General features: G+C 41.2%; 3 protein-coding genes across 6 annotated transcripts in view; 2 read left to right on the forward strand and 1 right to left on the reverse strand.

Annotated features, from left to right (window-relative positions):
* Window positions 1-15,083: 15,083 nt before the first annotated feature.
* On the reverse strand, window positions 15,084-32,122 carry Rchy1 (ring finger and CHY zinc finger domain containing 1). The gene is made up of 9 exons (XM_028881901.2): window positions 31,824-32,122; window positions 27,530-27,649; window positions 27,197-27,312; window positions 20,493-20,571; window positions 19,228-19,272; window positions 19,071-19,129; window positions 18,957-18,983; window positions 17,997-18,117; window positions 15,084-15,746 (listed from the first exon to the last, which is right to left on the reverse strand). The coding sequence occupies exons 1-9, from the start codon at window positions 31,917-31,919 to the stop codon at window positions 15,618-15,620; spliced, it is 792 nt and encodes a 263-aa protein (XP_028737734.1). The 5' UTR covers window positions 31,920-32,122; the 3' UTR covers window positions 15,084-15,617.
* A 3-nt stretch (window positions 32,123-32,125) lies between these two features.
* Thap6 (THAP domain containing 6) lies at window positions 32,126-44,812 on the forward strand. Of its 4 annotated transcripts, none has more exons than XM_028881903.2 (5): window positions 32,126-32,213; window positions 32,964-33,066; window positions 34,423-34,630; window positions 36,030-36,152; window positions 44,284-44,812. In XM_028881903.2, exons 2-5 carry the CDS (start codon window positions 32,987-32,989, stop codon window positions 44,437-44,439), a joined length of 567 nt encoding a protein of 188 aa, XP_028737736.1. In that variant the 5' UTR covers window positions 32,126-32,213; window positions 32,964-32,986; the 3' UTR covers window positions 44,440-44,812. The 4 variants fall into 4 exon arrangements, with proteins under 4 accessions (XP_028737736.1, XP_028737735.1, XP_037065044.1 ...); XM_028881902.2 differs by lacking the exon at window positions 44,284-44,812 and adding an exon at window positions 39,409-41,833; XM_037209148.1 differs by lacking the exons at window positions 32,126-32,213; window positions 44,284-44,812 and adding exons at window positions 32,434-32,815; window positions 39,409-41,833.
* A 25,273-nt stretch (window positions 44,813-70,085) lies between these two features.
* Odaph (odontogenesis associated phosphoprotein) overlaps window positions 70,086-72,089 on the forward strand; it is a 5,532-nt gene continuing 3,528 nt past the window's right edge. Inside the window, exon 1 of the mRNA XM_028881954.2 lies at window positions 70,086-70,200. Coding sequence (XP_028737787.1) covers window positions 70,140-70,200 — 61 coding nt within the window. The 5' untranslated portion in view covers window positions 70,086-70,139. The remainder of the gene's footprint in view (window positions 70,201-72,089) is intronic.

Genomic DNA, 72,089 nt, shown 5'->3' on the forward strand with positions numbered 1-72,089 from the left:
ACTAAGATCTTAAATATTTCCTATCGCATGAGGTAGGATACTTAGGAATACTTTGCACTACAGAGGAATTCTCTTATTACAAAAACCTTTGGCTCAGTAGGCAGTTTGGTCTTCAAGCTATTTAGAGCACTGAGAATATTTGTAGTCATCATGCAGATGAGAGTTGTAGCCCGTTCTAGTGCAGGGACCACGAAGTGAGTATCTTACAAACAATAGGAATACACTCCACACAACTTTAGATGGCTAGAAGTCAACATTAGGGTGCTGACATTTGACCTAAAGAGGACCCACTTCCTGGTTCACAGACAACCTAAAACTTTGCTGTGTCTTCTCACGCAGAAGTGGTATGGGAGCTCTTTGGGGTCCCTTTCATAAGGGCATGAGAATACTAATATTTCATGAGTACTGCTCTTATGATCACCTAGCCATGCCCCAAAGCCCTCCTGTTCCCTAATATCATGACCTTGGACATTAGGAGTCCAACATATGAACTCAGTAGAGTATAAATATTCAATCTGTAACAATAAAAAATGAAAATATAATGTAACAGGACAAATAAAATTGTTGTCAACAAAAATGAACAATAAAGAACTCTGTCCTATTTTTAGTTTATTTATGTTTGAATTAGGCGCCAATATTAACACTCACCAAATACTCTTCTATACCTATCAAAATAATATGATTTGCTAATACAATAAAGTATATTATATACAATATATACCCTTAGTTCATTGTCATGTGTCTAAAATAAAAATATTTGATAAAGTATGACTATTGATTAGTGCTATATTATATTATACTAATACTTTTTAAAATTTTTCTCCTCTATTGACAAATAAGGCTTGCCTAAAATCCTTCTCTTCCTCAAATCAGGGTAACAACAGAGGTACCATTGCCAGCACGCACAAACCAGGTCCAGGACATTCCTGAACCTACAAGGTGTTCTATAGATCCCCAAGGCCAGATCTCAGGGGGTCCTCCTGCTTGGTAATGTCTCCCTCCTCTGCGTCTCTGCAAAGGCAGCCAGTACTTTTAACTTCTGAGCCATCTCTCCAGCCACAGAGAGTTGAATATGATTCACAACTGTTCATTATAGCTTTCAACTTTATTACTTTTCTAGTGTTATAATTGTTTTCCTTAAAATGGGCTCTGAGTTCTTTTGGAAACCTGTCTTACATAGTGCTAATAAAAATACTTAAAGTTACTGTCTTAGGGTTTCTAGTGCTGTGAAGAGACACCATGGTTATGGCAACTCTTATAAAAGGAAACCTTTACTTGAGGTGGCTGGCAGCTTACAGTTTCAGAGGTTTAGTCCATTGTCATCCTGGCAGGGAACACAGTGGCTGGGAGTGTGGCAGCGTGCAAGTAGACACGATATTGGAAGAGGAGCTGAGAATTCTACATCTTGATCCAAAGGCAACAGGAAGTGAACCTGAGATACTAGTTCTGGCTTGAGCATATATGAAACCTCAAAGCCCACCTCCACAATGACACACTTCCTCCAACAAGGCCACACCCACTCCAACAAAGCCACACCTCCCAATAGTGCCATACCCTATGAGTTTATGGGGGCCAATTACATCCAAACTACCACAGTTATACATTTTTCTTTGGGCATGAATAGCTTTTGCAAAGTACATTGATTTTTGGCATGAAGTATTCTTTTATTGATTCCTAGAGATTATCCAGGCATATAGTATGTATTATAAGGTGATTTAAAAAAAATCAGGTCACTGTCCTATCTTTCTATTCTTATTAAATTTTAATCCTGGAATGTGACCTGCAGAATCTCTACTGTTTAAGATTTTCTTTGAGATCAAGAAGATCAAGTTTTATAAATTACCCAACTACAAATGAAAAAGAATACTTTCAATTCAAAACGTGTGTTCTTGCAAATGCCAGTTACATTGACAGTATTTAAAGTAGCACTTGGCTCTCCTGCTGCTTACTTAATTTGCTTGCTAAATCTGCTTAGTTGAATGAGACATTGAAGTCTCCCACTGCTATATATCTTGATCAAGTTTTCCTTGGTTGGAAGAGGAATTACAGTTTTCAGTGGCTGGAAATGACTAATCAAGACCTGAAGAGCAGCAAGTTATGCAGTTATCTGGGAAAAGAACACGCATGCTGAGGAACTACAGACTATCCAGAATGTTCCAGAAACCAGGAAGACACCAAGGTAGATAGGGAGAATGAGAGAGAGAAATGGGCTGAGTCATGTGACCAAAGCATATGGGACCTAGTAGTAAGACAGTGAGGAATTACCTTTAACTCTCAGATGTGACCCATCTGCCCAGTCAGAATCCCTGAGCCACATCAGCCTCTTGGGGAGGTCTCTGTGAGCTCATCAGACCTTCTGAATTGAGACAAACATGCAAATGTCCCTACCACTCCCCTTTGAGTGAAGTTGGGACACAAAATACAGCTCTCTCCTCAAGATCTCTCCACTCTGGACTCTTTCAATACTAAACATAAATGAGTTTGCAAACCACTGAACCTGTAAATCCTGATCTACACCTCACAGAGTTTGGGACCTGTATTGTTCCATTCCAAACGTCCATTATAATACCTGTAATGGTTAACTTTGATTGCCAACTTAGTTAGACTCAGAAATGTCTACATGATTCATCAACCAACTGCATGCCTGTGGGGCCATTTCAAATGACAGATAGCATGTAGGGATAGCACCTGAAGGGCAAGACCCACTGTAAACATGGACAGGACTGTTCTATAGCCTAGAAACCCAGAAGGGACAGAAGCGGATGCTTGCATGCACAGTCTCAATCTGCTGCTCTCTGCTTCCTGGATGCCACGAGGTAGGCAGTGTCCCGTGCCATCCCCTTCCGCCATGATGTTTCTGCCTTGCCGTAGACCCAACAGCAGCGGAGCCAGCTATATTAGGGGCAGAAATCTTTCACACAGTGAGCAAAAATAAATCTTTCTTCCTTTTAAATTGTTGTTTTGGGGTGGGGGGGTAATGTATTACAGCAATGGAGATCCAACATAATGACCTGTTAAAACACAAGTCTAGGACTTGAAAAATGGCAGCATCAAACACAAGCTCCCTTGCCTTGCATCAATCCACGCTGGTGTAGATTCGTGATATCTTCACATTAATGAGTGCTTGCTATGACTCTGTAAATAATTACTATTAATGATCACGTTCGAAAATTAGTATGAATGTGGGGTGGAAGAGAGAGCAGCAGAAGAGGCTATTATAATTATCCCACTTTATTCATGAGGAAAATAGGTCTTTCTAGTCAACTCCCAGCTCGTGTCAAAGCCATATCTTGAACCCAAGTCCCTAAGTCCTCCAAATTAGGTTTCCTCCATCACTGTTATTTAAATAAGAACATGTTACAACTGGCTGAGGTGGTAAGCCTGCAAGGCTCTGTTTATACACGGTCAGATTTGTTATAAATATAATTACCTTCCTAAGCTCTCAGAAGCTGAAGGATTCCTGGTCTTATGAAACTAAAAAGAGTGACCCTGGGTCTAAATCTGTACAAAATCTTTACCAGGAGATAAGTGGAAGGAAGAAAAGGGGTGGGGAAGGGAGAGGGGATGGGGGAGGAAGGGAGGAAGGAGGGAGGGAGGAAGGGAGGGCTAGTTAGTGTGAGGAAGATGAGCCAAATTTTTCTGGAGAGAGGATAACTGACAGGCACAGCCTCTTGGCCGTTTTCTCTTCTGTCCATGCATCTAATGACTCTCCCCGAGAGTCTGATGGTTTCCCGTGACTTGGCAGGAAAGAATTACAGAAGAACACTCAGCAAAGTCTCTTTCTTCAGCTCTGCGTCTTCTGTTACATGGAGTGTTTACCAGTGAAGTGAGACTCGGCGCCCTTCAACTCTCAGCAGCTCCATCCCGGATGTAAACACAGCTCCCTGGATCAGCCTGCATCCTGTGCACCACTGCTGTGCACTGTGCAGGTGAACGGGGAAACAGTGAACTTTTCTCTACTCCCTACTGGCAGTGTGGCCCTCTGCTTCGCCCCTGCAGCCTCTCTCACCCATGACCATGCATCCTCTTAGTCTGTGCCTGTGTCTTGCTTCTCTGCAGTCTACCTCCCAGACCATCAGTAAACGAGATGACCTTCCTCGAAAGAAATTTTCCAGTTTCCCACTTGAACAAGAAAAATATCTTCACTTCTTAACACATTATTCAAAGACCGCATGAAGTAACCACCTTTTAAACTCTGCGACACATCTTACCTACTAGTACCCAGGCCTGGGGTCCCCACATTCTGCCTCTCCTTTGTCCCTCAAGATGCCAACCCTGACTCAGGCCCCGCATCTGCTGCTAAGTGTGGCTGGAATTCTCTGCCGCATCCAGTCTGCCTCACTCCATCTCTGCACGCTTCTCTTCCCACTTCCTACACCTCACTCCAGTGTAGTGTCTCCAAAACGACCTGTGCACCCAACCCAGCCAGCTAAGGCAGCCAGCCCACCCCGACACTTCCTCACAATACTTTCACATCTCTAACAGTCCTTTTTCCCTGTCCTCATTCCTGTTTAGATTGCCATTCTTTTCCCCTAGAATATAAGCTCATTGTGGGTAAGGCTCCATCTATCAGGGTCTCTGAATCCTGCTGTACCCTGAGTGCTGGCAGGGACTGCCCACTGGAAGCACTCAGTAAGTATCCAATTGCCATTACCTTCTGGAGGAGATCCAGACTTCTCATTGTATCTGGTGTTGGCACTGTCTTCGGGCTCATCTCCTGCATCTTAACCTCTCCCAGGATGCAATCGGGAAGATGTGAGAGGTGATGCTGACTAGATGGATACACCTCAGAGTCAAAATCTCAACAACAACAACAAAAGTGGCTTATGCCCAACACAGTCCAAGTACCAAGAAGAAGGTAAGAGAAAAAGGAACAAGGAAGGAGGAAGGGAGGGAGAGAGATGCTCTCAGAGGTGCCAGGCATGTGTCAGGTGGGTACAGAGCATCAAAACCAAGAGTGTATTTCTCATGGTGGGGAATTCTACTTAGAGGAAAAAAACGAGACTTTAGGTCAGGAAGGACTTTTTACTGCACACATGAGACTACAGTGCAAGGTAGATATTATGTGTTATAAGAAAAGTATTATAAGAAACTAAAATTTTTGAATAGTCATTTTAATTCTCCAACTGGTTTTCCCCAAAGACAGTAGCTAGCCTCCCCACCTGGCTTCCTTCCTTCCTTCCTTTTTTTCTCCCTCAAAACCATAAGTATAGCATTCTTTAAGTAACAGGAAATCAATAAATGCTTACTGAGCGCATGCATGGATGATCTCAGGGGTTATTGGAGAGGAAGAGAGTGAGAGACGGGTAGTGCAAGGCAAGGTGAAAACGTTCGTGTCTCCTTGTATGAAGTCAAGAATACCTCACTGGAAGTAGTCAAAGGACCCTTCTATGCCAGGGCCAGGATCAGAATCAACAACCCGGCCCTCACAACAGATTAAAAGAAGTGGGAAATCTTTCCTACCAGAAGTAGACGTTAGCTCACAAATGCATCTGTACATAGCCGGAAGGGAGAGCCATGCCTGGCTAAAGGCAGCTGCTCCCTGCTTTCAGGGCAGAGGTCATTCTCAAGCACCGGAGAAGAAAACACTTAATGCAATGGCCAGGTGAGGAGCACAATTATCTCTTCTGACCTCTGTCTCCTCCATCTGCAGAGGCCTGGCTATGGGGGTCAGCTGTGAGGGTGAGGTGAAGCTGGAGAGGAACTGGAGGGAGTGTCCGTTCCGATGATGCTAAGTGCCTGGGTACCGCAGGCTCTTCAGGGCAGCCCACCCGCCAGCTCCTGCTCTGCGGTGGTATCCAAGCAACACTTTCCTCTGGGCACATCCACAGCACTTATCTTTCTGTAGATGAGCAGCAAGTACTGAGCAATAGCAAATTCTGCTTAAAGGAAAAAAGACAAGATGTAAATCCTTAAAAAAGAAAAATAGTGAATCTTTGTCACTTTAGGGTCACACAGCAAAGCCGAGATTCAAAATACAGAGACCTGCTACTAAACCCTAGGTTATTAACCAGTACCATTCCAGTTCAAGTGATGAACTGCTGGTTATCGCCCCAGAGTCAATCTCCAAATAAGTTTTTTAATACATTGTTAATGTCTACTATGGAAAAAGATATGTGGAAAAATAGATAAAGTCATATAATAGACCATCTTATGCCCAGATTCCAGCTATTATAATTATCAAATCCCAGTTTTGTCCAGAACCCAGCTTCCAACAATTATGTTCATGTAAGTCCCAAGAATAATGTCATTCTAGAATCATTTAAGATTTATTTTTATTATATAGTATTTGCCTATATGTATTTGTAAGCAACACATGCATGCCTAGTTCCCACACAGGCCAGAATAGAGTATCAAATTCCCTTGGAACTGGAGTTACAGATGGTTGTGAACTACCATGTGGGTGCTGGGAACCAAACCCGGGTCCTCTGTAAGAGCAAGCAGTGAACCTAACTGCTGGGCCATCTGTCTAGTCCTTGGAATCATTTCTTAACAGGAGGAGAGTATTGTTTAAGTAAATAAACAAACAATAGCTTTATTGAGCTATAACTAACATGCCTTATAGTTCACCCATTTCGAGTATATAAATTCAATGGGACGTTTGTGTATTTACGGTCACATAACCATCATCACACTTGATTTTTAGGACATTATTAACTGTCATCACTGCCCTCATAACCAGCCCCTTGGCAAGCACTATTCTACATTTGTTTCTATAGGTTTGCTTATTCTTTTTTTTTTTTTTTTTTTTTTTTTTGGTTTTTCGAGACAGGGTTTCTCTGTGTAGCTTTGCACCTTTCCTGGAACTCACTCTGTAGCCCAGGCTGGCCTTGAACTCACAGAGATCCGTCTGCCTCTGCCTCCAAGTGCTGGGATTACAGGCGTGCGCCACCACCGCCCGGTTGGGTTTGCTTATTCTGAACACCTCATCTAAATGGAATCATGCAACCGTGTGCACCCCTTTGTGATCGGCCTCTTTCGTCTGGCACGTTTTCAAGACACACTCATTCAGCAGACATTATTAATCAGTGCCTCATTTCTTTTTGTTGTTCAATGTTTTGTTCACGTGGACGGGTGTTTTGTCTGCATGTATGTCTGTGCACCTCATACAGACTTGCTTCCCTCAGAGGGGACTGGATCTCCTGGAACTAGAGTTACGCATGGTTGTGAGCTGCCCTGTGGGTACTGGGAATCAACCCGAGTCCTCTGGAAGAGCAGCCAGTGCACTTAGCCACAGCCACCCCTTCAGCCCCATCAGCCCCTCACTTCTGATAGCTGAGTAGTATTCCACCTTGTTTATTACGTTTCCCACACACGCTCTAAAATGTAAGCCCCATGGGAGGAGACATCTTGCACACTTGCTTCCCACTGTAAGCTGGCTGCTGGAAGAACCATTTGGTGGTTGAATTATTAGTTCTCATATTGGGGAGTTTTTCCTCTACCTTGCTAAACCGCTAGTGTCTTACCTCTTTAAAATAAGGCCTGTTTGCTAAGGACAGCACCTGACACGCACATGTCACTCCTCACTTCTGCATACTTAGGAAAGTATGGGTAATCCTCTAAGTGTCCAACTTCTACAAACTGAAACTTTGCACAAGGCATTTCAACCACGCTTACAGGGAGACTGCATTACTGGATATGCTTGCTCTATCATACGGAAATGTGGAGAATACAAGCATGCATTGTATTATCATCACAAACCTGCTCGTTTTTTTTGTTGTTGTTGTTTTTTTGTTTTTTTGGTTTTTTGGTTTTTTGGTTTTTTTTAATACTTAGAAAAGAGATTGTATGGAATGAAAATGCTCTCAGGGTTATCTTTGGGTGGTCCAAGGGAAGAGCACTTACTGTTTTTCTTTCTTCTATACACTCCCCATATTCTAATTTTCTATAATGAACATGTGTAACTCAGGGGAAAAAAAAAAGCCTTATTTTCAGAAAGGATTGCCAGTGTTCCATTGGAAGACAAGCCTATCTGCCATGTTTTGCATCCTCCTTGGTAGGCACATTTGATTACCGGGCTCTGACTAGTCTACGATTATTGGTAAGCCGAGCGGTACCTGGCCTGCATAGAGTATGCTCTGCTCGGTCCTTCGGATTTCCCACAGCACCGAATTCCCATCAGACCAGCACTCAGCGCCGCAACCGCCATCAGCTCAGCACCATTCTTCCTCCATCCTCCCTTGCCCACTCCAAAACGTATTTGGTCCAACAGTAGCCATTTTATCCATTGTGCGTTTTTTCCCCCTTGTTTTGGCTTACGTTTTGTCTGTTGTTTGGCTGGTTTTCTGAGAAAGAATCTCACAGCGAGGCCTAAGGCAATCCTCAAGGGCTGGAACTACAAGCACTGTGACGGTCTGAATGGGAATGGCCACCACAGGCTCATATGTGCTGTGGATATCGTTCTGTATAAATAAAACACTGATTGGCCAGTGGCCAGGCAGGAAGTATAGGTGGGACAAGGAGAGAAGAGAATTCTGGGAAGTGGAAGGCTGAGTGAGAGAGACACTGCCAGCCGCCGCCATGACAAGCAGCATGTGAAGATGCTGGTAAGCCACGAGCCATGTGGCAAGATATAGATTTATGGAAATGGACTAATTTAAGCTATAAGAACAGTTAGTGAGAAGCCTGCCACAGCCATACAGTTTGTAAGCAATATAAGTCTCTGTGTTTACTTGGTTGGGTCTGAGCGGCTGTGGGACTGGCGGGTGAGAGAGATTTGTCCTGACTGTGGGCAAGGCAGGACCAGAAAAACTCTAGCTACACTTATGTTTGGTTCCCAGTTGGTGGCCCGCTCCAGGGGGGTGACAATGGTGGTGGGGAAGGTTTCCAAAGCCCCCCCCCACAAGCTCAGTGTCCCTTTCTGGCTTCAACTTTCAGATCAAGTGTGAGCTCTCAGCTACTGCCCCAGCACCATGACTGCCTACCTGCCCCCCACTTCCTACCCCATGCTCTCCACCATAATGCTTCTGGACTAACCCTCTGAAACTGTGGGCAAGCCTCCAAGCAGATGCTTCCTTTCATAAGTTGTCTTGGTCATGGTGCCTCAGCACAGCAATAGGGTGGTGACTAAGACAGACATGTGGCTTCATACTCGGCTTACTCACACACTCTTGAGAATATTCTGTCTCTGCAGACCTGACCCAAGGAACACAGAGAAATACGAAATACAGTAGTAACAGACATGCCTGACTAAAATTGAAAGCCACTCAGTAAGAGTGCGTTCTTGGTGTCGGTTCATGTCACTATTGCATAATGGACAATAAGTCCTCAACGTTGGTCTCCCAGCCAGGAGACTCTTATTTTAAGTGCCAGGCAGAAAAAAAAAGGGGGGGAAGTAATCATGTATAGATTTCTGTCGTGAGCGACATTATGGCACCCTCTGCTGTCAGGAAACAAAATTGGAGGTCCCCTTAGGGCTTTTTTTCCCCACAAGTTCCTCCAGCATCCGGGTTCACACAAAGGCATACTTTAGAGGGAGGGGGAAAGGTTTAGAGCAGGCAAGACACAGCAGCAACCATAGAGAATGGCAATCCAGCCGGTGTTGTAGCAAGTAAGAAAGGAAAGGGGCAGGGGCTGTGCTGAGAATCTCCAGTCAGCAGATCCCATGGCAGCCAAACACGGCTGTTCCTGCCTAAGCCCTCACATGGGGAACCCTTGACAAACAGCCCATCAAACAGAGAAAGATGGAGTATGACGTCCTAGGTCACACCGCAGAGCCGCGATACAAACTTGTGTTCTTAGCCACTTTTGCTCTACTTTGTAACAGCTAGCTAGGACTACTGGTGGCAGGGAGCAAACGTCCTTAAATACATTAATATTCATTCTTACTCTCGTCTAAAAAAAAAAAATTTCCTGGTGGCCAGGAAAATTTCTCTCTTCATCCTAAGCAACGAAATTAAGAAATAATGTCAGTCTCTTGCCCACAAAGTTTAATCTGTCCAAAGTTGAAAAGGATTCTTTTCTAAATTTAGGGGAAAATTTATTCTTAGGGATAAATTTATTGTGAAATCAAAGTTACAGTAACCTCCAAGACAATGCCCTCCATCACAGCCTCACTGAAACTGGCACTTGTTTTACAGGGCTGAACAGACCCTCAATGTTCCACACTCAAAGACTAGTCTCTTGATGAGTAACACCGTAACAGAAGGGTGGCACTGAGATGTGTGGAGTGGGGGTGCTTTCTTCGTAAGAGACACAAGGCCAGTTCTCCTCCTCCTCCTCCTCAGTGGGAAGGTCTGGGTCAGAGCAGGAGGGAGCTGGAGAACTCTAGGCTGCAGGCAATACACAGTAGGACAAAACTCCTCATATGGTGCTAGAAGAAGTACCGATTCTGAGCCCCTCCTGACAGAGTCAGGAGCAAGATCCAATCACTCAACACGGTTTACCCTGCCTGGGTTCTCCTGCTTCTGACTCCAAGTGATAACAGTAGTGTCTAGGCCCTGTTGGGATTGGAGACTTAGAGGGATCTGTACAGCTCACTACCAGCACAGGCAAGAGACTCCCCAGTGTTATGAACAGGTAGAGGCATGTGCCCTCATTAACCATGAGGACCTAGAATGCTCCAGACAGTCCCTGGGGCCTCACACGTTAGCCTCCATCAGATTTCACATTCAGACTTCACCAGACAAATCCTGGAGGTCAGGTCAGTGTTAGTCTATCCTAGGGAAAGGCTATTCACGTCATCCAAAGGACTGTATCAGGGTCTCTGGAATACAGTGTTGTCCTCTGTTCCTGCTTCAGCTGAGTAAACAGAAAATTCTGTCCCCATTTAATAGTACTGAGAATAAATTTATCTTTCTCCTTGGGCCTCCCATTCATCCCACTCTATCAAAGGAAGAAGTCATTTGATTGGTGAGATCTAGGAAAAGATCATAGCACGTCCATGGTCTGGGACCTTCTGGGGATCAATGATTTCCCCAGGCAGCTGCAATGCTTAGGACTCGCTGCCCCCTTCCCAGGAGATGGGCCCTGTGGACAGAGGCCTGTTCAGTGATGCCTGGGGAAACTCAATTTAGAGTAAAGAAAGACACATAACCAGATACCTGGCATGTGTCTGGTGTAAAATACATTTTATGGGATTGAATAAATAAAGGTTTCTTGGGCAGATTTCAGCAGGATTTAGTTAATCCTTGAATTTCTACCTCAAGAAAATTATGGTAACATCAGATTTCAATCATTATGTTCCAAAAATAAACATTTCTAGGGGAAAATTTCCAAAGAGACTTTTGTCCATATACGTACATGCACACGCGTGCATGTGCACACACATTTCACACTTTTTCCTCCTCTTTATTTACTGTGTCTTTCACATCATGCATCTCCATTCCATTCATTTCCCTGTCCCTTCGTGTCCACCCTCTGCCCTGTAATCTCCCCCACAAAATAAAGTTTAAGAGAGAGAGAGAGAGAGAGAGAGAGAGAGAGAGAGAGAGAGAGAGAAGGGAAAAAATCAATCTTGTCATGGAAGCTGTAGTGTGACACAGTGAGTCACGCAGTAAACTCTTTTACCCATGTATCTTTACTTGCAAATCACACATACTTCTAATCACATTCTTACATACAGTGAAAACTTGAGAACAAATTATTACCTCTCACTGAAAATTCAAGATTCTTCTATCTATAAAGCAGCAAGTAAGAAAGATAAGAAAGAAGACTCAAATAAAGCTAGAAATGAAAGACAAATCCACTAGTATTAAAAAGATGCAAAGTACAGGAAGAGACTAGTATGGAAAATTTGAATAACCTAGAAGAAAAGGATCAATTCTTAAGAACCTACAATCTATCAAGATTAAATTAGAAAGAGAACCCTGAACAGACCAAAAACAAGGAGATTGTGAGCCGATAGCATAAAAACTCCCATGGAGATTTTGCAAACTGAACTGGCTCCGCAGGTAAGAGCTCCTACAACATGCAGAAGGCCCCAGTGGGATCCCCAACACCCACAGCAGAGAGCTCACAACTGCCTGTAACTCCAGCTCCAGGGGTGGGGCCAATGCCTCTGGGATGTATGTGAAATCTGCCAAGAATCAATAATAGTTGCTTGCTTGTTTTTAAGTTCCCAGCTAACATCACACAGTAAAAAATTGAAAGTGCTTCCTCTAAGTTCAAGAACAAGATAAGGATGCCTCCTGGCCTCACCACATTTTCCCAAAAGAATACTGGAGAATTTAGCCACAGCAATAGAAGAATAAAAACAGTACGATTTCTGTCCTAATTAGGATTACCATAGCTGTGCCCAAACACCATGACTAAAGCAACTTGGGGAGAAAAGGGTAAATAGTGGGTTACAGTTCCACATCACCGAAGTGGAACTAGCCCACTGACCCCGGGTCAGTATGACACACAAACACATCGCCACTAAGCCAGAACCATTTTTTTCTTCTTCATCAACAAGATCGCACATTAATAAAGACATCACAATATAAAATCATTTTCAACACTTAAGAAGTCCCACAGCCTTACAAATTCAAACACCTTAAAAGTTGTCTCTTTAAGTCAGGCCTACGCAGAGGAACACTGTCTCAAAAAAGTTGTCTCTTTAAAAATACCCAGTCTCTTTTAAAATCCAAAGTCTCAGTAAAACTCCAAAGTCTCCTTTTTAAAAGTTTAAAGTCTCAGAGAGATGGCTCGGTGGTTAAGAGCACGTACTGCTTGCTCTTCCTGAAGATCTGAGTTTGATTCCCAGCTTCTACATCAGGTGGTTTACAACTAACTACCTGTTACCCAGCTCCAGACATCTCAGACATCTGTGGGCACGTGCATTCATGTGATAAGTGCACATAGATACACACACATACACATAATAAAAATAATTTTAAAGTCTCTCAGCTGAGGCCTCCTATAAAATAATAATTTTTTTAAAATTTTTTTAAAATGTACTAAATACTTCAAGAAGGAAGAACCAGAGCACAGTCACCATCTGAACACAGCAGGTCCTGGTATCCTGCAGATCACAGCTGATTCTTCAGTCCCAGCTAACCAGAACCACCAATTCTTAAACCCAAACAGCAAATGACCCTGACAGTCAGTAAGGGACTCTCAAAGTCCTGTGAAACTTCACATCATCTGCACTGCTCTCAACATTACCCTACAGGCTCTCACAGAACAGTTCAACAAGGCTTTCAACACTCAGGTGACTTTTCTCACCTGAAGTTCCAAAGTCCTTCCATGATCCTCCCAAAAAACATAGTCAGGTCTGTCACAGCAATACCCTACTGTCCTGGTACCAGTTTCTGTCCTAGTTGGGGTTACGAATGCTGTGATGAAACACCATAACCAAAGCAACTTGAGGAGGACAGGGTTTACTAGCTTACCCTTCCACATCACTGCTCATCATCGAAGGAAGTTGGGGCAGGAACTCAAACAGGACAGGAACCTGAAGGCAGGAGCTGACACAGACCTTGAAGTGCTGCTCACTGACTTGCTCCTTGTAGATTGCTCAGCCTGCTTTCTTATGAATCCAGGATCACCATCCCAGGAGTGGCCCCACCCACAATAAGCTGGACCCTCCTCCATCAATCACTAGTTAAGAAAATGCTCTTCAGGCTTGCCTGCAGCCCAATCTTAGGAAGGCATTTTCTCAATCGAGGCTCCCCCCTCTAGATGATTCTAGCTCGTGTCAAGTTGACATAAAAGTAGCTGGCACAGTATCCAAGCCTTAGATCAAAAGAGAGTATCTGTCTTCAGATGACCTCTTAAATATAAAAAATCCATAAGAGTCCATCAAAAATCTCATACATGTATACACCGTACTTGGGTCATATCCATTCCAACCAAGATCCCCTAACACATCACATCCCAACTTCCTTTCTTTCTTTCCTTTCTTTCTTCTCTCTTTTCTTTCTTTCTTTCTTTCTTTCCTTCTTTCTCTTCCTTCCTTCCTTCCTTCCTTCCTTCCTTCCTTCCTTCCTTCCTTCCTTCCTTCCTTCCTTCCTTTCTTTCTTTCTTCCTTTCTAGGACTAAAAGCGAGCACCAACATGCCTGGTCCCTGTCTTTTTTTTTTTTTTTTTTTTTAATTTATGTGTATACTCGGGTGTGATTTGTGTTGGAAACCCTGAAATTCTGATCTGGGAACTGGGAACCAAACTCAGGCCCTTTGGAAGAGAAGCAAGTACTCTTAACAACTGATCCATCTCTCCAGCTGACCCTACCTTTTTTTTTTTTTCTAATAACAACCCACTGGGTCCAATTACACAGTGCTGTCCATGTACACATAGGTGGGGACATCCACTGGAGCATGAATAACCAGCCTACCAGCAACCCATACTCCCTAATAAAGGTAACCCCCTCCATCAGCAGCCACCCCTAAGGGGTAGGGTTTCAGGAATCACTTCTCCATTAAGCAGGACTTTGGACTGGCTTAACCTCACACAGTTCTTGAGCAGGCCACCACAGCTGCTCTGCGTTCATGTGTGCAACAGCCTCGTCATGACCAAAACAGAATTTCCCGGCCTTCCTCCTCATCCTCTTACATTCTTTCCAGCCACCCCCACTAGGTAGTCCCTTGAGCCGGAGGACCAGAGGGTCGACACAGATGACTCATCCATGGCTGGCACATTAAGAGGTATATTTAATTCTATTACATAAACACAAAAAAGTCTTTTGAAATGAGAGCACTTGTCAGGAAGAGCTCATCCCACTCATTCATCTCTTACTTCTGAGAATTTAGAAAATAATTCATTTGTTTATATTGAATGTATATACTGCTTGCATTAATAAACAGTATGTTGGTGAAATATGAGAAATGGCAGAATGTACCACTACAAGGGTAGGAATTTTGTATATACTGTTCATTGTCATCTCTAAAGCATCTAGAGTCACAACTGGCTTACATCTGCTTGGTAAATATCTGCTGAATGAATTACTCTGTGGAGAAGTAGTTTTGACAGGTTGAAAAAAATTATTTGCAATGTTAATAGTTGCCTTAAAGCCTTGGAAGAGTGTCATTACTTTACATACCACCTTTCCCAATCACTCAGACATACATAAAAACACCTCCAAAGAAAGAGGAGAACTTCTTTTACATTATAAAATAACTTATATTGTCACGATAGAAACAAAAATAGACAGCCTTGGGGAAAAAATTCTGTAAATCCATTTCTCAGTATAATTTTATTAGTAGTTTGTTTTTTACATAAAATTTCACTTTTGGACCCAAAGGACTGTCTTAGACAATTCAAAAGCATATGTAATTAGATTTTAACAATAAGAACTTAAAAATTATATTACAGTCCTTAAAATCAAAGACTAATTAAATGCAGTTCTATCAAGAACTAGAAATGAACTCTGCGTGCATAGTGTCACTTAAAGGTCCATGAAAATATAAAATATTTCTATGAATGTGCCTATATCTGGAGCAAACATCATTGACTTCGACTTCAGAACTTGACACTAAAGGAATTTCCAATCAACACATCTGCAGAAGCTTCATCAGGTGAGAGCTATGATCATTCCATCCAGAGATCTTGAATCCTTAGGTCCATATGATACCACCTGCTATTGCGACAGTGGTAATAAAACATATCTAACACATCGTTAGGACATATTCTGACAACAGGGTCTTTTACACAGAGCTTTATCTACATCACAGGTCTGTTCTCCAGCCAGGGACAGGCTGCTCACTGCTGATCCACTGGAACTCTTCGGCCCCCAGCTTGGGCGGTATTGTAGGAGTCACAAATCTTACATTTCATGCCTAAGATATGGAACTGGACTGTGGATCGTCCGTTACAGTCATTGCAGAGAATCTGAAAAATGAAGAGTGAGGACTTAAGCCTTTTAACTACCATCAGCACTGTCTGTATTAACAATCATTTCAGTCATATGAAAGGTGTGAAATGCATGTATGTGTCTAAGCATTTCTGCAGTGAAAATGTCTTTTCTCCAATGAATATTTTAAAGGTTATTAAGGTAGCTTTGAATTCAGAAAATATGAATGAGTGCAGAAGACTCATTTTAAAATAGTTCCTAAAAGTATACATAATACAAGCAAGAAAATTAACATGGACATACTCAGATCTAATACTTGTCATTAGGCAAACACCTAATACTTAAAATATAAAATAACATACATAATGACTTCATTATTTTCACTTGTACTCAGAATTTATCTTAACTAATAAAATTGAAACTTCTACCCATTGGAATATTTTTGCTTAATTTTTAGGTTGTCTATGCCTCAAGAATGATCAAGAACAAGAGCTCTTTCTAAGTGAGTAAAGCCAGGAAGCCTCCTGCTAGTCCCTAACATGATAAAGACTCAATGTCTTCTGGTGTTAAGACACTGAAAACTCAGAATGTCCACCTGAGAACATATCAACATATAACTACACAGCAGTCTTAGCATACACACATCATAAGCAAAAAAAATTCCATTTGTTCTTAACATAATTTGGAAAACTACTCTTCTAAAAATACTACTTAAAAGGCAGAGATTAGAGGTTGTCTGATAAGTGACTACTAGTAAGTACAGTGTTGTTGAGGTTTTTTTGTTGTTGTCTGGTTTTGTTTCTTTGGTGTGTGTGTGTGTAGTGTGTGTGTGGTATGTGTGTGGTGTGTATGTCCACGTGGTATGTGCATGTGTGGCTGGCTACACATGGGCGCCTGAGGTCAATGTTAGATGTCTTTCCTTCACTGCTCTCCATTTTTTGAGACCATCTCTCACTGAACATAACACTCAATGATTCAGCTAGGCTGGCTGCCTGGCCAGTGACTTTCAGGGACCTGTCTACCTCCACCTCCTTAAGGACGTAAGGACAACGTTATAGACACACAGTGACCATGCTCAGGTCACTGTGCTTGGGTGGCAGACACTTTACCAAATGAGCCATCTCCTCAGCCCTGGGCATAGGGTTTCTTTATAAATGACAAAAATATTTTAATACTGTGGTACTGTTTGTACAATTCCATGTGTACTAAAGTCACTGAATTGTATACATTTTTTTAAGCTTTTTTTAGACAGGGTTTCTCTATGTAACAGCCCTGGCTGTCCTGGAACTCACTTTGTAGACCAGGCTGGCCTTGAATTCACAGAGATCCACCTGCCTCGAATTGTATACTTTTACAGAATTAGCCCCCAGTGTATGTGAGATGTTCTTCATAAAGCTATTATTAAAAAAAAAAAAAAAAAAAAAAAAAGCCCTTCAGCCTCTGCTAAACATCGCAACAGTCAGTTAGTACCTAACAGATCTTCCACTGTCCTTAGTAACAATTCAGTTACCAACATTAATTTTGGAACTTTCCAGTATGAATAAACCAGAAGGGGTTTTGTTGTTTGTTTGTTTGTTTACAATGCTAGAATCAAATCCATGGCCTTGTACATACTAACTACTACTAAGCTACATATCCAATATTAAAATAATTATTTGGCTTTGTTTCATCCTTGTATTCTAAAGTATTTGTAGACAATCAGAATATTTTTATGTCCAAAAATTATGAAAGCATCAGAAAGCTATTTAATTTTCCAACTTTGATTTAAACCCAATACTATGCTGAGAATAAGCTACACAGCAGCCCCTTTCAACTCTCTGTAGGGCCAAAGGGAATAAGCTAATGGAGACCAAATAAAGTCCTCGACAAACTACAATGGGCAGTAAACATTAAAACCCAAAAGCTAATTTTCAAAAACCAGCAAATGCATTCTCTTGAAACAAAATTTTGAATAATTTAAGTGAAATGCAGGTAAAATAAAACATCAGCAATCCACGTCTGACTCTGACAAGCAATTTGCCAAAAATTCCTAACAAAGTTTTTGCCTGCCATCTAGTGTTGAGGGAAAAACTACACAAAGGTATTCTTAGGACTTTTTCTTCCCCTAGTCTGATATAAATATAAAAAAATTTGAATAATTTATTAAAATAAATTTTTAAATAATAATAATTAAAATTAAATAATTTAAACAATTTGCAGTAATTCTGAGATACATTTAAGCAAAGAGGTAAAAATAGAAGGAATAACAGCAAGAAATCTAAAAAGTTCTGAGCATGGATTCTACTCACATCCACAGTCACATTTTGGTATTCCGATGGCATAGGGGTTTGTGCAACCTCATTATCCAACTGTCTCCAGTACCGAGTCATATCCAAGGCAGAATGCATACACAGCGGACATCTGTAGCCTCTGCAAGAGACAGTAAACGGATCTATATATATGACGACGCAGTTCCCTGGCACAGAAACCAAACAGGCTAGTAGTCTACATTTTAAGTTAATTTCTCAGGAACCTGAAAAATCTATGCACTAAAAAAGATAAATATCAAATTCTGTATCTTATACTTTTAAATCCTAAGTTCTTATCCTCAACTCTCTAAAATGGGGAAGTAGTCAATACTCTTTATAGAACTATGTCTTTACCTAAAAATACCAATTAAACTATTCATTAACTAAACAACTTTAATTTTGTAGGACACTGATGCAAAGAAATTGTATTCCTTAAAAATTATTCCAATCATATTATTACTTCCTTTCTAAAACTTTTCAAAAGTTGATCCCTGTCTATTTTCTGAATATTAATTGGTAGAACCACAACATATTTCTACTCTTTCCTATTTCTCATCTTATTTTAGTTCCAGTTTTAAAGAAAGTGTACTGGTTTCCTTTGTAGTTCATTAACAAGTGAACTAATAAAATGTGGACACAATTCCTCAGTGCCTTCACAACACCGTGATTAATTCTAGTGGCATCTATATTCCCCAACAGATATGGCTAGATAACAAGGTGTTGTGCCTGCCTCAAGCTATGGGAGGAAACAGGCGTGATAAGAACATGGGGACAGAGATACAGTCCTGTTCCCCAGATGCCATGGCCAGCTGAACACCAGTTCTCCACTCTGCTCCCTCCATGTGTGTCTGCCACCCCGGAAGCAGTGTACCTAGCCATCGTATCTGACCACCTCCCCACCACCCTCCTCACAAACAAACTTCTTAAAACTGTAGTTTTAAAATCCACCAAAAAACTCACTCTTTTAACATTTCTTCGTAACACGTTCTGAAAGAAAACAGAACATCATTTCAGTTGAAGAAAAACTCCCTCCATTATCTTCAAACAGCTGCAAGCAGGAAGAAGTTGTCTTACCTATGTAAGAGATGCCCGCAAGGCAAGACGTGAGCAACAACTCGGGAGGTGTGAATGTCCTAAAAGGAAAGAGAGTGACTTGTACTGCAGAAAGACAGAGACACCTAAGGATTTGAAATCCAAGAGATTTCCAAAGTGAAAAACAGTCCACACTCACCTCCAAGCAGATTGGACAATTCTGCCGAGAAACATTTTCAATACACTGTTGAAAGGAGAATCTTACATTAACAAAAGCATCAGAAGATAAAAATGTCAACTATGACAGCATTAAAAAAAAGTTAAATTAAATAAACTGACGATATACACAAATCCACACCTTAACATCTATGGAATTGGGGTGTTTATGACAGTTAATGCCATCCCTGAGTGAATTAACTGCAAATGAGGTAAATATGCAATGGGCTGGCTGTGTGCACGCACACGTGTGCATGTGTGTATACAAACGGATTCTACATATGCCATGGAAACCAGGACAGAGCCAACAGTCATGAGGCTACTGACTCCAGGCTACTTCATTAGCCGGTCCTTTTCATTTTTTTTAATTTAATGACTTTTGTTTATTCTGAGACAAGGTCCCTCTACTTGCACGTGCCACAACCGCAGCCAGCTTCTCTTGCAATCACCCTAAAACTTCTCAGTCAGACTCAATCTTTAACGAATTCCCATTCTGCTCATCAAATTCCTTTAAGCGAAGGCTAAGTATCTTGGGAATTCTCTTTACTCAGCTTCACTCTAATGTTTATTATTTATCCTAATCTTCCTCACTACTCTTTCTAAGTCTGCACATTCTTTCTCTCCCTCTCTCTCTCTCTCCCTGTGTGTGTGTGTGTATGTGTGTGTCTGTCTGTCTCACCTTCAGACAGAAAGCTATTATTAGTCTCTTACTGGAATGTTCTGCACTTTTATACTTTGCTTTGCTGATCCTCCATTCTTTAAGTTCTTACAGAAGATAGAATCAGTACTACAAATATAACATTTCATTAGATTATTTTTAAATGAGAGGGTCTGAGATTACAGCAAAATTCCTATATCCACACTTGTAAGTCTTAATTATGAAAGGAAATACAAACAATACTTTCTAAGTATTCTTAGAACACTATTTAAATAGGTTATATCACTTAGCTTTTTCATTTTAATCTTAGAAGCAGTATCAATGATAAGAATCTATGGACCAACTAAGAAGCTGCCAGAATTATGCTAATAACTGCTATAGCCATTCTTACATTACAGTAAACAAACTATAGACCCAATGTTCTGAGGCATATATTTCTACTTAATTCTACTTTTTAGAAAAGCAAAAAAAAAAAAAAAAAGTTGCAGTTGGTAATATATGAAAATTAGCATATTTCTAAACATACTAGAATTTAAGCTGGTTTTCAAAAACACTAATAGTTTTTAAATTATGCAAACTGAATCATGTACCTTATGTTTTCCTCGAAGATTCATAGCTAGGCATAAGTTACATTTCAAGCAATGAAAAAAATCTTCCTTTGGACCAATCCTAACAAAACATAACATGAAGGCGAAAAGATTATTTTTTATTACACAATAATTGTTCACTATATAATACTCAAACTCAGTCCCACTGTAGAAATATTCAAACCACACTGAAGATTATGGAGACACCCCCATCTTTCCAATGTCGGAAGGGAACCACTACAAACAAGAGAGACTCTTCTGTAAAGTTGGGACATAGATGCACAGGACAGACACACACAACTTGACCTATTTCTTACACAATTCTACTGATGCTGTTCTGCAACTTATTTACATTTAGTAATAGATCTCAAGAATTGTGCCTGTCCATAGAAAACTACTTCATTTTTCTTAAAAGCCACACAGCAGTCATACAGTATGGATGGATCACAATTTTCAAAAATACTTCCTTATTGATAAAATTTAGAATCTTTTTTTTTTTTTTTTTTTTTTTTTTGGTTTTTTTTCGAGACAGGGTTTCTCTGTGTAGCTTTGCGCCTTTCCTGGAACTCACTTGGTAGCCCAGGCTGGCCTCGAACTCACAGAGATCCACCTGCCTCTGCCTCCCAAAATTTAGAATCTTTACTTGCTACAATGATATAATAAAAAAAAAATGTCCAGCTAGCATTTAACCCATATTTAGATTATTTTTTTCAATATCCCTAAAATTGACACTATTGAGTCACAGAGTACTGGATCATCAACTGTGATATTGACAACCTGACCCCTCCAAAGACTGTTAGTTTACACTCAACATGCATGACCCATGTTCCTCACAAGCTGGACAACATGGGCACATATATGATAGATAAAATATGCTATTCTAGCCAGGCGGTAGTGGTGCAAGCCTTTAATCCCAGCACTCAGGAGACAGAGCCAGGTGGATCTCTGTGAGTTTGAGCCCAGCCTGGTCTACAAAGTGAGATCAAGGACAGGCATCAAAACAACACAGAGAAACCCTGTCTCGAACAAAACAAAACAACAACAAAAAAATATGCTATTGTAAATTTCATTTCTCACATTATCAAGGTAAATTTCTGTTGATGTGCTCCGCTCATTTCTCTACCTGGGGATTTGCCCATTACTGACTTAAAAGAAGCATTACACAGCCTGGACAGTCATCTTTTTCATTATGCATGCTATGATTCCTCTCTGCTCTGTGTCTATCTCTTCATAACGATCCACCATTACTTTCTATGTATTAAAAAGCCATCAGGGCTTGAAAAACGGGTCAGTGGTGAAGAGCACATACTGTTCTTGAAGAGGACCCAGGTTCAACTCCCAACACCCATGGTGGGCAGTTCATAACCTCCTGTAACTCCAGCTCCAGGGGATCTGACCTCTAGCCTCCATGTGAGGTCACCTACACTCACATTCGTGCACACACAATTTAAAATAAAAACAAAAGTAAAACTTAAAGGCCATCAATATTTTCCTTCATAGCTTATGCTTTTTGCCCATTATTTAGGAAAAATTTCTGTAAACTATAGACCATAAACACATTCTCCATTGTATATGCTAACACTTAAAATAATTCATTTATCTATTTTCCTCAGGTTGAAGTTCATTATAAAATTTATAATATAAATGGTAAAGATAAGATTGCTAGCTGGTCCCTACATTTCTATTCTTTGCTTCTTTTACGATAAAAGATTTATTTAAAAGGCAGTTATTCAGATCTATCCTGAAAAAAGACAATTTCCCAGCTTCTTTGGATGTTGTGAAAAGAAGAATAAAATTTTCTTGAATGAGAAGAGTTCTGAAATGACTCAGTAAGTAAAGACTGCCAGCAGCCCGACAACCTGAGTTCAATCCCTGACATTCCACAGTGGAAGGAGGGAACAGACCCTTCCAGTAATCCCCCGACTTCCACACGTACACCACGGCACACAAATTAATTGAACGAATGAAGACTGAATGAAAATTATTCTTTCATAAAGGGGAAACAGCATGCCTCCTCCTCACAGACCCAGTCTTTTTCCCCTGCCCAGAATATGAGTCCACAGAATCAAAGAAGAAAACACCTAGAGTCAGAATGTGTTAAGTTATTTGACTACCTGAGTCAGGCTTTTCCATGAGAAATAACATTCAGCCTTTCACAAATCACTATTGAGTTTACAGAAATTTTTCCTAAATAATGGGCAAAAAGCATAAGCTATGAAGGAAAATATTGATGGCCTTTAAGTTTTACTTTTGTTTTTATTTTAAATTGTGTGTGCACGAATGTGAGTGTAGGTGACCTCACATGGAGGCTAGAGGTCAGATCCCCTGGAGCTGGAGTTACAGGAGGTTATTCAGAAATGATCTGAATGTAGATTTACAGTCTACGTGTACAGCTGGCTAAGTGAGATGGCTTTCACAGTTCTGCATGTATCCCATTGGCTCCCCATTAGTCACTGAACTCTTAAAACTGGTAATGTAACATTATCACAATGTTTTGCGCCAATTTTATAAACTTTACAGTGCAATATGTGTTCCTTTTCTGAGGCAAACCAAAGGTATATTTCTCAAAGTTCTGCTGCTAACAGCAGCATTGATGGAGGATTTTTTTATACATTTGTAATAGATAGAAACAAACCAGAAAGAAAGAAGAAAAAAAAGTGGTGGAGGAAAAGGTGAACATTGCAAGAATACTCAAAAGGGCTGAGAGTTGCAAACGCCAAGAATGGCTTTGCATAGTAAATGGAATAGAACAGCTCTGAACTATAGCTTACTTTTCCTGGTTTGGTCTGACAGAATGATTGAATGCTTTTGTACAAAAATCAGAGCCTTAAAAACAAGGATTTGGTGAGATTGTAAAATGGTGTGCCACTTTGGCAAAACAGTTTGGTTGTTGGTCAAAATGCAAAACATTGTTACTCTGTTACTCAACAATTCTACCCTTAGGAATAAATCCTCAAACTACTGAAAATGTTCACCTATGAAACATGTACATGAAAGTTTACAGCAGTGTGTTGCTAATAGTAAAAAAGTTAAAACAACTCAAATAGTTATCGAATACTGGAGAGAAATAAAATGTGGCTTATTCATACAATAGAATATTATTAAGACATAAAAATGAATGAGAAACTGACAGATTAAATGACTTTGGTGAACCTTCATAATTTCATTTGTAGATCTTTCCATTTCTAATTTATAAATACATTTGGGGTTATAAATTATAAATGTACTGCCTCCTGTCAACATTGTATACTTCTATTTGATGATTTCTGTGTCAAACATTATATGGAAATGTTTCCAAGTACTTTCTGTATTAACTGTGAATGAATAGAACAAAATAAATTGCCTGTGATGGAAAAAAAAAAAAAAAGAATATGCATATTTCAGAATCAAGTTTTGTTTTCCAAATAAGTTATCAATTATCTTTGTTTGTTTCATTGGGTTTTGGTTGTTTTGTTTTGTCTTTTGAAACAGGGTTTCTTGTATAGTCTTGGCTGTCCTGGAACTAGCTCTGTAGCCCAGGCTGGCCTTGAACTCACAGAGATCTGCCTGCCTCTGCCTCCCCAGTGCTGGGATTAAAGGCATGGTATCAACTATCATAATACCCCTTCCCAATTTAGACTATCACTTTTGTTCCTGACTCACATTCATAAATATCCAATCTTTACATTACAACAGAGGGCTGCTGTACATTTAGAAGTGACGTGATTTTTTTAAAAAGTTACAGTACAAGGATCATTTCAATTGTGCTGCAAATGCATGGACAGATTTTAGATTCCCTTTGGAATTTCTGTTATTTCAAAACAACAGTGGCTGGAATAGTGACACACACTTGTAATCATGGCCCTTGGATGCCTGGAATAGAAGAGTAACAAGTCTGAGGTCAGCCTAAGCTGATACCAGGACTCTGTCTCAAAATAAATGAAAAGGAATCTTTGATGTCACACATATTTCTGTATAGAGGTACCATCTATCAATCTATGTAACAGGTTTTACTTCTCCTATCTTTTAATAAATCTTTGAAAACTCAAGTTCTATAAATCTGTGGTGATACTGTGTCCCCCAATATATTGTGCACCCTAATAAACTTATCTGGGGTCAGAGAACAGAACAGCCACTAGATAGACATAGAGGCCAGAAAATGGTGGCACACACACACCTTTAATCCTAGCATTCTGGAGGCAGAGATCCATCCAGATCTCTGTGAGTTCAAAGCCACACTGGAAACATCCAGGCATGGTGACACACACCTTTAATCCCAGGAAGTGATGGCAGGAAGCAGAAAGGTATATAAGGCATGAGGACCAGGAACTTTAGCTTTTTAAGCTTTTAGGCTTTTGAGCAGCAGTTCAGCTGAGATCCATTCGGGTGAGGACTCAGAAGCTTTCAGTTTGAGGAAACAAGATCAGCTGAGAAACTGGCAAGGTGAGGTTGGCTGTGGCTTGTTCTGTTTCTCTGATCTTTCAGTGTTCACCCCAATATCTGGCTCCTGGGTTTGTTTTCATTAATAAGACCTTTTAGAAATTCATCTATAATCCTCTAGAAGAATCTTCAGTGTGCCATAGGCACAGCTTAAAGCAATGGCTGATGGGCTGGAACAACAGCTCCAAAGAACCTGGGCTCCAGTCTCAAAATCTACAAGGCAGCTCACTGTAACTCCAGTCCCAGGGGAGCTGTTGCCCTCACATGGGGTATAGGCAAAGCATCCATACACATCAAATAAATAAAATTTTAAGTAAAAAAAAATCAACTGCTGAACCAGGCACAGAGGTGCACCCCTTTAATTCCAGTACTCAAGAAGCAGAAGCAGGCAGATCTCTCTGAGTTACAGGCCACCCTGGTCTACACAATATGTTCTAGGTCAGGAGGCCATACAGTGAGACCCTGCCACAAAAAAACAAACAAACAAAAAACCTACAATTACTAAATAGACACTTCAACGACTTTAAAAAAAACAATGAGCTAACATCTACTAAATACTTGAAGTAATCATAATCATTCATCTCAAATATGAGTTACATGATTTTGATTCTCAGTAAGATAAAAATGAAACATTTTTCATTTAAGAACTTCTTAAATATTCAATACTTCAGATTTTTCACAACTTCGCTCCCATATGATAAGGACAATGATCAAACTTAAAGGCACAACGTTCTTAGAAATCTGTAAGTATGGTAGAAATAACTGAAGGACAGTACAGAAAAGTCACCACTGTGTGCAAGATCCTTCAATTTCCTTTTTGTCCTGCTCAGAGCATTATATCATCTATACAAAGCTATTAAGCATGAAGACACCTTTGTAGACTTTTTCAGTTTTTCTTGATCACAGTTGAGAAGACCAAATTTCTCTTTTCTCATTCAAAATGGCAAAAAGTAAAATAAAAAAGATAAATGCAGAGGCACATAGCATGCTACATTCCAGACTGTGTTTTTTTTCTACCTAGCTTCTACTAACATTTTGGACCAGACTGTTCTTCTGACAGGGAACTGTTAGCACACTGTGCGAGTTCTGATAAAATTCTGGGCTTCTATCCAGTCAATGTTGTAGGATTACCCTCTCCCTGGTCATGACAATCCAAAATGTCTTCACAACCAAAATATTCTCTCAGGGCAAAACTATCCCTAAATAAATAAATAGAATCCATAAAGTCTCACCAACATTACCACCCAAACATGAACTCAACAAGGAGAACACCAGCGGACACACCAAACTTCACAAGGGAAAAGCCCACAAGTCCTCAACCCTACACAAAGAACTACAGGCAACTGAGAAAAGCTGGGAGCAGGAGAGGTGGTCCTCCCCAGGGAAGACCACACCCATTGGCTGTCCAGTGCCGAAGAGTCAGCCCTGAAGACATACACACAAGTGACATGATACGGACTCAACAGATTATATTTAGGAATGTATATGTACACACAATAACAATTGTGAAAAAAGAGTCACAAATCTGAAGGGCAGTGGGGAGGAGTATAAATGAGGGTTTCAAGGGAGGGAAGATAAAAGAGAAATGCTGTGTTAAATTACAATCTCAAAAACAAGCAAAAACAAAAAGACCCACTGTACTGAACTCTAATGAGGAGCCTATAGGCAATAAATCAGATTACTACTTTCGAATGACTGTATCTTAGATGGTGGTCTCACTCAGGGGGAGGGGGGGTGTCGAGGCAGTGGTGGCACAAGTCTCTAACCCAGCACTCAGGAAGCAGAGGGAGGCAGGCCTCTGAGTTTGAGGGCAGCATGAACTAAAGTGAGCAGTGAGATCCTATCTCAAAACCAGTTAATTTATTAAACTACTTGTACTGGTTTGAATGAGAATGTCCCCCACAAGCTCCAGTATTTATATACTTGGTTCCCTGTTGGTGGTGACATTTGGGGGCAAGTTTAAGAGGTGTGGCCTTTGCTGGATAAAGTGTGTTCCTGAAGGTGCGCTTTGAGACACAGGTGACTGCTCATGCACGCTCGCGCTCTCTCTCTCTCTCTCTCTCTCCTTCCTGCTTACAGTGCAGTGATGTGAGTGAGCTCTCGGCTGCCATCCCTGCCACCTGCTGCAAAATTGTCCCGTGTCGTGGTGTGTGTGTGTGTGTGTGTGACCATAGCTCACACTCTCCTTTCCTCTTCATGACGTTTTAATCACAGCAACACAAAAGTAACTAATACACTATTATTGGCCAAATGCAGTGGGAATGATTAGGACATTTTATATACAGTACCTACAAATTCCACAGTTCTCGCAATGATACTGCTTCTTATCTTTGTCAAAAAGATGGCATATGCTGCAGTAATATTCTCCAAACAATGTGCTACAATCTTCACAAGTCTGCTGGGCCTGAAAAGGACACAGTAATTAACACCTCGAGTAACTTACCAAAACCATTTAAATCTCTGGAATTTATATTAAAGCATGTATTCGTATATTTAAACACCTAACTCGACAATGGCACTTACTCAGAGAGTTAGAGTTAAGTCTCATTTCCAACCTTTGATTACATGATTTAACCCACCCATAGACTCTAAGAAGAAATAGGGAGCTGTCAAAGTCTTACATGCTGGACTTTTTCACAGTTGATGCACTGCACTTCCTTCACCTTGAAGCGGTCGAGCTGATGGTCCTCACTGTTGTCGTGACACAGCCGGCAAGTATACAGCTTGTCACAACAAGGCGCCTAACACCCAGGGGACAAAGGGAATAGAAGACAATTAATTACACAGCCAGAAAACTCCTACCTCCTTCTCTGGATCAAGGTCAAAGATTACAACCACTGGATCCACGGCTAGCATTCATTTCTTGGCACATTTGATGCTAATAATCTTCCCCTTCAATAACTGTTTGAGTGACTCTAAATACAACTTTAAAACACAAACATTATAAAAGGCAGGACTCTCTAGACAGAAAAATCAACCCCACAACAACTGAATCTCATTCTCAGCCCAAATAGTAGCCTTGAGTCTTGACTACTTCCCTACTTCCGACACAATGTCTGCCATATTCTTACACTCAAGCTTGAATAACCAATTATTTTCAAGTAAAATAAAAAAAGTTCCATGAACAAAGCTACTAATTCACTTCACAAGCCAAATGCCTAAGAACCTTTACTCAAGAAAATCAAAGGGCTTGCAGAAAGTTTTCCATTTTTTGAATATTAGTAAAAGATATGTATATGAGTATGAGCTAATATTTGGTAAGTATTAATTTGAGTGTTTCACCAGTGACATTTTTAAATGAAACCGGCTCTAACTACAGGTACACTGTAGTGTACCTAATCACAATACAAAATCGCTGCTTGAGTCACACACAGTTTTCAACCACTGCTTTCCACCATCAGTACAAATGTCAACACACTGGACACAGAGTATCCACAAAGTAGCTTTTAAGAGATTCCTGGGGAATCCAGTCATCATGCTTTGGAACCGCTGTTCCAGAGAAAGGACTACACTAGCTCTGTATCTCAGTTCCAAGCATGAAATTCCCTAGCCACTAACTCTCCTCTTTTCAACTACCTCCAAGTGTTCCCTTGCACATAGCCTACCTGGAAGACAACTTAAAAAAAAAATCCCACTTCTACCCACTAACATGCATCAGAAGCAGCTAACTACAGCTGAAGAAAAACACCACCACACTCTCTGGTCTCCTTTTTTGTTTGTTTTTAATTTCAGGGCTTTATTGTGCAACAGAGGACACGCTTTTGCATGCCTTACCCCAAGCTTTTAAATTTTATTACTCTGAGATTCCTGGCAATCCCCTTCATGATCTCCAGGTGAACTTTTGAAAGACTATAATCAGGAAAACTCTAAGATTTCTTCCCTTAAACAGAGATATCATTATTAAAAGAATTCACTTTTACACTAGTAGTGAAAACTGAACTAGAATTTATCACTAAACTAGCTTTATTTTTTTTTTAATTTTTTAAAATGTCTTCACATCTCCACTGTCAGGTGACTTCCTGCTCTTAATTTCTTGGTGTAATGATCAATAAACATAAACGTCTTCGAATTTTCTGCACCTTTCTTGGCACCTCAAATTACTCTTGCTTCATTAACCACTCAGAAAAAGATATTTTATTACCACCATTTCAAAGTTAATGTTCTCATTCTTCTAGAGTCTAAGCCTTAAGATCTAGCACAGTGGTTCTCAACCTTTCTAATGCTGCAACCCTTTAATACAGTTCCTCATGTTGTGGTGACCTCAGCCATAACATTATGTCCTTGCCACTTCCTAACCATAATTTTGCTACAGTTATGAATCATAATGTAAATACATGATAAGCAGGAAATATGATATACAACCCTTGTGAAAGGGTCATTCCACTCCCTCAAAGGGGTCATGACCCACATGTTGAGAACCAGTGATCTAGATGATCATTGTGGGTTGAGCGAGCCATGGAGTGCAAGCCAGTAAGCAGTAAGCAGCATTCCTCCATGGCCTTGGTTTCAGTTCCTACTTCCAGGTTCCTGCCCTGCATGAGATCCTGCCTTGGCTTCCCCTCCTGATGAACTGTCACAAGAAGTGTAAGCAATAAGCCATTTGCTCCTCAAGTGGTTTTTGGTTACAGCAATACAGAAGCAAACTACTGCACTCTGCTTTGTCTTCTTTTACAGGACTCTACAGTTAGCCCAGGCTTGCCGCTAAGACAGGACTTCACTTTGACTACTCATGAACAGTAAGTAGTCCTAGAATGCTCCCTTTTCCTGCTGCATTACAAAATGACAGAAGCATACTGTAACACATCTTTCAGCAAAACAGCCACATTTTTGCTCTCCTTTGCAATAAAAATCCCAAATTCTCTGTTATTTCCAGTATCCACTCCAATAAAGCTTTACCCTGGATCCTTCTTCCATTGACACTTTTCTTGTCAAGACCAACAGTGACCTTCCCCTTGCCAAATCAAAGGCCAATTGTCACCCTTTATCTTAATTGAACAGCTGCGCTTGATCCAGCAGATGACTTGCTCCTTGAAACACCTCAGTTGGCCTCTCGAGGAGGAAAGAACAATGCTTGACACTCGGGGAAAGGCAGCTTAAGTGCTATGAAACACAACTTTAGCTGTGCAAGTTTCTTTGCAGGGGCCGGGGAAGGGCAAGATGTTAAATTCAGTTCCATAGCTCACTTTGAAACTGTGAAACTATCTCAGTAGAAATGGAATCAAAAGAATAGTATTCGACTGCTTTCCCAACATTTGATATCTGACCAGTCTGAAAGAAATTCATCCAACGCAATGAAACAATGTTTACCAAACCGTGGCCTACAGAAAAGAGTTTAAGTTGTCTTACAGACCGAAGCCTATCATTTAATCCTAGCTTTCAAGGTCAGTGACCAGCAGGGCTGACTGGTAAAGTAAAAAGACAAAAAAAGACGACAATGATGACTAACAGTGGTAGTTAATATTTGCTACTCATTTCTGGGGATGCACCTCCTAAACACTACATGCACACTCCAGTATGCAATCATCGTATCGTTAATAAAAGAGGGACTTTCCCCACTGGTGGTGGAGCTTGAATCTATAGACTCTCTGGTGAGGTCAGTACTCTAGCAATGACATATATATATATATATATATATATATATATATATATATATATATATATATATCCCACCAAAGATATATATATATATCCCACCAAAGATATATATATATCCATCCATCCCACCCCTTTTCTTTTTCTTCTTGGCAATGGCACCTCCAGGCTGGCATTCTTGCCTCAGCTTCACAAATAGCTGGAAGTACATGTCCGATAGAACTACAGGCCTTTACCACTAAGACCAGCCCTGAAAACCAGAAGCTCTAAAATTGCCATTTTTATACGCAAGCCATTTAAAAAGCAGCTTGCTCAAAATTACAGAGCAATCGGGGGCAGAACTAAGGTATGGGGGGAAAGCTACAGGACTCCAACAGTCAAGTTTCTTTCCAGGGGGAGGAGACTTCTCAAGGCTGGAACCAGGGCCGACAGCATTTTAAGCGCAAGCTGTACTGCTGAGTTACACCCCCAGCTCACATATCAGGCTTTCTCAACAATGTATTCATGCTGCCTCTTAAAAAAAAAAAGCCGGGCGGTGGTGGCGCACGCCTTTAATCCCAGCACTCGGGAGGCAGAGGCAGGCGGATCTCTGTGAGTTCGAGGCCAGCCTGGTCTCCAAAGCGAGTTCCAGGAAAGGCGCAAAGCTACACAGGGTAAAACAGGAAACTCTTAACTGTGCGAGGGCCATTTTTAAAAACTCCAGATGACTAGAACATTTCTCAAGCAGCAACAACAAAAACATAATAGCATATGCGTACTAGGCACTTTTCCGAAATCCAGTTTAATGGCCATTACACAAGCGTGTCTCCTATCACACTTTTATATTTTCTCCTTGACAGGTCTGGGCATACTCCTAGACAACAAAATGAGGCCGACAGCCTACAGACCGTGTACTTACTACACGAACAGAAATTATATTCTGATCTTCCCCCTTGCTTGTCCTCCTCTCGTTACCATCACGCACATGTGACAGTGGTCCTGGAGAACCGCTCAGGGCGGGCCGGACACTGCCTCATTCTCCTGTCAACCGCAAACGACGGAGAAAACCCACTGGGTGACTTTGGGGCAAGCTCTTTCCCAAACAACAAGAACTCTGCAAAGCACAAAAGCTGAGGGCGGGTACAGAGAGCTCCTCCTGCTCGCCTTGCCAAAAAAACCCGCTTCCTGCAAAGGGGAGCCCGGTTCCAGACGCTCAAGGTGTCCGAACAAGCAGCTCGGTCTGCAACCTATGCCCACGGCTGCCCGCCTGGCCCCACCTGCCCCGCCGGCCCCAGCCCACCTCGGCGGCACCTCATCGGGGAGAGCCCTTTTTAAAGTCGTCACCTTGAGCAGACAGCCGCGGTCATAGTGCTCGCAGCCCCGCCGCCCTCGCTCCGGGCTGCTGCGGACGCCATCTTCCCGCGCCGCCGTCGCCGCCATCTCCTCCACCTCCCCTCGCAAGCCACAGAACCTTCCCCCAGCTTGGAAGCCACGCCTCCGCGAAGCAGAGCCGGTCCACCACGCCTGCTGCTCCTCCTCCTCCACCACCTCCTCCTCCTCTTCCTTCTCCTCCTCCTCCTCGCAAAGGCGGCGGCGGCGCACACCACGGTCAAGATGGCGGCTGCTCACGTGATCCGGGGCAGCCAGACTTCCGGTTCCTGCCCGAAGCGGGCGGAAGCGGAGTGAGACGCTAAAGCCCGTCGTCGACGTTAGTCGCCGTCTTCGCTGCTAACGGTAATAACTCCCCCCCCAACCCCTGTTGGCTGTTCCTCTCCCCGGCTCCCCGCCCCCGCATCGCTGCCCGCGCAGACCCCCGGGGCGAAGGGGACCGCGGCGGCGCCGGTTGGGCCTTCCCCCGCCCAGTGCAGGCCGCCCTCGGCCGCCCGGCGCCTGTGCGGAGAGGCCCCGCCCTCGGCCGGGCTCGCGGCCGCCTCCCAAAGGGGCGGGGCTCGGCCCGGGGGGCGGCGCGGGCCGCTGCCCGCGTTCCATCCCCGTTTCCCAACACCGAGCCCCAGGGACGGAAAGTGGAAAAGCAGTAGGCACGCCACGACGTGCCTCAGTGGAACTCACAGATGGACGGGGGGGGGGGACGGGGCACGGGGGCAGAAAAAGTCACTACACTGAATGAGATCACAATGTGGAGGGACCCTTGAAGGAGCATTGTGCGTAGCGTGACCCGGGGGAAGGGGACGCTCGAGCTGAAAATTGAATTGCAGACCGTGTGCCTGCAAAGAGGTAGGGTGCACAGACCTGTCTGTGGCAGGGGAACTCTGGTCCCCGAGAACACAAGAGAAATAATAATCAAGCCTACGGAAGTTGAAATCTCAGACCTCAAGGTGCATAACTAAATGTCCACTCCTAAAGTACTGAAACTTTAGAATAATTTTACCAGCAACTTCAGATGTGTGGGGGGGGGGGGTGGGATGAGGGGGTTGCCTTTGGCTTTAGACCTAAAGTTACTAACTCATTTTCATTCTCTTACAGTTTGGTTATGAGTTGCTAAAATCATGGTGAAATGTTGCTCGGCCATTGGATGCGCTTCTCGCTGTTTGCCAAATTCCAAGTTAAAAGGACTGACATTTCATGTGTAAGACTTGGCTGGGCTCAAGCCAAATACTTTTACTGAAAATGAACGATTCTACCTAAGTCTGCAGTTTCAAGCCCTAGTTCCCAAGCCCTTTTACGGTAGCCGTGTTAAATTTGAAATGGCAGTGATTCCTGCACGCCTTTATAATGTGCAAGTTTTAAGTGCTGAGGAATCAAAGACGAGATTATTGCCACCACCAAAAATAAAGTACATCCACACACAAATTGTCAAAGTCACCTTTGCTGATATTATTTGCATTTTAACTAGGAAGTTCACTTTTGTTTACATGTAGTTTACAGTCTAAATGAGGGATCTTTGTTAAAATGCACATCCCTTCTATTTAGAAATAGATGAGGCGTAAGTTGTCCAACTATGAATTACAAGTTCAGACCAAAGATTATTTAGCTGCATTGTAGATAAAGCATGAGGATTCTAGTTTCATGTTTTGGCCATTCCTCTCACACCCATGGGAAGGGACTAATAGGATTTAATAAACGTGCTAAGCGTTTTGCAGCTTTTGTGTGAAGCACTTGTCTTTACTAGGGGAAGATCTAGTTACTTTGCTAGTTACTTTACGCGTGGAAATAAAAAGATAGTATGTATACCCTACCTTATCCAAATATATACATATATATATTTGAACTAGCTTGGAAATTTTGAGAACTATGGTTATTGACCCGCTTATCTCTCTAAATAGTTCTATCTTCAGAAGTCTAGACTCTGTAGCTGTTCTCTGCAGGCTTTCATAAAGCATTTGTAGACCTGCTGTATATTAGCTGCTCTACCAGGGAGTTTTCCGGTAGAACAGAAGTGAAAATGTAAGAGGCCCCCTTCATTCAGGATAAATTCTGGATGTCACTTCAGAAAGGAAAAGGCCAGTGATTTGTAGATAAGGGAAAAACCTTTCATTTCCAATCTTGCTACCAGTACTAAATATCCATTGAAACGTCTGCATGATATGATAAAATTTTAAATTGATAATTTTAAATAGAGGTCATATGTCTGGAGATTGGGTGGCAGAAATATCTGGATATTAAAACTGAGTTATGAGGCCAGCAGGATGTCTATGAGGGTGAAGGTAGTTGTCACCAAGCCTAACGACCTAAGTTCAATACTGGGACCCACATTGATGGTAAGAGAGAACAAACTCCAGTAAATCACCCTCTCATCTATACTGTGCACACTGTAGGATGCTGTGTGCCTTTACACACGCGCACGCCCACACACACACACAGGCAAAAATAATGTAATTTTTTAAATTCATTTGTTACTTCAGCAGAAATCATGATCTAAATATTTCAGTTCAAATACATATCAACAGTATTAGTTTTAAAGTATTTTTCTATTTTGTTCTAGATTCCCCACAGATGAAAACATCAAACGAAAATGGGTATTAGCAATGAAAAGACTGGATGTGAATGCTGCAGGCATTTGGGAACCTAAAAAAGGAGATGTGCTGTGTTCAAGGCACTTTAAGAAGACAGATTTTGACAGAAGTGCTCCAAATACCAAACTGAAACCAGGAGTCATCCCTTCCGTCTTTGAGTCCCCACATCACTCACAGGTTTGTTGATGAGCTTCTGCTTGCTGTGAGCACTCGCTTCCTGTGACATTTCTGAAGACTCTTCAGCACTCGTGGGTTGTCTCTGTTACTTTCTTCATCTGAAGTGCATTCTGTGAGTTTTCATAGACTGTAGCTTCAGCTTTCGTGATGCTCAGCAGATAATGTGGCCAGCAGCTACTCTTAAACATTGGTACATGACTAGGGTTTAGATAAGATGGAAAGAATTGTCTTACCTTAGAGCCAATGTCTTAAAAATGGAGAAGGTTGAACTGAGGTTTCAGATTGATAGTCCTTAAGAACTCATGAACATGGTAGGGGCACATGCTTTAATCCCAGCACTCAGGGGCCAGGGGCAGGGAGATATCTGAGTTTGAGGCCAGCCTGAGCTACAGAGGAAGTTCCAGGACAGCCAGGGCTACACAAAGAAACACTTTCTCGAAAAAAACAAAACCAAAAAACAGAAACTCAAGAGCAAACTGCAAGCCAGACCAAAGGATGGTTCCAGGTGAAACTACAGATATAACATTTATATCTTAGATATGAACAAAAGTGGGGGGAAAAAAACAAAAAGGGATAAGAGAAAAGGAAAGAGAGAGGAGGTTACAAAGAGAAAACAGAAGGGCTGAGTATTAGACCTAGCTGATCCTGTTCTTAGTGATGGTGCTGTGAGTTGGCCACTTGGCCCATCATGTCTCCTAATAAAGCTGAGAATGCATTTTCTTCAAGAACTGTGGACCATTATTATTTCTTGTCACTTACGTATTCATGTCTTCTGTCATCTTTTTCTCAGCTGGTAGGGAGTATCCTTGCTGTGGAATATTCCTTTACACTGTGTGAATATGTGTCCCTGTGATTGGTTTAAGAAGCTGACTGGCCAATAGCTGAACAGAGTAAGGTTAGGAAGGAGAGCCAGACTTGCAGAATGCTGGGAGGAAGAAGGGTGGGGTCTGGAGTCGATGGCAAGATGCAGAAGGAGCAGGAGATGAAAGTGCCTTGCTAATAAAGGTACCGCCATTTGGCAGAGTGTAAATGAAGAAGGAATATGGGTTAACTTAAAATGTAAGAGCTAGTTAGTAACATGCCTGAGCTATTGGCTGAGCATTTGTAATTAATATTAAGCCTCTGCATGATTATTTGAGAGAAGCTACAGAAATTTCTGCCTACATATCCTCTTTCATTTTCCTCTCATCATTTTTAGGGAAATTTTATGTATATAGTTGAACCCTACATTTGCTTGGGGGTGGGGGTGCTCTTTTAAACTACACCAGATGAAATTTACCAACCCTAGAGCAGTTTCCATGAAAAGAAATATGGTATTTCACTACACAACGTTATGAAGGAATCAAATTGTAAGAATGGATACAGTATCTCAATGGTTTTAATTACCTGTTCCTAACAGGAAAAAAGAGAAAAACTTCATTGTAGGAAAAACTTTATTCTCAAAACCCTTCCCGTCACCAACCATGGTCACCAGCTTGTTGATGCCTCATGCATTGAAGAATTCCAATCTCAGTTCATTTTTGTAAGTAAAATTATTTGCTGAGTTAATTGTTTTAAGATGAATATGGTCTCTCCACTAGGATCAAGTATGTCAGAATCATAGCAAAAAACAGAATGTAGACTTGTCGGGGAGGAGGGTCTTTAATATATAATGTTTCCAAACAAGCTTGCTGCCCAGGATCATTGTAATTGGAATGTATATAAGAGCAATATAGAAGTAGTTACTCGTTTAGTTGCATACTTAGTTTGAAGAATACTTTTTAAAAGGGTGATTCTACCAATAAAACAATTCTTCCCTTTAAGTACTATATTTCCTACATGGAAATGTCTAATTTAAAAAATAGCTGTATCTTTAGGTCTCCTTGAAAAACAGTCACACACAATACAGAGTATTCAAGCTTGTATTTTCTTATTCGCAGACTGCTTGTTCATATAAATGCCAGGCATTGAACAGAAACTGTTTACTGCAGCTTTGTAATAATTTTTAAAGTCGGGTACTATTAGTCTACTCACTTTGTTGTTTATCAGAGTTGTTTTGACTATTATAGATTCTTGGCTTTTTTATATGAATTTAAACTCACTTTGTAAAATTCTACATGTAGAAAACAATGCCGAGATCTCCACCAGTCTGCTCTTGCCTCTGGAGATAGCGCAGGGAGAACTGATGGCCTGTAACCTCCCGCACTGTCGTCGTCTAGCATTCAGCACACGGATGTTTTGCTTTGTCAGATTTGACCTAGTATTTTCTGTTTGCTTGCTGATCTAAATGCTGCATTTTGTTTGCTCCTAGATGATGGAAATAAAGGAAATATGATTTATGCTGATCTTGTATCTGACAAACTTGCTGAATTCAAATATTAATTGTAGCAGGGTTTGTTTTTTAAGGCCATCAGATTTTCCACACAGATCATCATGTTCTCTGGGTTAAGGACAGTTTTAATTCCTCCTTTCTCCTATAAATGTCTTCCATTGCCTTTCCTTTCTCTACTGAACTGCTTGGCCTGCAGGGCTGTGATGAGAGTGTTGAGAGCCAGTACCCAGGCAATCCCCTATCCTAACGAGTTTTCGTTTTTATGGTAAGTTATGTCAGCTGACTTCTCAGGTGCCTAACTCACCTTTTACTCCATAATGCATCGTTGTTTTCATGTATTCTGTTTACAACTTGGGAATTTTTGCTTAATCTTTCCTTGGATGTTCAAGAAGGATATTTAGTCTATAGGGTTCCCCTCCTCCCCTTCTGTAATGTTTCATTTGTCCAAATTCAAGATCAGAATAATATTGACCTTCCAGAAAAGTGAGAAAATTGCCAACTTTTCCAGTTTTCTGGAAAAAGTTTTGTAGAATGATAAGTTTTTGTATAAATATTAGATTGGCTTGTCTAGTGAAGTACTGTGGACGTTAGGGGTTTGTTGTTGTTGTTGTTGTTGTTTGCTTGTTGAAGGAAACAATAGGAGCTTCTGTCTTCCAAGGACTTTGTCCATTTCATCACAGCTACACCATATACGAGGGTAAGGTATTTAGTAATACCTCCTTCCTGGCCCTTTTGTAGACTCTGATGTTCCGCTCTCCCCCACACATTTGTTTCTGTTTTCACATTGCTAGTTAGTCTGCCTGAAGGGTTAACTATTTTCTTCATCTTGTCATAGAACTCAACTTCTGTTCATTTTTTATACTTCCCTAATTTCTGCTCATCTGCTATTATATTTTTTTCTACTTATTTCAATAAACTGTTCTTGCTTTTTCCTAGTAAGGTGAAAACTGCTGTTAAGATCTGTATCTTTCTAGTCTAGGCATTCAGTGGTATTAATTTCTCCCTAAGTATCACATCCCACAATAAGTTGTGTTTTCATTATCTTTCATATTTTCAGTTTCTGTTTCAATTTGTTCTTCAACCCATGGGTTATTTAGAAGTGTATTATTTGTGGTAGAGGAGATAGCCCAGTGTTTATAAGTATGGGAATTCTATCTTCACAAGGCAGGCACAGTTCCCAAAGCAAGCTGGCTAGCAAGATTAGCCATATTGGTGTGCTCAGGGTTTGTTTGAGAATCCTTACCTCCATGACTAGAGGCCAGCAATAGAGGAGGAGTCTGGATAGTAACCTCAGGCTTCCACGTGCACACACATGTAAAAATAGAGGACAAAAATGGCCTCCTTGGCTTCCCTGAAGCTTTGCCTAATCTCTTCACTCCTGTATGCCAAGCTCTGCATGGTTTTCTCATCCTTGCACTGGGGCCTACAAGCTGGAGTGATTGCAGGGCTTACCTCTATTTCCCATCCATCCATGAAGCTGCCTCTCTTGTGTAGTACCTGTAATCCTCAAGTATTTTTTAGGTCTTTGTACCACACATTGGTTCATGTCTTTTACTTCATCTTGGCTAGACACACAAGTCTTCTTCAGTAATTTTAATATTAAATAACTTTACAGAATTAGTTTATAGTACCTTTCTATGTCAGTGTTATTTTCCTTGTTTTCAAATGAACATGAAAAAGTATATTGCCTGCATACTTAAGCATAGCCAAAATAAACACTGATGGGAATTAAATTATCTTTTTTAAATTCTAAGACTGGAGTCCTCTCCAAATCCCCAGCACTCAGCCTGAACAGCCACTCTAGTGTTCCTTTCCTGAACCTCTTATGAAGTAAAATATTCATCAAAATGAAGGAAAATTTACTATATCACACACCATCACTAAATCTTGGAGCTGGGGATGTAGCTCAGTTCATTGAGTCCTTTCCTAACATTCTCAAAGCCCAAGATTTGAACCCCAGCACTGTAAAATCTAGGCATCGGGGGATGCGTGCATTAGGCAGAGGTTGGAGAAAGTAATCCTCAGCTATATGGCAAGTTCAAGGCCAGCTTCGAATACATGAAACCTTGTGTAAAAGAATAAATAAAAATAACTCATTCGTTTGATAACTATGAACTGTTTATCAGCACCATACAAAGGAGTGAAAGCTGTATAGGTTTGCAAGTGCTTGTGGCAGCCATTGCAATTTCATCTGCCATGCTTATCGTAGCAGGCAGGAACCCCCAGATGAGAGTGTTTCTCATCAGCAATACTCCATGTTCCTGATATATGCTCAGCCTCAAAAAGAAGAGAGGCTTAGGCACCTTCCACTTACTTCTTCCTGTAATACTGCTTCCGCTTCCTGTGTGCTTAAACTTCTGATGGTCTCCTTTAAGTTTCATAAATGAAGAAATAGCTAAAACTCAGCGGTAAACTTTTATCTAACCACTTGTCTGTCTTATTTAAAAACCCGCTGTTTATATTTTAGGAACATAGCTATAGTGTTATGGACAGTCCAAAGAAACTTAAGCATAAATTAGATCATGTAATCATCGAGCTAGAGAATACCAAGGAGAGTCTACGGAATGTTTTGGACCGAGAAAAACACTTTCAGATATCACTGAGGAAGACCATCAGGGAACTGAAGGACGAATGTCTGATCAGCCAGGAAACAGCCAGGAGACTGGATGCTTTCTGTTGGGGGTGTCGTCGTGAAAACACAGACTGAGACTGGATTTTGTGAAGATGTCTTATGTGTTCCGTCTGCAGTTGACATTGATGATGCTCCTCAGTTGATCCTCACACACCATCACCAAGTCCTGTCATCACTGACAGCACTTCGGATACCTGGCAGCATCATGCATTATCCCTGCTAGCCAAAAACGCACTGAAGATGTGCAGACATATGTTGTGGTTATGCTTTTGTGTGACTGGTGACAATTATGTTTTTACAGTGCTGGGTCACTACTGTAAGATGGTTAGATCTCACAAAAGTAAGGAACTATATCAAGTTGGCCACATTAGTTATAGCAATTGGAACATCAGAATTTTGTTTACAACACACACTCATCTTTCATCCAACCCACGGTGCTTTAGTTATTGATCATTAAAGAATACTTTTTTAATGCATTCTGTAGCACTGACCCTGAGACTAGCTCACGGAAAAGATTTATTGGCTTTTAAGTTAAGAGCCAATTAGAGACGACTCCTGACAGGATGTCAGTTTTTCGGTACAGTACTTCATTCCTCCTCACAGGGACTAGTCAGAAAAGCTTCAAACACCAAAGACTGCAGGCGCAGAAGTTTGACTTCAGGTGAGCAGTTGGGACTCCACGAGAATGTGACTTTCCAGCTGTTTTCACTCAGCTCTCCATGCACAGGGCTGCTACCAGCGAAGCTTTGCAGTGCTGTTCTGTGGTTTTTAAGGTTATATTGCCGGCACTTTGAAAACTGTAAGACGTAAAGAAAGCTGTTTCAAATGGGCGGATCCTGCAGTGGAAAGAGAAACAGACTCGATGACTGTCCAGTGGTGGTGATTACTCAGAAATGAACATGCAAAAGAGCTGTTTAAAAACTTCTTACCCAATATACAAAAGAAGAGTCTTAGCTATTTACTGATGGAGCCCAATGCAAGAAATTTTGCTTCTCCCCTGATTTCTTCCAAAAAAGACTGAAATTAAGAATCATAAATACTGTAAGTTAGAATAAAAAGTATTAGCCAAAGTCCCACCCAAGTGGGACAATCACAGGTCTTCAAATGAACCTTCTTCAGAGCTCTGTGCATAGTCATTAGACTGTGTTCAGCAATTGTTTCATTGTCTTAACATCACGTCCGGTTTTTATTTATTTGTTCACTGTAACTTTATTTGTTTCATATTAGTATCATAAGGATATGGTCAGTTGAAGATTTTTGTATTTAAGATATTGTATTTTCATGTAGGATTGTAAATCCTCCTGCTAAAATGGATTTTTCTCCACGTTTGAAAGATAATTATTGTGCTAAGAGATTGAAATGACTGAAGTTCTTTGATTACCCTCAGATGTTTTTTTTTTAATTGTCTGCCTGTTATTTATTTGCCTTGTTTAATTTCTAAGTTCCAGTGGGTACTCTAACGAGAAGTGTGGGTGGAGTCTAAGCCCTCAGCCTGGTTGTGAGCATGTATGTGTAAGCTGGTGACTGGGCAGTGGAGAAGGAAAAGCATGGCAGTGACTCCAGACTTGCCCTGCCCTGGCTGCCTGCAGTAAAGCAAGCCTGGAAGACTCTCCAAAGGAAGCTTCCAGACTCCGCCCTGTTACAGCTGCACAGTCACCTTGGCTGCTTGTGTCATGGTGAACTCAGTCTTTGTCCTCTTTCACTGCGTCTAGTATCACTGAGACATTAGTAACTGGGTGAAATATCAGTAAGGATCAGGAGCTCTTTACTCTTGGAGAAATGGTTACCAGTAGAAATCAGACTTAAAATATAGGATCCCTACCACCTGCCACTTAAAACAAATGCCTAGACACATTTCCTACCTCAGTATTCCACCCAGAGATTGCAGCCTAGTCTTCCAGGGAAGAACTGCTGTGTCTAAAGACAAGCTAAATCATGAGCTATCCTGAAGGGCTCAGGCAGCCGAAGCTGACCGAAGAACTCTAGTTTCTAAACATAGACTGGCCTCTGGACCCTGGAAGACACTTGATTTCCAAAGAAGGTATGAAGCCCTTGATGTGGCCTTTTCTCCATGTCAAGTTTAAATTTCTGAAAATGGACTTTGTTGCTGAAGGTACCTGTAATTATACAAGTCTTTAATTTGAGAAAAGGTGAAAATGTATTCAATATATACTTAGTTTTAGTTTTTAAAAGTAAAATTCTGACAAATAATTGAGGAATGAAAGCTATTTATTTGAAAAATAAAATTTTTTTCTAGTAATGTGTTGTGGTTTTTTTATACCTTGATTAAATAAAATGGTCAGGGAAAGATTAAAAGCACATACATACACAGGGGTCTTGCTTTTTTGTGTCTTCATCAGCCCAGCTTTTAGCATAGTATGAACTGACCTGCTTTCGGCTAGCTTTTAAAACTGGCAGCTCTTCATGTTCCCCAGTGTGTGGGGAAGAGCAATATTGCTGGGTTCGAACCCAGAAGACTGGCAGGCCTTGTGCACCCTAACTCAGAGTAAAGCATGCAAGGTAGAATGGTTTGTCTTTTACTTCAGGGGAAGTCCTGGTACACCCCAAATCACTGTGTCTCCTGAGTGTTAGAGATTTTTGCCCCACCCTTTACAGCACATATATTTCATGGAAGCCTTGAAGAGAATTTACTAGGCACTTAGTTATAAAAGATTTCTTTTAATTGTATGTTTATGAGAAAGGGTGTGCACATGAGTGCAGGTGTGTGTAGAATCCAGAAGAGGATGTTAGCTGGAGTTAGAGGCAGCTGTGAGCTGCCTAAGGTATGTGCTGGCAACCAAATCTAGGTCCTCTACAAGAGCAGTATGTGCTCTTATCCACTGAGCCATGTCCCTGCCCTTCTTTTAAAGACCTTTTAGAGGCATGTCTCACTGTGTAACCCATTCTGGCCCAGAACATGTGACCCTCCTGCCTCAGCAGTACTAGGATCATAGGCATGCACTAGCATGTTACGTTTGTATTTGCTTATCTCATTGGATTAACCTCATCCATATTTTCAATTATATAATTTTGTTTAGGATGTCTGTGCAGTATAGATCTCCTCATTGTAACAGAAGCAACAGTATCAGTATAGCCTTGGGGCAAGACTGTATATTACTGCTTATTGCATATGAATATTTCTGATCCTTAATGGGGGTGGGAGAGCATGCACCAGCCAAATAGTTGGTAGCACATAGCTGTGTTACTACCTCTAGCAAAGATAAAGTAGTCCATACTCCAGCTCTTCCCAGGGCTACTGCTTCATTCAGTTTGCCTTAATTTGCTGTGATCCTGCAGAACAGATCAAACTGTTCCAGGAGCCAGAGTGATAGATGAAATGGAAATATGATGAGAGCCAAAGGGACTTACATGGAATACCTCCCTTTTTTCTGGGAATTTGAAATGTGGGACTGTGTTAGACAAAGTGTGCCTGTGTGACTCGCCTGCGATAGAACCTCAGATACTTGAATCCACTTCCCTGCTATGCACTCTTTCCTACATTACTGTCACAGTTTGATTCCACAGGGATTGTGGGTCATGCCTGACTACACTGGGGGAGGACTCTCTCAAGCTTCTGATTCCCTAAGTTCATGTCATGTATGTTTTCTCCTTGTTGATTTGGGGGTTTGTTTCTTTTCCTGGAATACCCACAAGGACAACTATATGCTGAGTTCTCTCTAGGGTTGCTCTTGGAGACTCCAACCCAGATGTTCCTTCAGAACTGTCTGTCACAAAGAATAAAGAAACTGGAGCTGAAGTGGTATAACAGACGATCCATAAAACTATCCACAGTCCTAAAATAATGTGCTCTCTGCACCTGGCATTACTATTCAGCTGGTCTCTAATTTTTTTATGTTTTTTGTCTGTAATGTATTTAAAATGTTCTCCTCCCTATCCTTAAGTATATGTATAATCTTTCACGTCTTGAAATTCAACAAAGTAACTAGAAATCTGTCCAAACACCATGTCTTTGGATTGTATAGCTCTTTTCACACTCCCTCTTTTGGACAGTTTCATTGGTTTAAGCCATTATTTCTTTTTGCATTTATTTATTTATTGGGGGAGGGTTTATGTATATGTATGGAAATACACATGCCACAGCATGCATGTAGAGACTTTTGAGAGTTAGGTGGGGTTTTTTTTTTTTGGTTTGGTTTGGTTTTTTTCCTTCCACATATGTTCTAGAGACCAAACTCAGGCTGCCATGCATGATCACAAGCATTCTTACCCTCGGAGCCATGGCCCTTATTTCTTGATTACTACAAAAAGATTCTTTGGTTTTCCTTTGTTCTAATGATAACCAAAAGAATCTTATCTAAACTTCATACATCAATTACAATAAGTGCGAGTGGCCTAAAGCTGAGTGCTGTGGTGTGTGATATTTGATCACAGTTTGTGAGATACCTCTGTTTTATCTCATCCACCTAAGGACCTTCTGATTGGTTTAATAAAGAGCTGAATGGCCAATAGCTAGACAGGAGAGGATAGGTGGGACTTTCAGAGAGAGACAGGAACTAGGGGGAGGAATCAGAGAGATGGAGATTTGCCATCGAGATGTGGAGCAAGTTGGAGATAAGGTGGTGAGGAGAGGTAACAAGTCACGTGGCAGAACATAGATTAATATAAACGGGTTAATTTAAGTTTTAAGAGCTAGTTGGGAACAAGGCCACGCTCTCATAATTAATAGAAAGTCTCCATGTCATTCTTCAGGAGCTGGTGGTCCAATTTCTGTCCTACTACATTTGGCGTCCAATATGCAAGCCTGTATATCCAAGCATAGTGCCTGTGAGCAGCTGGCACACCAGACAGAAAAGCCTGCCACCATGCAGGACCAGCAACTTCCCAGACAGAGCTGGGGTGGACTGATGCCTGTGGACTTTAAGTTTGGCTCTCATGGACCCAAGCACGACAGAGCCAGCCACCAGCACCATGTGCTAAGCAGAGTCGGAAAAGGAGCCTGCAAACACACAGAAAGGCTTTGCAACATTTTTGCAACAATTTTCTGGAGCCATCCTGTGCAGAAAGCCAAGTCTAAGAAAACCTCTGAACAGGGACAGTATGCTTTAAAATACCCTGAGGTGCTAAAGAAATGTGGGAGGCCAGCTCCCACCTTTTAAAGCATTCATATGAGGAGGAGAGAGGAATAAGGAATCTGTAGGTAGAAAGACAGTGGAGATGAGACAGACAGAAACACAGGATAGCTTCGGGAGGACTTCGATCAAAGTCTACTGGTCCCTTCTGTCTCTTCAAAAGGGATTTTTGTAACAATGCCAAGGGGCGGGGCAAAAGACCTCCTCCCCCTTGTTAGATCAAAGCATACCACACAGCCAAGTACAGACCCTTCCACAGACCTGGTAGTCATGCACTTGGTCAAGTCATCCCCTTTTGCAGGCCTGCTGGGTAAAGCAAGCTCAGATCTTACTAGGAAACCTCTGTGGGCTCCCACAAAGAAATAAAAGAAAATGAGTAAAGATGATCATAGAAAAAAAAATTAGGTTGAAAATAATAAAGCAAAGTTTTTAAAGAGAGAGTAAAGTAATATAAAAGGAATAAGCCATCTAAGGATGGGAAACAAGACGTTTGGACACTATATAGTGCTCTATTAATATTCAATTTTTTTAATGCTAATGAATGAAAAACAACAGCTACTGAGAGATACTGGATTGTGAGGGAAAAAACTACTAAATTAAACCAGCCTGCATATTTTAAGGTTGTCTTTAACTTCAGAATGGAAGTCAGGAAATGTGTTGTGTTGAAGGAGAGATTATACCTTTGTTTCCACAGAAAACAAAGTTAAGGATTCCTTCAAAATTAATAGAGACCAGATTTGACTATGAGAGACCTGAAAATCTTGGCTAAAAACTGTAGCTGGAGAGCTTCTCTCCAGGTCCCGCCAAGCCCTGGCAGTCACGTAGCCCACTTATAAAATAAACACACAGACTCTTATATTACTTATAAACTGTATGGCCATGGCAGGATTCTCGTTATCTACTTCCTCTATCTTAAATTAATCCATTTCTATTAGTCTAGACTTTGCCACATGGCTCATGCCTTACCAGTACCTTACATCTCCCTTGTCATGGTAGTGGCTGGCAGCATCTCTCCGACTCAGCCTTCCTGGTCCCAGAATTCTCTTCTCTGCTTGTCCCGCCTATACTTCCTGCCTGGCTACTGGCCAATCAGTGTTTTATTTATTAACCAATTAGAGTGACACACTTAACATACAGAATATCCCACAGCACTTCCCCTTTTTTTTTCAAAAAGGAAGGTTTTAACTTTCACATAGTAAAATTACAGATAACAAAACAATTATTAAGCAAGAATTACAATTATAATATCTAGTCTATTTATAATAACTAGTTTATTTGTATTTGGCAAAATTAAAGAAGACATCCTATCTATCTTATATTTGTGAGTCTAAGGTTTCATATTTAACTTATCTTTTATCATAACTAAGGAAAATTGTAACTCTAGTCTTCAACTACATCAAAGACCTCAGAAGGATATAATATTACCTAAAAAATGGGAAAAGGATGCAAGCAACTTTCCAGAGTCTTACAAGAGCAGACAGGGACAGCTGATAGCCTGGACAGTCACCTAATATTCCTTTGTAAAGTTGGAGCATCTGTCTTCGGCCCACAGGCCTAGAGTCACTTCTCTCTGTGTCCCGTAGAATGTCTGGCAGTTTCCTCTGCGAAGCAAGAACCTGAATGACCATTTTGCCAAGCAAAGTTTAGTGCTCACCTTTTCATGGGTCCTGCATGTCCAGCTGATCAAGCAGTCCAGGCAAGAACAGTTTCTTGCCCAAATGGCTATTTTTGTCAAGGCAAAGATAAACTCCATATGGAATGTCTTCAATGCCCACCCTCCTCTCTGAAGTAAATTGGTGCTACCAGGAACAGATATGTCTCACTATCCAGAAAGTCTAAATTTTTAAAACATTTTAAATGCCATATTCTGTAGGTCTTTGAAGTGTTTGAAGATTACCTACCTAATTGAATTATATCTATGTATATCTAGAAAACAACATGACTATAAGTTTGACTATCATAGAAGACTAATTATTAATCTGTATTTCCTAATTATCCATTACAATTTAAATGAGTTACTTAAACATAATACCTCAAACAAGAATAGAAATATATATACAGTGTAACAAAATTAACTTTAAATTTGTATCAATAAACTAAAATCTATACCAATGTAAAACATTTCAAACAAGTTGTTGCTCTTTAAAATAGGTTCAGCAATTTACCCTTTTATCCTATCATATCTATATCATATCCCCTTTTCTTTTTTAGAAAGAGATAGTTTTTTTTTTTTTTTTTTTTTTTTTTTTGGTTTTTCGAGACAGAGTTTCTCTGCGTAGCTTTGCGCCTTTCCTGGAGTTCACTTGGTAGCCCAGGCTGGCCTCGAACTCACAGAGATCCGCCTGGCTCTGCCTCCCGAGTGCTGGGATTAAAGGCGTGCGCCACCACCGCCCGGCGAGATTGTATTTATAATCAACGTGTTTTAAATACAAATATTGGTTTTTCTCTGTCCCACACCAGAGGGCTCTTCTGATTTGGGACACAAGAATTTCTTAACCTTTTCTTTTTGCAATATGACTGGGTTTAGAGGAGTGAGCCAGTTCCATCTCTAAAGTCAGCTTGGTGTATTTGGGAATTTGGGCATAGCTTCTCTTACTACTTCCTGCTGGTGGGGGGCACTGTATCTTATGAGGACATAAAGAAAATTTTAGGATTATGAAGTAGTCCATGAGGGTGTATCGTCTGAGCCAGTTGCCTTGAAACGGTTCTGGATGTTGGATCATCTGGGTCTTGGTGTCATCAGGGACCTTTCAGGGGGTCTTGGCAGGTCAAACCTGATGTATCTTAATCTGGAATAAATCCATAGCCTCTGGCTTTCTGTGGAAACAAAAGCAGAGCCTCCTTTCCAAAGCAACATATCCTTATACCAAATTTTGAAGTCAAGGTACTTTTAAAATATACATTTTGGCATAACTCAACAGCTTTTACAAATGTTTTTCTTCAGTTACAAATATCAAAGACAACATAATCCAGATTCTCTGTGTGATAGCCATCTTTATGTGGCTTATTTTTATATTAACTTTACTGTCTCTTTAAAGACTTTGTTTTTAAAAAATAATTTGTTTATATAACTGCATATATCCCTTTTTCTCTCTCTTTCAAGCCTACTTACATTTTTACATACATTGTAAACTATTCCATCTGAATCAGTCTTATTGTGAACCTATTGCTTTAAACTGCAGCATTCTTAAACTGAAACGGTGCTGTGGCTGCTGGCTCTGCCTATTTCAGCTTCCCAACATAGTGGTGGTATGTTTTCTGCCAGCTCTGGGAGCCATCAGCTCTCAGAAATAGTGGGTCTATGCTTCTATCAAAGCAGCATGTAGCTCAGAAACCTCTTTTTTTGTTTTGTATTAGCAAAGGCTAAATTCACCAGGCAGCATAATGTGCCACTTGCAGAGGCCTCATTCCTGCCATACTGCAGGTCAAGCATGCACACCAGGAACCCACCATAGTAGCTCAAACATGCACCACAACAAGGGAGATGTAAGGTACTGGTAAGCCACGAGCCATGTGGCAAAGTTATAGACTAATAGAAATGAGTTCATTTAAAATAGAAGAAGTAGATAACGAGAAGCCTGCCACAGCCTTACAGGTTTATAAATAATATAAGAGTCTGTGTGTTTATTTTATAAGTGGGCTACGGGACTGCCGGGAATTGGCGGGACCTGGAGAGAAGCTCTCCAGCTACAAAAAACATGAAGAAAGAAACCAAGAAAAACTACAAGACAGGTGATGTATATGTGGATCCCTTTACACAGGAACAGCTCTGAGACTGGATGAGACATGATAAATCTTGTTGGGTACAGAGTCATCATTGCCACACCAACTCCAGTGTCATCCATGTGACATGAACGATTATGTCAATAATAGCGGACGGGAGATACATGTCCCACCGGACTAAGCTCCCTGGAGGGCCCTGGCAGAGTGCCCATGTTATGCCACCTCCTTGAAGGAGACCTGCTTCACAGATCATGAGCTCCCTGGGCTATGGGTTGTGTATAACTGCTTTTCTGATAATGTTCTAATTAATCTATGAAGCACAGCCAAAATTAATGAATGCTTGGGTTGTGAACTATGGAGGAGAGGGGAAGCTGGACATGGACCTTATTTAGATATAGCAAAATGAGCTATTTTTTAAAGACCCCAAGCTGCTAGATAATAGAAAGTATAACAGTTCAGGCACTTCTAAGGAATGAACACTCACCCACTAGGAATCCCAACTAAAGTGATTTATGGCAGAAAACATTATCTCATAGGAGGCAGATGGTGGGCCCCTCTGTTGAGGAAGTTCAGCATGGGAAACTCAAGGACTACAGCAGAATCCCTTCCCCTTACAGGCGTAAAAGTACAAGAGTCCATATTCCAGCACGTAAAAAGGTTTTATATTAAAACAGATATGTGATAAAAGAACTGAAGAAAGACTTAGGGAGGATCTGCACATCCAAATTGGCTAAGTGGGTCATGAGAACCAGAAAAGTAGAAGTGCATAATAAACTAGAGAACGGCTGAGATAAAGATGAAGGACACAGCCGCAACCACAAAGAAGCCTTCACAAGTCTAGGGACTGTACTAAGTTGAAAAAACACAGACTGCTCTTTTGGGTCATAAAGTTCTTGTGGGTGAAGGGATATGTCTAGTGCCGATCAATAATTGTGTGCTTGATTTTTTTTAAAGATGATGTAATTGAATTATTGCCAAGCTCTTGTTGTTCCCTGTATGACTTGATAGTTTTCTTTTCTGTATATAAACTACTAATTTGCAGAAGTAAAATTGCAGCAGATTCAAACCACTTCTGAGTGTGTTGTCTGTCTGTCATTCACCGAATCCTTGCCTTCCTGACTACCCAAGCCCTGGTCCCACTACGGTCGTGGTACCCCTGATGGGCCAGTCCATGGCACATCATGACTTATTATTACATGCCATCCTTTCATCTGGCATGGATGGAGATTTTATATTACAGATTGGTTATGCTGTCCAAACAGACTACAAAGTTAACAGATGTCTTTTACCTGCTCAAATATAGAGCAGAAAATCATCTTTAGCTGATTTGTGCACACTGTACATTCCATACTTGTGTTAAGGCAGATGTGTATGTTACTTTAAAAGTTTGTGTTTTCAGAAAAAAAGACCAGACACGAATGAAGACAAGTAGCCCAGGTGATCCAGCCTTTCAGAATACCTCTGTTGCAGTTTCCTCAAAAATCTGCTTCCAGAACAACTTCAAAGTGGCTAGCTAAGATGGTCCAGATTCATAGACTACTCTAGCCAGAACTTCAGATAAGCCTTGCACTTTCCCATCACACAGAGACTGGACAACAAATAATACAGCTAGCTCTCCCAGGACTTGATCACTATCCTAGTTTTCTCAGGGTTTCCTAAAGATGCTGTCACCCCTAGACAACAGGAAGGAATTTTAAGAACACACCACCCACATTCCCAAGAGGTAGGATGGATAGGTTTTGGTCATTCATTGGGTTATGGATGTTTGTCATTGTTTAGGGGGATTAGTTGCAGGTTGTTATTGGTCATGGTCAGGGAGGAAACTAAACAAGGAGGCTGGATTTAGGAATTTCATTCTTTTTCTTTCCTCTATCCTTCTTTCTCTCCTATCTAGTGAAAAAAGGGGGTAGGAATGATAGGCTAAAGGGGTAGATTATTGAATCTACTAAAAAGCAACTACTAGTCTCAAATATTTTTACATTGGTATGAATTTTTGAATATTGATACAAATTTAAAGTGATTTTTGTTATAACATAAATATTTCTACTCTTGTTTAAGGTATTGTACCTGTGCAGCTCATTTTAGGATGTAAAGTTCTAGTCCTTGAAAGTTATTATTACAAAATGTTTAGGATAATTAAGAAATGCAGGTCAGTAGTTAGTCATCTATAACAATCAAGCTTGTAGTCATGTTAGGTATGTTTTCAAGGTTAAACAGATATATTTTAGATATGTAGTCTTCAAACACTTCAGAGATCTACAGAATATGGCATTTAAAGTATTTCAATAACATAAGGCTTTTCATGACATTGAGGTACATCTGCTCTTGGCTGCACCAATCTACTTCAGAGAAGATGATGGGCATCAAAGAACCTACATATGGAATTTGCTTTCAATGTGGCAAAGCTGACTACTGGGTAAGAAACTGCCCTTGCTTTAACTACTGACAGTTTGCTGTCCAAATTGGATAAGCAGGACACAAAGAAAGTTGACTGCCAAACTTTGCCAAGACAAGGTAGGCCAATCCTTCAAAACTTCTGCTTCACAGAAAAGACTGTCAGATATTCTAGGCCTGTAGGCCAAAGATGGATGACCCACCATTGCAAAGAAACCTTGGGTGACTGTCCAGGCAGCCAGATGTCTCTGTCATTTCTATAATTTTAGAAGTTGCTTGCTCTGCACTTTCTGTTTACTCAGGTAATATTTTATCCTTCTCGGGTTTCTGATGGGGTTGAACACTAGATAGTTATAGTTTTACCATATCCTTTGTTACATAATTCAAAAAAAATACTCACAAAAGAGATGTAAAGTTGAGAGACATAAAAGCTTAAGTTGTTTAAAAAATGTTTTAAAGTCTAAAAAGATATATTTAGGTTAGTAATACAAGTTCTGATACAAAGTGGTTTAAGTACAAAACTTTGGACTCAACAAGATAGGATAGATAGGGGTTGGGAATTTAGCTCAGTGGTAGAGCACTTGCCTAGCAAGCGCAAGGCCCTGGGTTCAGTACTCAGCTCCAGAAAAAAAAAATAAAAAAAAAGATAGGATAGATAATAGAGTACTCTCTCCAAATTTGCCAAATACAAATGGACTGGAAATTGTGAATGTAATACTTATCTGATAATTGTTCTTATTGTATATAGTTTTATTGTGCTGGAGTTAAAACCTTCCCTTTTTGTTTAGACAAAAAGGGGGAAATGTTGTGAGATATTTGATCACACTGTGTGAAGATGTCTCTGTTTTACCTCACTGGCCTAAGGCACCTTCTGGTTGGTTTAATAAAGAGCTAGGCAGGAGAAGATAGACAGGACTTGTAGTAAAAGAGAAGAATTCAGGTGAAGGAATCAGAAAGGCAGAAATTCACCAGTGAGACGCAGAGCAAGTCAGACATACAGTACTGAGGAAAGGTAATGAGCCAAGTAGATGTATTAATGTAGATTAATTAAACAGATTAATTAAAATTTAAGAGCTAGTTTGGAACAAGCCTAAGCTAAGACAAAGTTTTCATAATCAATAAAAATTCTTCATGTCATTATTCAGGAACTGGTGATATAAAGAAAGTTCAACTACACAGTGGCATACATGTTATGTTGACAAGTTTTGTGTCAACTTGGCACAGGTTAGAGTCATCTGAGAGAAGAGAACCCCAACTGAGAAAATGGCTCCATAATATTGAGCAGTAGGCAGGCAAGTTTGTAGGGCATTTTCTTAATTAGTAATTGATGTGGAGAGACCCAGTCACCAAGCCTGAGCTGGTGGTCCTAAGTTCTATAAGAAAGCAAATTGAACAAGCCATGGGGAACGAGCCTAAGCAGTACTCCTCCATGGCCTCTACATCAGTTCCAGCTTCCAAGTTCCCACCTGGTTTGAGTTCCCCCAGTGGACTATGAATTCAGGATATATAAGCCAAATAAACCCTTTCCTCCTCCAAAAGCAATTTGGTCATGATGTTTGTTACAGCAATAGTAACCCAAACTAATACATACCTATAGTCCCAGCTACTCGGGAGATTGAGACAGAAATTTCCTTTGTAATCTAGAGTTCAAAGGCCAACCTGAGCTACATAGCAAGAGAGAACTGTCTCAAAAATAGATAAATGCCTAAAGTATTTTAAACTTCCCACTTAAATTAAAAGGCAGAGGTTGTCAGGTAAGCTTAAAACCCAAATATACTGAATATAGGCAACTACTTTACACACATACAAATAAGTTAAGGAACACAATATAAAGAGATACACCATAGGGAGGATCTGGGAGGAATTGGTGAAGGAAAAAAACATGATCAAAATACATTATATGAAAGAATTTTTTTCAATTAAAAAAAGATATACTACATTAACACCAATAAAACCAAGTTGTAATCGCTATATTAATAAAAGGCAGACTTCAGAGCAAAGCATATAAATAGGAATAATGAAGTTCATAACAAGTCAATGAAGAAGATATAACAATCCTAATATTTATATACTTAAAAACAAGGCTTAAAAACTGAGAACTTCACAGAGAAATGGATAAATATATACAAGAATTGTCAACATATGTGTAAAAGCAGTAGAAAAAGTCCTGAATGGAGGAAAGACCATGATCTCAAAGTCCAGGAGTTCACAAAATCAATGGGGACCCTGGGAGATAAAATAATATCCTAATCTCCAGAACTTGTAAATACCATGTGTTCTTTTCATGGTGGAAGGGACTTTACAGCTCTTTGAAGAGCTTGCTATTGGGCATTATCTTGGACTCTGCATGTGAATACTTATAAAAGAGACAGAAGGGTCAGAGAAGTACAACAGCAGAAGTAAAGTCTAGAGTGATAAAATCACGGGCTAAGGAATGTGGACAGCTCTAGAAGCTGGAAAAGAAAAGCCAATAAATTCAACCCCAGAGCTCCACAGGGAATGGAGTCCTGTCATCTCATTTTAGTTTTGTAGTTTTTTTTAACTTTTTGGGGGCCCACCACTCAGATCCCAAATAATCACACAGAAATTTATTATTACATATAAATGCCCAGCTTTAGCTTGGCTTGTTTCTACCCAGTTTTTATTATGTAGCTTAAATTATCCTGTTTCTCTTTAACTACATTTTGCCACTTAACTCTTTTTACCTATCTTTATTCTATGTATCTTTCTTCCCTTCTTATTCTGTGGCTGGCTGTGTGGCTGTGTGGCTGGGCCCCAGCAACTTCCTCCTTTTCTTCTTTTCTTGTTCCTCTTCTTCCTGTCTGAGTCTAGATTTCTTCTATCTATTATCTCTGCCTACCAGCCTTGCCTATCCTTACTCCTGACTAGCTATTGGGCATTCAGCTCTTTATTAGACCAGTCAGGTATTTTAGGCAGACAAAGTAACACAGTTTTACAGAGTTAAACAAATGCAACATAAAAGAATACAACACATCTTTGCATCATTAAACAAACATTCCACAGTATAAATGAATGTAATACAACTTAAACTAATATTCCACAACATAGTTTTCCATATAAATTTGTCATGTTTTTAACCACTAAGATAGTGGTATATTGTTAAAACAGAAGCAGGAAGCTAATACCCAGACAAGCAGTATCAGAGCCTGTTGTGGAATATTTGATCACACTGTGAACCCCGAGATTATGTTAATTAAATAGTCACAGACTGGTGTTCAAGTGAACTTGCACCAGAACGTAGATCCATCCCATCATGAAGCACAGTTTGATTCAGTCAATGATAGGTTTTCGTGAATGGAACAGTTTGTTAATTGACATCCTGGAAGAAGTGCCTTATCTCATTCTCGAAGAGTTGCAGCTCAAAGTCTGGCTCCTATTGAGTCGCTTGCTAGACAGCCTTTGACCCACACCAGAGCTGTGGTTTGTGGTCAGTTGACAGCAGAGGAGTTCCCGACAGATCTGTGTCAGATAATCAACTCCCCCGGGTCCTTGTGGCAGACCATATGCATTAGAAAGGTGACATCACATCTGACTCAGCAGTTTGAGGCCTTGTGCTTTATAAGACAGAGTACTTTTATTAAATAAAGAATGAGGTATATAGGCTATGCAGGAGGCCAACCACAAAAATCAGAAATGAATACCTTGTGGAGCCAGGCCTTCAGCCATAGAAATAAAGTATACTCAATACATAAGTCAATAAAAATGAAGTCTACTTGTGATTATTTCAAAAGTAGATTTTCTAAAGCTGCGCAGTGCTGCTGGGCTCCACAGGTGGGATGATGCAGCATGAGGCTCTCCCCAAAATGCAGCTGCCAGTGAAGGGTCCAGGAATACAGAAATATAAAATTGTAAACCTCAAAAAAATCAAAGCTGACAGTCATCAACTCTGAAGGCTAACTTCTAACAATGACTCTCTGCTTACAGCCAGTTCCTCTGTCAACAGCCAGGAGTTTTAACCCCCTTGCCCCTTACTATTGGTGAAATTATTAAGGCCACTCCACGTAGTTAAAAGGAAGATTTATTTAGTGGGTGACTTACAAATGAAGGAATAGGTAGATTGCGGGGGTCTGGGGAAGGTGTATCGCAGTCCAGCAGTGTTCTCTGGAGCTCTGCTCAGTCAACCTCCACTGTCTAGGGTCCCAGAACAGAGAGAGTGCTCGCCCATCCAGGTCTCGGGTCTCCAGATGCCTCCCTTGGCCCCGTCTCATAGGCGTGACAGTTGCCAGAGTCTCAATGGGGGTTGGAACTTCCAGATCCAAGCTGGAATGGCTACCCACTACATCTCCCCCTTTTTGTCTAAATAAGAAGGTTCTAAACTAGTACAAGACTATATACAAAGGAATGGTCATTAAATATTGTCCAGGAATAATGAGGGATAATGACCTAGATAAGATGTAACTACAACCAATGCAAACAATATCAAGCAAGAAACACATACTAAAATCCAGAGAAGTATAGAGCATAGGTAAATGGCATGTTATAAAGATCATTCCAAAAGGTGTCCTATCCTAAAGAACCTGAATCTAATACTTAATATGTTCTATCTAAGATATCATATATACTAAGTTGTAACTATAACTGCTAGTCTTCAATCCCATCAAAGACCTGAGAAGGAGCATAATGGTACCTGAGAAATGGAAGATGGATTCAAGCAACTTCGGGAATCTTGCAAGAGTAGACCAAGACAGCTGGTAACCTGGACAGTCACCTAATGTTTCTCAGCATTGTTGGTACATTAAAATTGGCTACAGGCCTAGAGTATCTGACAGACCATTTTCAGAAGCAGGAATTCTGAAAGACCATCTTACCCTGTCTTGGCAGAGTACAGTGGTAGCTTTCCTTGTGTCCCGCTTGTCCAGGAAGGACAGCATAGCATTTGTACTGTCAGCCATCAAGGCAAGGGCAGTTCTTTGCCCAGTAGGCCATTTTGTGCCAAGAAGACAAACTTCCAAATGGAAATGTCTTAGAAGCCCACCATTCTCTCAGGATCAAATTGGCGCAGCCAGGAGCAATTGTGTCTCATGTCAACAGAATTCTAAGTTATTTAAATGCCATATTCTCTAGGTCTATGAAGTGTTTGAAGATTACCTGTCCATCTGACCTATGTATCAGTAAATCTGGATAACCTAACTAACATAACTATAGAGATGACAGGCATAGGTGACTATAAATCTATAAGTCTTATCTACTGAAATAACCTAAGGACTAAGGCTTCATGTAAACAAGGTAAACAGTCTATAAGCAAATGTATGGTGAAGAACGATGACTTCAAAATTGTGACAATACACAAGATATTTATAACAGAGGTAGGAATATATAGTGTGATATGCAATATGACAATAATCTTAAATATATATCAATATACCAAATATCCTAAACAGAAGTAGAACATACATAAAAAAGTATGACAGATATAAATTTACATTTGTATCAATATAAAAATATTTCAAATAAGAGTAGAAATATATGTACATTATAACAAATATAGTTCTGTATTTGTATCAATATACAAATTATCTTAAACAGGAATATAAAAATAGTTTACATTTGTATCAACATATAAGAATCCATAACAGTACAAGTTACAGTGAAAATTATCTAAGGTTGCTATTTTACTAAATTTGTTTACTAGTATATACAATGATCTACCATAATATCTTATACCTATCCATTCCATTTCTTCTTTTTCCTTTTTTTTTTAAGGAGAATACTGAGTTTAATATTTTCTTCCACCCCCAACCCTATAACCATCATCCATAACCCTGAGAAATATGAAACCTAAGGGAGAAGGGGCATTAGAGCATGAGACTCTTAATCTCAGGGGCGTGGGTTCATGCCCCATGTTGGGCGCCTGATATTGGTGAAATTATTGAGACCACTCCACATAGTTAAAAGGAAGATTTATTTAGTGGGTGACTTACAAATGAAGGAATAGGTAGATTGTGAGGGTCTGGGGAAGGTGTATCACAGTCCAGCGGTGTTCTCTGGAGCTCTGCTCAGTCAACCTCCACTGTCTAGGGTCCTGGAATAGAGAGAGCACTCGCTCATCCAGGTCTTGGGTCTCCAGATGCCTCTCTTGGCCCGGCCTCATAGGCGTGACAGTTGCCAGAGTCTCAATGGGGGTTGGAACTTCCAGATCCAAGCTGGAATGGCTACCCACTACACCTTACAGCCAACAACTGCCTGGACCCAAGCTAAGTTTTAATAGATGTTTCTATGTGACTCCTAGCATGCACCCCATGCCTGATGCTTTCCACTTTACTATAAAAAGGGGGCCAGAACCCGCTTCCATTGCCACAGCCTCAGTATCCCGAACACTAGCTGTGGTCTCAGCTAGTTGATACGTTTTTGTGCCCCACAGTGATTTTTCCCCCTTTGTTTTTTTTTTTTTTTTTCTGGAATAAAGTCTGCTTCTGGTTTAATAGACTTTGGTGATCTGTCCCCCATTATTTCACGACCCTGGAGCCACCACCAGATCTTGAACCTCCCCAGCCCAGAACCATGAACTAAACAGACCTCTCCTTTACACAATTATCCAGTTCCATGAATTCTGTTATAGTAACAGAAAAACAGATTAAGCATTCTACAAACTAAAATCTAATCACTTCATCTGTGAAAAATGGGGATAACTTGTTACCATTCCCTTCATCATTTCCCCAGGGCCTGGAGTCCTTGTCCTGAATTACTATTTCCAGTGACACCTGGAAAGTTCAAGGAACTTCCCCAAGCTGTATAGGCTTAACTACTGAGATTCTCAAAACCACTGTCTGTGCAGGTGTGGTCGGAAGGTTTTACTTAGCATGTCAGTAACTAGTCACTTAGCAGAACCCAACCCTGTCGAGAACATTCAAACATAGCTTTCCAGCCTGCTCGATGTCCCGGAGAATCCAGAACATGACCGGTAGTACAGTCTGGGACATCGAGAAGTGTCGCTGGTTCACTCTCATGGAGTCAATCACCAAACAAAATCCTTATGTTTCTGCCCTTCCTGCGATTTGCACTAGACATCTATGTTCAAGAAGAAATGCTTGTTTGAGGGAGATTTACTTTTCAATAGAAAAGACAGCCAACATTTACAAGATGCCGATCTCTATTCCAGTCTATCAACTCATTGACCTCACAACCACCCTGTAAGGCAGGGGCTGCCATCAGTCATTCTAACTCTACAGCTGAGAAAACTGAACAGAGAAAAGTAACTTGCCCCTTCCAAGCCTCACCGCTGGAAGAATAAGGAGTAAGAAGAAATCTCACTCTTGTCAACTCTGATCTGCAATGCCAGACCCAGAAGTTTGGATGTTGAGTTGTTGAGTTATTCACAGTGTCCTACTGGCCAGACTTCAGCCCGTTCCATTCAGAAGCTCCCAGGGGGTGATTGTGAGGAAGGAATGTGATGTCATCCTGGTCTAAGGAGGAGGAAAGCCCATAATTACTCATTACCACAAGCTGGATCTGTCTGATGCTACCCCCAGGCCCAGGGTGGCGGAGCACTCAGGGTGAAGTCACATCCCTCCCTCCCCCCCCCACCCCGCAGGCACGACAAGCAGGCATGCGTGTGTTTCTGCTACACAGGTGTCTGTCTCATACCATAGCCGCTCTGCGCTCTCAGAAGGGATGCGTGGAGTGATACATGGTCCCGATCTATAAATTCGGAAATAGAAACTTTCATCTCTTCCTACTGATCTTTCACATACATGATTCTCATGCCCAGTGACTGGCTACTATAGACCGCCTGCCTGGGTGATGTTTCACCGTCAGGGGCAGCAAACCGCAGACAGAATACTGTGTATAGCTTCAAATGCAGCTGGTTCTAGAAGCTCCGGTATCGGAATCTAGTACCCCTCCATTTGTTAATCGAGCAGCCTCTGCCTTCCTGGGGACATGTCTCTCGACAACTTCAAGTCCAAAGGCAAAACGTATGCTTCCTTTCCTGTCACTCATACAAAAATACCAAGACTTCGTCTGTTTTGTGGTACTAGGAATTGAACCCAGAGTCTTATGCATGTTAGGCAAGCACTCTACCACTGAGCTACATCCCCAACTTTTTTTTTTTTTAATTTTTATTTTTGAGACAGGGTCTCACAGTGGCCCAGGCTAACTTTAAATTTATCCTATAGCCTACACCAGCCCTGATCTTAGGGTCCTCCTGTCTCAGCCTCCCAGGTAATTGGTATTACATGCTGCTGGCAACCGGCCCAGCTTTAGAACAAGATTTTTCTGGCACTGGTGGACTTGGCTTGAGCCCTACACCTATTCCTAAATCAATTCCTCTGGCCATAGGAATGCTATGCTATGATTGGTGGGCTTAGGTTACTCCACACACTAGATTCCGATACTGGAGCTTCTAGAACCAGCTGCATTTGAAGCTGTACGCAGTATGCTGTGTGTGGTTTGTAGAGCCAGAAGCATAGGGAAATAAATGGTGATTTCACTGAAGGAAGCCAGAGTAAGGTAATCAATCCCAAGTGAGCAGCTGTGTGCTGCACTGGGCAAGCACAGGCAATGGACGAAGTGGAGGGAAGAGCGCTGGTTCCCTGCGAGCCAGAGTGGGAGCACCGCGCGAGGAGAACCGTTGCTAGGAAACCTCTTCACACACATATCCCCGTCAGAATAAGAACAGTTAAAAGCATACCTGGGACCAGTTGGAAATACACAGAATCATCTTATCACTGTCTTTGGCCCAGAGCCCAGACATGAAGTGATATTCCTGGTCTTGTGGCAACGACACACTCACTGTGGACCAAAGTCATTCACATTTGTGTGTTCACAGGCCCATGCATTCAGTTAGATGATTCTGCAGAGTGCTAGCCACATGTAAATCATCATGGGTCCCTCCCCATGTAAGCAGTGGTACCTTTAGAAGGTGGATCTCAGCCGGGCGGTGGTGGCGCACGCCTTTAATCCCAGCACTCGGGAGACAGAGGCAGGCGGATCTCTGTGAGTTCAAGGCCAGCCTGGGCTACCAAGTGAGTTCCAGGAAAAAGCACAAAGCTACACAGAGAAACCCTGTCTCAAAAAAATAAATAAATAAAAAAATAAAAAAGTGGATCTCTTAAGCAAGGTCCCACCAGTCTGCTTTTAATTAATTTTATTTATTATTGTTGTTATAGTTATTTTGGTTTCTTTGAAACAGGGTCTCACTATGTAGAACTGGCTGTCCTGAAACTCACTGTGTAGACCAGGCTGGCCTCGAACTCACAGAGATCTACCTGCCTCTGCATCCCGAGTGCTGGGGTTAAAGATGTGCGTCACCACAACCAGCTTCACGATTCTCCTTTCATCTCCCTGGGGAATGTTGTTCTGCTAGCCTGGTGAGGTAGAGCTTTGGTGATTTTGACATTTCCCAGACAAAATTAAACAAATGTTCTAATAGTTTGACTTCTTAAAAATGTATAATCATAAGTTCCGAACAAAAATAGTTTAACTCTAATATGCTCATCACCTGCTATTAAATAATTATGAAACATGGGTAATCTTGTTCCATCTGGAGCCCTGTCTACTCCCCTTTTCTGATCATTTTGAAGCAAGTCTGAGGTGGCATAAACTATAAATACACGTGTCTCCTAAAGGTACAATTCTGCTTTGTTTTCTTTTCAGAATAAGCCACATGTCATCGCCACACTGGAAACTAGGTAAAAAATAGTTCTTTAACATCCTCAAGCATCTAGTGTTCAGGTTTCCCCAGCTATCATCTTTATAACCAACAATTGTTTGAAACAGAACTTAAATGAAGGCCATGCATCATAACTGGTCGATGAAGCGTCTCTGCCTTTTCCTCCATAGCTTCTGCTCTAGGTTCATTCCAACTGCTGTGATATTCTGACAAAAAGGAATTTAGGGGAGAACGAGTTTATCTGACGTACAATTCTTGGTTATAGTCCATCGCTGCAGGGAGTCAAGGCATGCACTCAGGGCAACTAGTCACATCACATCAAGAGCAGAGAAAATGAATGTGTACAGGCTCACGTGCTTTCTTGTTCTCGGCTGGATTCCTCTGTTATAATACATTTCGGGACCAGGAGTGGCATTGCTCACAGTAGGCTGTGACTTCCCATGTCAATGAACTTAATTAAAATATCGTCTGCCCCCCAGACATACCCACAGGCCAACCCAAGGCAGACAATTCCTCACTGACTGTCTTAGTTAAGATTTCTGTTGCTGTGAAGAGACACAGTAATCCTTATAAAGGAAAACACTTAACTGGGGCTGGCTTACAGGTTCAGAGGTTTAAATCATTATCAATCATGGCAGTGTGCAGGCAGACATGGTGCTGGAGGAGGAGCTGAGAGTTCTGCATCTGGGTTGGCAGGCAACAGGAAGAGAGGGCCAGTGGACCTGGCTTGAGCTTCTGAACCCTCAGAACCCACCCCTCAGTGATGCACCTACTCCAACAAGACCACGCCTCCTACTATCACTCCCTAAGCATTCAAATACCAGTCTAGGGGAGCCATTCTTTTTTCTTTTTTTTTTTTTTTTTTTTTTTTTTGGTTTTTCAAGACAGGGTTTCTCTGCGTAGCTTTGCGCCTTTCCTGGAGCTCACTTGGTAGCCCAGGCTGGCCTCGAACTCACAGAGATCCGCCTGCCTCTGCCTCCCGAGTGCTGGGATTAAAGGCGTGAGCCACCACCGCCCGGCTAGGGGAGCCATTCTTATTCAGATCGCCACCCTGACATTTTCTTTCCAGGTAGTTCTAGGTTGAATCAAGGTGACAATTAAAGCTGGCCATCACAGGGTCCCTCCCTCTGTCTTTTTACTTTACTCCTTTATTCTCATAAGAACAAATTAACAAATCTTTGGTGATATAGTTCAAAGATGAATTTTAAGGATACTTCCATGGGTCTTTTATCAAAATTGAGAGCCAGTGTATCAAAGCAACCAACCATGCTGACGAAAGGCCAGAATTCTCGAGTCAAATTGCTTGGGATTGTTACCATTTACTAACCACGGGTCTTCACTTTCTGTGCCTCTGTTTTCTCATCTTTAAAATGGGAGTGACAACTATACCCATGTCATTGAGTTGCCCAGTAAATACAGGATTCATGTATGTTCAATGCTTAGATTATAGTAAACAAATTAGAGATGAGAAAATGGAGAGGTAACAAGACTAACTGGCCCAAGGTCTCACAGCTAATTGGTGGCATGGTGTAGACAAATTGCTAAAAGATCTTATAAAAAAAAAAAAAAAAAAAAAAAAAAAAAAAAAAAACACTTAGAGCCAGAAATTGGGGTTATAGGAAAAGCCACAGCTGACCTCACCGCACCAACTCCGTAGCTTCCAAAGCAAGCTACTTCCTGTCTACCCACACCTACATGCCTTTCTGTTCTGTTCTCTCATTTGCTCTCTCAGCCCAGCTACATCGCTTCCTCTTCACTTCCTGTCTGTCTTTCCAGACCTCCAGACCTCTATGGTTAACTAGTGTTGGAATTTAAGGCACGTGCCACCACGCCTGGCTCTGTTCCCAGTGTGGCCTTGAACTCACAGAGATCCTGACAGATCCCTGCCTTCTGAATGACAGGATTAAAAGCGTATGCTACCATTGCCTGACTTCTATGTTGAATATAGTGGCTGGCTCTTTTCTCTGATCCTCAGATAAATTTTATTGGGGAGCACAGTATTTGGGGGGACATAATACATCACCACAACATGGCATGAACTAGAACATTATCCCAGTGGTTTCTCAACCTGTGGGTCCTGACCTCACAAATGCCATCAGAAAACACAAATGTTTACATCACAATTCATACCAGTAGCAAAATTACTGTTATGAAGTAGCAATGACAATAATTTTAGGGTTGGGGGTCACCACAACATGAGGAACTTAATAAAAGGCCATAGCATTAGGAAGGTTGAGAACCACTGAATTCCACTGGTTTAATACTGTGTTTCAAACCCTTAATTGACAAGGGCTTGATAAAGTGGGCACCACTCTGGCTTGACCAGGATGTCATTGCCATTCTGTTGCTAGATCTCTGAGGTGACTTCAGGAATTTTCTACAGACCTCAGTCCCCCAGCTCTGCAAAGTGGGGGAACTGGAGGAATAGCAAAGATGATGGAACCTCCTTCAGTAGAAACCCCAAAGCCAAGAATGAAGCACTCTGCTTTTAACGCAACCTAACACTTGGCTTCTACACCGGTCAGCTTCACCCGTTAGCCTGTCCATCCTATCGTGTCAGAAACTGCATGTAGGCAATTTGATCAATAAACAAGAAGTAATCATCATTTGTTTATTTGCTGATATCTGCAGAACTGAAGATTCCATGTAATTAAACAGTTGAGGTGTGCGCATGCCAACTGTTCACAGACCTGGAACATTGTGATGATGGAAAGGCACCTACCAGTGTGTTCGCCCCCATTACCCACCTCTGCAAGCCATACACTCCTAAACCAGCTTGCATCACAAAGGACTTTTCAAATAAATGACTTTATTTTTCCTTTGTCTCAACACCTTATCTCTAGACTTAATTGGCCTACAGTACCAAGTAACACTCCAGTGGATGCCATCCCCAGTGGATGATGCCCTAACAGGCCCTAGAGGAAAGTCAGAGCTGCGCCTCAAGTCAGCACCAACCACAGAGCCTTTATATCCTCTCAAAGACCATTCGCTCCAGCCATAGCAGGGCTTCTCAGCTTGACTCACAGCCATCCTGATCCACAGCGAGCCTCAGGGTAGCTTCCGGCATTACTCACTGGGCCAATGAGGAGTGCCTCTCCCAGGCAGGAGCAGAAGTCTGCCTGATCTGATGAGGGCAGGTCCCCTTGGCAGCTCTAAAGCCAGGCTATAGAATGGGCCTCTTTGCAGAGTAGTGCAGGGTGAAAGGGATCTGTCTTTGGAGAGACCCAAGTCCTCAGACGCCCCCAAAGCCACAGGAGGACAAATAGGCCAGTCCTTCTGAACATCCACCTATAGATGTAACCAACCATCTTATTAAATAAGAAACACAGAGCCAATACAGAGATGAAAGGCAAGAGGTCAGAGCAATAGCTAAGAGCTAAAGACCTTACCCTTCACTGTCGCTGTACCTCTCCGAAAGAGACCTACTTCCTGTGTCTGTCTTTTTTTATAGAGTTTCTGTTCTGCCTCCTCATTGGTTGTAAACCCAACCACATGACCTCCTAGTCACTGCCTGTCTGTACAGACCTCCAGGTCTTCTATGGTTGGTATTGAGATTAAAGGTGTGTGTCTCCAATGCTGGCTGTATCCTTGAACACACAGAGATCTACCTAGCTCTGCCTACGAAGTGCTGGGATTAAAGGCGTGCACCACTACCACCCAGGTTTCACTATGGCTTGCTAATAGCTCTGACCCCCGGGCAACTTTATTTATTAACATACAAATAAAATCACATTTCAGTATAAATAAAATATCACCACATTTCCCCTTTCTATTTTAATAAAAAGGAAAAAAGGAAAAGGTTATTACTAACATAAGAAAAACTATATACAAAAGTACAATAACTATATACAATATATACAAGTAATAAATACCTAAACAATGTCTAGTCCATTTGTATTTGACAAATTCAGAGAAAATAATTCCATTATCTATCCTATTTTGGTAAGTCCAAAATATATCTAATTCACTTTCTACCCTAACTAATCTTCAACTATAACTAATCTTCAACTCCCTCAGAGATCCAAGAAGGAAAAATAATATTACCTAATAAAAAATAAAAACAGGAAGTACATGCAAGCAACTTCCAAAAAAATTGTGAGTTGACAGAAACAGCCAGCTGCCTGGACAGTCACCTGAGGTTTCTCCACAGTGTTGGGGCATCATCTTCAGCCTATAGGCTTAGCATATCTGACAGACTCATTTGTGAAGTAGGATGTACACAAGGTCAACAGTTCAAACTCACATTGGGTGAGAGCAGTCCATGTACCAGAAACATCTAAATTCCACTAGTGTCCTGTTAAGATTCAGGATTTTAAATTCTGGAAATTGTTGATGTTTTTTTTAATTCAGCTGTCCATTCTTCTTGGCTGTGTATGTGGCTTCAACTCAGCATTCTGTTCTTCTTCACATCCCTCTATTAAATGTCAGTCTACTGTTACTCTTCAAGAATAACTGTTTCATCTGTTGTTCCACTGCACATCAGAAGCCATCGGCCCACTGCCTGTTCAGCTGTCTTCAAAGAAAAGGGCACTGTACCTTTTCCGGATTGCGAAGGCCACTTCAGGGATGGTGCCATATTGTCCTGGCCTCAGAAGATGCCGTTTGATAAAGCCACAAGCACACTTGTTTTGGCAAGAATCAGTAGTCCTTTGTTTCATGTCCTGTCTGTCCTGTTTGTCAGCAGTTGATTCAAGGATACTTTGTTGTCCAGTGGCTAACTTTTGCAACAATGAAAGTTAACACCATATGCAGTTTCTTCAATGCCCATATTTTCTCTGAAGTAGATTGGTACTGCCAGGAGCTGACATGTCTCATAGTCATAAGAAAAAGAAAAATTTTCTAAGTTATTAAAACATTTTAAATGCCATATTCTGTAGATCTCTGAAGGGTTTGAAGATGACCTGTGTATCTAAAATATATCTGCTCAATTTTGAAAACATACCTAATATGACTACAAGTTCTATTGTAATGTCTAAACTAACTTTCATTTCTTTATATCCTAATAGTTGGTAATAATAACATTCAAGGATCAGAAAATTGCATTACATTGTTAAATGAATGGTATAAGTACAATTAGAAATATACATATAGCATTTTCTAACAATATCAATTTTAATATATATAATTTGTATATAATATAAAATAATCCAATCCAATGTAAAGTATTTAAAACTAGTAGTTGTCTCTTTTTTTTTAAACAAGAACCTTAAATCTAATCTCCTTTGCTTAGCCCTTTTCCTAACCCTTGACAACAACTTGTAACCAACCCCCCTAAACAATGAAAATTATCCCAGATCCAAAACCCATTAAAAGACCCCAAAAAAACCACCTGCCCCACACCACCTCTTTGGGAATGTGGGCGTCATATTCTTGAAATTGCTTCCTGCTGGGTATGGGCGAAGGTATCTTTATCCTGAAAAGAAAAATTTTAGGTTAATTGTCAAATTCTTGGAAAGGTAACTATATCCTTCGTTATCCAGTCTGTGTATAATGCCAAAGTTCAGGGTTTATCTCAAGTCCTTATGCAAGTAGTCTTTGAGACTGGATCATCTCAGCTAGCCCTCTCAAAATTGCTCTGAGCACTTTGTAGTTCAAAGCTGATCTGTAGATGATGTTTGTCAGCTTAGTGATGTTATTATTGTCCAAGTGGAATTGTTGTTGTTGTGGGGCCCCATCTTCTTCCTGGAGACTTAAGTTGATGTTATCAATTTTGATGGTACCTGAAAGACCCTAGCCCTTCAGGCTTACACCCCCAAGCCTCAGGAAAGGAGAAACTTCAAGCACCAGGAAATGAGAAACTAAAAATCTAGTTCCAAGGGCAACCTGACTTAGCCATTTTTCAATCTCCCCTGCAACCATATAACAATGTAAAGAGATTTCTGTTAAGAAATGTGCTCAACTGTGACTGGGATAGTTGCAGGTGTTCCAGGAAGGACCACTGTGACCTTTGTGTAAATTCTACTCCTGCCCTGATACCCGCTTTGAGGTTTCAGGAAGAATGTACCTGTTGACGTAACTGTACCCCCTCTGTGATCACTCTGTAACCAGACCATGATCTTGTGAAACGAAATTGTATGGGAATTGTAATCTTGTGGATCTTGTGGGGTTTTCCTTTAAAAGCCCTCATGGGGCTGCCGTAAGATGCGGCTCTTGCTCTTAGGAGCAGAGTTTGCCCCTCTATATAGAAGCTTCAATAATAAAATCCTCATGCTGTTGCATCAACTGGACTGGAGTCTGGGTTCTTGGGGTGCCCACTTGAGACCCTAAACTTTAGGGTCCAACAGTACCCACAGCTTATCTTCTCCCATAGAAACAAAAGCAAAACCTCGTCCCCAACATAACACATATCCTGGTTTCCATTCTGAAGTCAGCACATCCTTAAAGTATATAGGCTGATTTAATTCTGTATTTTTTTCTATTATCCAATGTCTCTCTGCAGCTGTTGTTCCTTTCTCATTGGCATTGAGAAAATTTAAAGTTAATAGAGCATTATGCAGTCTATTTCTGGGGGGTTTTGTTACCCCTTTCTGTTTATTTAGCATATCCTTTAGAGTTCTGTTTGATCTTTCTATAACTGCTTGACCTGTAGGATTATGTGGTATGCCTGTAATATGCTTTATATTGTAATAAGCAAAAAACTGTTTCATTTTAACAGAGACATATGATGGAGCATTGTCAGTTTTGATTTGTGCAGGTATACCCATGATGGCCATAACTTCTAGCAAATGAGTGATTACAGAATCAGCTTTTTCAGAACTCAAAGCAGCTGCCCATTGAAATCCTGAATAAGTATCAATGGTATGGTGTACATATTTCAGTTTTCCAAATTCTGCAAAGTGAAACACGTCCATCTGCCAGATTTCAATCCTCTGAGTACCCTTTGGGTTACATCCTGCTGGTAATGGGATTCTATTGTAGTCACCATGAGATAAGCAGCTTGGGACCCTGCAATAATGTTCTCTCCACAGGTCCAAAAGTAACAGAAATAGCTAAGCAAGGACTAGAACCTCTGAAATTATGAGTCAAATAAATCTTTCTTCCTTATAAATTGATCAAGTATTTCATCACATGTAGAGGACCAGCCCCCACACTTAATTACCCCAGGAACTCTTGAGGAATGAGGGATAAGAGACTTAGTTAGAAATAGAGAGGAGAGAGAAACAGAGAGAAAACACAGGATCCTTATCCACCCGCCCAGAACGTTATTCCAAAGGTCTTTTTATAACAATACCAAGGGGTGGAGCAATGACCTCCTCCTTGCTAGTTACAGTCACCTGGTACCCAGGCCCGTGGTCCAATCAGCCCCTTATGCAACCCTGCTGGGTACAGCCTCTAGGAGACCCTAGTGGGCTCCAAAAGGACAGTGACAAAACACCAACTAGTACACACACACACACACACACACACACACACACACACACACCACTTCAAAGATCATGCCTCTGGACTGATCGTAAGAATACCTATGTTTTGTTTGTTTTTTGAGACCAGGTCTCATTTACTGTGTTGCCCAGGCTAGTCTAGAATTCACAGGCTCCAGCCTTCCTCCCACCTCAGCCTCTCAAATACCTGTAACAATAGGCTAGAGCCACCATGGTGGCTAGAACAGATAACCAAATGGCAAGTGAGAAAAGGAAATGATATTAGAGGTTTCTTTTCTAACAACAGCCGGGCTCTTAATCACCTGCTACCACCTCCTGTCACTCTCTGCAACTCAAAGAATCCTCTCAGGAGACCAGCCAGGCACAGATGTGTCATGTTGTGGTGGCTTGGATACCAATAGCCTCCATATGTGCATATATTTAAATGCTTAGTCACCAGGGATTGGAGGTATTTGAAAGGATTAAAAGGATTAGGAGGTGTGGCCTTGTTGGAGGAAATGTGTCACTGGGAGTAGGCTTTGAGGTTTCAAAAGCCCAGGGATCTCTGTCTAGAGAAAAGTTTGTAGTTTCAGCTACTCCTCCAGTGTTTCCATGCTTGCTGCCATGCTTCCGCCATGATTTCAATGGACTAAACCTCTACAACTGTAAGCAAGCCCCCAATTAAATGCTTTCTTTCATAAGAGTTGTCTTAATCATGGTGTCTTTTCACAGCAATAGAACAATGATCAAGACACACGGCCATCTTCTGTGGGGGGCCCAAAACAGCTTGACCACACAGCTGCCCATGACAGGCTTACTGGCAGGCAACACCCAGATCTAGGAAAAGCCATAACCTGATACCACCCAGGGATGGGCCAGCATCCGAGGGGAAGAACCTGACATCTCAAAAATTCCAACCGTCCAGGTAGGATTAGATAAGATCGTCAGATGTCTCTGAGCCTAGCACACACCTACTTCCCTTTTACAGACACCCCTAGACAAATGTCAGCCAATTAGGGTCCTGAACTCTAGAAATCCCCTCACCCTAACCTCTGCTATGATAAAAACCCTAACCCTGTCTGGGCTCCGGGCTCTCTGCTCTCACCACAGACAGAGAGACCAAGCTCTGAGCATGAAATAAAGGTTCTTTGCTTTTACATATGGGATTCAGTCTCCATGGTAGTCTTTTTGGGGGTCCCCACCATCTGGGCATAACACTTCCAAGCAAGTTGGTGAGTTAGAAGAAAGTTTACAAAGAAGACTCACTAAGTTATAGTCCCAGTTTTTCAGTTTTATTTAAACAGTGACCATAGTGGCCACAAGGAAACATACCTTTCTAACCTTGTCCCTTTCCTCACAGGCAGATGCAGAGTAGATACACTTAGGTCAGAATCTAACTGCAGCCTCTTCAAACACCTGGGTCAGGAAACCTCTCCATCTCCTCTTCCCTCATGTTTTGCTCCAAGAAGTCAAGCTATGTGGTGAGGAGCTGTATTAAGTGCCTCCAGATGATTCCTTTCTGTGGAAGTTTGAATGAGAATGGCCCTAATAGTCTCAGATATCTGAATGCTGGGTCTGAAGTTGATGGAACTGTTTGGGAAGGGCTAGGAGGTGTGGTCTGGTTGGAGGCACTGTGTCACTAGGGGTGGGCTTTGAGGTTTCAAAAGCCCACACCATTTCACTTAGCTCTATCTCTCTGTCTCGGGCCTGTGGATCAGATATAAGCTCTCAGCTACTGCCCCAGCACCATGTCTGCCTGTGGTTCTCAACCTGTGGGTCACAACTCTTATGGGTCGAAAGACACTTTCACAAGGGTCACATATCAGATACCCTGCGTATCAGATATTTACATTACTATTCATAACAGTAGCAAAATCACAGTTATGAAGTAGCAATGAAAATTATTTTGAGGTTGGGGGTCCCTGCACCATGAGGTATCATATTAAAGAGTCACAGCATTAGGAAGGTTAAGAACGACTGCCCTATAGATTGCTTTGGTCATAGTGCCTTGTCACAGCAGTAGAATAATAACCAAGACACCTTCCTTCCTGTGCAGTTGAAGAACCACAGATACAAGTCAGGAGAAGGCAGTGGGGTGAAGGAGTGTTTGGAACTGGAAGGACAGTGAAGGAGACAGTCCGAAATGAAGACGAGGGAACAATGTGTGCCTGGCATTACAAGAAGCTTCAGGTTGATGAGTGCTGTCTGGCATTTCCTGGAGAATTTCTCACTCTCACACCAGAGGTCCAGGTGGTTGTGGTCCACTATGCACACGCTAATTGCCTGAATCAGGCTGCTGGTGACTCACTCACTCTCCTTTAAAGCGGCCTTGGGTCCAGAGCAGTGTGAGTGCTCAGGGCAGAAGCCATGGCTCCTGGATTCCACTTCTGGGTCCTGGTCTGCTGGTTGGTGCTAACTATGGCAGAAGGTAAGAGTTTGGGTTTTTATCTACTACTATGTGTGGGTGAAATAATTAATACCATATGGAAAGACAAATGCAACCTCCATGGTTACATAGCTCCATAAATTGGAAATGTTTATATCTGCTATCATCAGCTCGTGTGGTTAAATGAAAGGCTGGATTTTCTCATCTGAAGACCTGAATCTGAGTCTCAGCATTTGCTCTGTGATTTGAGACACCTGTAACTTCCTTGAGCATTACACATGAATTTCTCATATGTAAAGTGACCATATTAATATGCATTATTATGGGGCTGAAGAGGACCATTGAGCTATATGCAAAACAAAACCCAGAAAACTCACATTAAAAGCACTACGCAAATGCTATTGTTGTTACTATGGTTACCAAGCTAGCAATGCCAACCTGGAATGACAGCACTTTCTGTGAGTTCAAGGTACTATACATGGCAGTTCCATGATGGACAGCCAGGGCTGCGCAATAAAACCACGTCCCCAAACAAATAAACATATCATTTGAGATGTGAGAACTGATCTCTGAGCTTGGCAGCCTAGGTTCTAGGTCCTCACTCACTTCTCCTTGTCCTGGGACAGACTGCCCAACAGGGTCATATGTGTCCCACATTCCCTCTGCCCTCGCCCATCCATGGCAGTGGCTGCTCCTTTCCTGCTTTACACCTGCTTTCTGCAATTCTGCTTCAAGTAGCAGTATTTAAATGTGACTATACTATTGCCCTCACAAGTCTTTCTTAAGACATATTACGTTAAAATAGCGGATTTTTTTTTTCTCTGACATCTTTGGAATGTCATTACAATCAGGACATCCCCTACCGTGATGCTCCACCCCACTCCATACTGAGGACCTGTATATTTGTAGTGTCTCCCCAGTCCCCAGAGGCAGGCGCTGTGTCTGTCTTCTCTGCATTTAGTTCGGCACCTGACATGCGACATGCTCACCGCTGAACCGACTTCACTTACAGCATACTGAAAGGGGCCAGCAGGACATTTTCCAGGCTCTAAATTCTGTATCTTTCAAAGGAGGGATTTAACAAAAAAGACTCAACTGTTCTCTGAGTCTACAAAAATGAATTAAGTTACAATTACTATGAGTCAGTTAACCACGGCACTGACATTTCTTTGTGGTTAAAGTCTGAAAGGGCGTGGGAATTCTAAGACTCCAGGTGCTCTGTAAGGGAACAATGGCGTACGTAGACATCAAGTCCCAAGCTTGCGCCTCTAAAAATCACTACAGTTCACTACAAAACAGCTATTGTCTGCCCAGTTAACCACAGAGTACAGGTAATTATAAAAAGATCTTCTCATCGTTACCTTTTTTTTCCAAAAGTGCTAGGTTTTGGGTATGTTATAAATTTCATGTCTAGACTATAATAAGCCTATTTAAAATTGATACCCAAACTCCAAACAACATTTTGGCTTTTATTGTACAGTACTACAATTTTAAATATAAATTATTATCTAAAACAGGAATTAAATGCTCACTGAGTACCACAAAAAACACCGAGAAGAACAGCCAATGTCTGTCTAGCCATTTAGTGAGTGTACCAAGTATTCACTAATAACACTGTCATCCAGAAGTGTCCCCGGTACTAAGGACATTAGCAATGGCCAGCAGAGTCAATAATCCCTTGTCTTCAAGGTCCTACACTTACACAACTATGGACTTTAGTTTAGTATAGTTTATACATGATCTTGATGCACAGATCATGTATAAAATCTAAGCACATAGACCTAAGAACTGGAGCCTGTGCTACTAAAAATCCTCTATAGCATCCCCAAACGTAACAACTAACAATGATGATCGCTAACTTACTAAATGTGTACTGTGCAAGAGAAAACTTTCGGGACCATGAGTGTCTTATTTTGGATAGTCTCACAAGC

The sequence above is a fragment of the Peromyscus leucopus genome, chromosome 10 (assembly GCF_004664715.2).
Source record: "Peromyscus leucopus breed LL Stock chromosome 10, UCI_PerLeu_2.1, whole genome shotgun sequence".
Classification (NCBI taxonomy): domain Eukaryota; kingdom Metazoa; phylum Chordata; class Mammalia; order Rodentia; family Cricetidae; genus Peromyscus; species Peromyscus leucopus.

Coding starts and splice junctions, on each gene's coding strand:
- Rchy1 (XM_028881901.2), bottom strand. CDS start 31,919: ATGGCGGCGACGGCGGCGCGGGAAGATGGCGTCCGCAGCAGCCCGGAG. Junction 19,273..20,492: donor ATCTTCGAGGAAAACATAAG/GTACATGATTCA, acceptor TCCTTTCAACAG/TGTATTGAAAATGTTTCTCG. Junction 15,747..17,996: donor ACCAAAATGTGACTGTGGAT/GTGAGTAGAATC, acceptor TTCATTTTTCAG/ATTCTCTGCAATGACTGTAA.
- Thap6 (XM_028881902.2), top strand. CDS start 32,987: ATGGTGAAATGTTGCTCGGCCATTGGATGCGCTTCTCGCTGTTTGCCA. Junction 33,067..34,422: donor AAAGGACTGACATTTCATGT/GTAAGACTTGGC, acceptor ATTTTGTTCTAG/ATTCCCCACAGATGAAAACA. Junction 34,631..36,029: donor AGTCCCCACATCACTCACAG/GTTTGTTGATGA, acceptor TGTTCCTAACAG/GAAAAAAGAGAAAAACTTCA.